The following is a 69,657-nucleotide window of genomic DNA, read 5'->3' as shown; positions in this document are numbered from 1 at the left end:
CAGGGCCGGAACCATGAAGGAAAACCTCCATCTGGACCGGAACCGGAATGGAAAACCTTCATCTGGACCGGGAAGGGAAACCTCCATCTGGACCGGGAAGGAAAACCACTATCTGGACCGGAACCATGAAGGAAAACCTCCATCTGGACCGGAACCATGAAGGAAAACCTCCCGGCCCGATCCCGACCCGATCCCTGCCCGATCCCTGCCCGATCCCAGCCCGATCCCAGCCCGATCCCTGCCCGATCCCGACCCGATCCCTGCCCGATCCCGGCAGGAGTCTGGAGTGAAGTTTGAGTCAGAAAGAAAATCTCATTTCATGGGAAAGTTTGTACCAACAGAATTTATTAGAACTGACTCAGGCGCAAGGCACATGATCACGTTTCTTCCACTGACTGGATTTTTCACAGCAAAGAAAAACAGAATTCAGTCTAACATGATAAAAACTCTCAACATGGAAGACTCAAAGCATACATCACGATACCACTGTTAGAGACGGTGCGAGCGCCATCTCATCTTCAACCATACAAACACTTTAGTGGAACATCACGGAGAACACGACACGTTTAACTCCACGTTTTCTGCTACCAGCCCTTAACCCCACCGCAGCTCCTTCATCTTCCCGCCACAGAGCGGTTACATCACGTCCAAAACCGTCTAAAAACACTCGACACGTTTCTGTCCCTGACAAAAATCCCTCAGAGGAACTTTGGGAAGATTTTCAGGCTACAAACCGAACCTCAAAGGAAGCGTAGGCGTAAATAATAATAATAATATTAATATGTATATATGTAATAATAATACTGTGATTATTGATGAGTAATTTCTATTTTATGTTTTATGTTCAAATTATAAAAAATAACTCTTTTGAGTTCATGATGAATGTTTTGTCTGAGAATTTTGGACTGATGAAAGAACTATTTTTAAAAAAATGAAAAGAAGTGTTAGAGCTGTTTTTAGACCCATTTCTTCCCATCCACCAATGGGACCGAGACCAATCCCCGCTCTGCTGGTCAGGCCTGATCGCCGGGGGCAACGCCAAGGCCCGCTGACATGATAGCGTTCCTGTTATTCCTCTCTTCTTCTACATGTAAGAATTCTAGATTTCCTGCTTTCAACCACGGTTTTCTTCTCATTAAGTCCAAATCAGCCATGTTTTCATCTCTCCATCACTAAGAGGCTCCAAGCTTCAGTCTGACGGCACCGCTGTCATCATCTTCTTCATCAGGTACATTCAGAGATCAGAGCGGCTCTGTGGATCTCTTCAGCTCCTCTAAGCTGGTTCTATCACCTGAACATATGCTCTGGACGTGTTGCTGCGCATCTCGGGACTAAAGATGGAAAACTACAACCTGGATATTTGTTCTCCACCATTAATGCTGCTGTGCATGCTCCTTGTTTACTAAACTAAACCAGACCAGACCAGGAACCAGACCAGGAACCACCTTCTACTTCCACGTATCAGAGAGAGCAGAGCAGCAGCGCAACAAGGGAAACACTGAGGTGGAATTATCTGGGAAACTTTGCAGGTGTTGGCGAAATGGCTGAAAGTTTATCCCATTTTACACAATTAAAATAAGAGAAACTATTAGAGTCTTCTTAGAGTTTGTCCACTAAATGGCCACACAGCAGAGATCCAGTTGAAAGAGTCAGGGTTAAAATGGCATTTTCCCATTACTGGCTGGTGGGGCAGGAAATGGTGTGTTTTCATCCAACACAGACCGATGTAAAGCCCCTGAAGAGCAGGGAACACACACTGCCTCCAGAACAAGGAAAACAGCAGCTTTAACACGTCCTCAAACTTCTTCAGGCAGACATGTGACTGTGGCGTGTGCGGGGAAAGTGCCGTTTGCTTCTGTTCCACTCAGCACGCCTTCAGCAAGCTTCACGTTCCCCGTCCAGACCGCATCCCATCAGCTGTGGCCAGAATGTGACACCTAACAGCAGCTGTTCACACCCACAGCTGCAATCCTCACACACAGCTCTGCTGCCACCACGACATCTGGAACCTTAGCTGAGGAAAGACTTGAATCAGTTAGAAAACCAGAAGAACTGAGCCATACCGTACTGATCTGGACCATACTGCCGTGTTTCTAAATCCTGGTCCTCGGGGCCCGCTGCTCTGCACGGGTTCTAAGTAACGCCACTTTAACACACCTGACTCAAATCAGTGGCTCATTATCAGGTTTTCATAGAACTTGGCAGGCAGGTAAGTTAACCTGCATCAGGTGTGCTGGAGTTGGTAAGAACTGAAACATGCAGGACAGCGAAGACCAGGATTAAGAAATGCTGCAGTATGGCATAGATCTGTATGGTCCAGATCGGTACAGGTCCAGGTCACTGATCTGTACCGTACTACGATGCAGAGGTGTGTAATCCAGGTCTCATACAGTAGAAGTCCTGTCCGGCAGATGTTCCAACCATCACCAAACCAGCTGAATGGAACCAGCTCAGCTTCTCAGCAGGAAGACCAGCCTGTTGGTGGAAACACCTGTTCTGGATGCACAGGTAGATCCAGAAACATGGCAGGACTTTACATAAGTACCACAGCATGCTCATATTCCACACTAAACCAGTCCAGCCATACCAGTCTGCATCGTTCTGATCCGTACCAAACTGAATGATCTGGATCATATCGAGCCAATACCGATCCAAACCATACCGATCCATACCATACCGATCCATTCCATACCGATCCAAACCATACTGAGTCAATACAGAGCCAAACCATACCGATCCATACCATACCGATCCAAACAATACCAATCCATACCATAGCGATCCGTACCATACCAGTCTATATCATACCGATCCGTACCATACCGATCCATACCATACTGAGCCAAACCATACCGATCCAAACCATACCGATCCATTCCATACCGATCCAAACCATACTGAGTCAATACAGAGCCAAACCATACCGATCCATACCATACCGAGCCAATACCGATCCAAACCATACCGATCCATACCATACTGAGCCAATACAGAGCCAAACCATACCGATCCATACCATACCGATCCAAACAATACCAATCCATACCATAGCGATCCGTACCATACCAGTCTATATCATACCGATCCGTACCATACCGATCCATACCATACTGAGCCAAACCATACCGATCCATACCATACTAATCCGTACCATATCGATCCATTCCATACCGATCCATACCATACTGAGCCATACCATACCGATCCATACCATACCAATCCGTACCATATCGATCCATTCCATACCGATCCATACCATACTGAGCCATACCATACCAATCCATACCATACCGAGCCAAACCATACCAATCCGTACCATACCAATCCATACCATACCGATCCAAACCATACTGATCCGTACCATACCGATCATACCATACTGAGCCATACCATACCGAGCCAAACCATACCGATCCATACCATACTGAGCCATACCCATCTGAACCGTATGATGGAAGGGAATATACGACACCTGCCTGCAGATTCAGCTTGAACCGGTCAGCTCTTCCAGAACTCCAGCGGTTTCTGCAACCTCACTGTGCCACGAACTGCATAGTCTAAGAATCGTATTTCAGACGTGGAATTGTTACTAAATGTGCAAGAAGTCATTACATCCCATCCAGACATGGATACACAGTGGTGCAGGAGACATTCAGCTCCTTCACTGAGATAAAAACACAAATACAACACTGCAAAACTACAGAAAACTGTACTCAGACGTAAAAAGAAAACCTCATCAGTGCAAATATGTCCAAATACTGATTTATAGATCATTAACACTATTCTCACATGTAAACAGCATTGTGATCCTGCTGGAGCGGCTGTGAATGGTTATTATTCTGTCTATTAAACAAGATTTATGATCACTGCAATAAAAAAAGACCTAAATCACAGCTTGTTGTGTCCAGACACTGCAGACCTGAAATTTCTTTCCACTTTTCCAAATGAAAACAACAAATCTGAAATGTGTTGTTTTCCAGCTGTGTGTTTAGATCAACAAACTCTACTGGTTTCTCACTGACATAAAAACAAAGCTCATCATAAGGACTCCGGATCAACACCTGCATGGAGACCAACAAAGTGATACTGATCCATGGAAAGTTTGTTTTTAGATCAATAATGTCAAAATTTGAGGCTCAGCAGCAGCAGATCCAAAGCATCTCCTCCTCCTCCTCAGGGGTCCCTCTCCTTCTTTACCCTCACATCTCCAGCCAGGATTGTCGCTATCTCCCCCTGCATGAAGGCCCAGGGCACGTTGGAGCCCAGCAGGGGGCACTTCTCCCCGCTGGGGCAGTACACCTCCCCCGAGGCTCCCTGAGCCTTGATGCTCTCTCTGGAGCAGGGGAAGCAGAACTTGTGGCTGGGGACAGAAGGACACTGGACGAAGTGAGTGTCCTCTAAACGTTCGTGACAAATGGTGCAGCAGAGAGGCCCGCTGTTGGCCATCGGAGAGTCGGGGACGTTGGGCGCGTGCACCTGCTCCATGCTGCCTGCGGACTGCAGCGGCACCGGCAGCCCGAGCTCCCCGCTGCGGGAGGAGACGCGCCTCTGTCCGGACCCGGACGCGGGGGAGACCGGGCTGCTGCTGGTCTGCCTGGAGGAGGAGGTGGTGGAATGGACCGAGTCTCTGTCCTTGTTGGGAGAGTACGCGTTCCCCAGGCTATCCGCAGCCGACATGAGCGTGGCCATCGGGGACTGTCTGTTTTGCGGAGGTGCAGTGGTGTCTGGGGGTGTGCTGCGGCCGGAGGGGACACCTGGGTGTCCCGGGGCGAGGGGGGGTGGCGGCCCTGCGTAGGAGCCGGCGGCCAAGCAGAGCTTCAGGGCCTCCGTCTGGCCGTTGATCCAGTGTTGTCTCTGCTGCTCCTCCGTCAGCTTCAGGCCGCTTTCCGTGGTCTCCGGTTCCGGGGAGGCTTTCCTCTTCCTCCCGCCGGTCCTGGAGCCACTGCCCCCGCTGCCTGGCACCGAGGCCCGGTTAGAAAGCACCAGGGAGGTGGGTAGAAGCGGGCAGCTATCGTCGATGTAGGCCTGGGGGAGCATGTCTTCCCCCACAGCCTCCCTAAAAAAGCGCAGAGACTCCGGTAATAAATCCCCGAGCAGACGCCAGTCCCCGGAGCCGTGCCTCCTCTCGTACTCCAGGTACTTAAACCCGGAGGACAGGCCTCTGCCGAAGTCCTTCATGCAGTCCTGGTACATCTGCTTGGCCACCCCCGAGGCGCTGGAGAACACGGTCCCGGAACCACTGGGGTACTCTATGAAGATCTTCAGCTCGTGGTCCAAACCGGTTTTGGACACAGCATCGAAGGCGAACACCCTGCCGACCAGGCCGTGGTCCTTTTTGAAGCGGACGTCAAACGGGGTGCTCCCGGAGAGAGCCAGCAGCGTCTCCCGGATGCCTTTCGGCTTGCTGGCCCACTCCTCCTGCTGGTTCCGGAGGCTCTCGCTCAGCTCGGCCAGAGCCTCGGAGTTCCGCTGCTTCTCCTTCATCTCCCGGTCCTGGTCGGTGCTGGACACCGAGGCGGGTCGCTTCCCTGCCGGGTCAGACGCGCCCGGCTGACCGGGCAGCGCCGCGGAGCTCTGTGGGGGGATTCTGGCGGCCGCGCCGTGGGGTCCGTTCAGCGGGGTCTGTGGCTGCAGACTCGGGGGGACGTTCATCTGACCCGCCGCTGCCATGAGTCCTCCTACGCTCCTGTTCCGGGAGTTCGGACTCTGCCGGTTCAGCTCCGGCGGTCCTTCGTCTGTTTTAAATCCGTTCGGTCCTCCGTATCCATGCGGCGGCCTGCTGCTGCAGCTGTGCCCAGTGTAGTCAAACCGAGCCCGGCTATCGGCTCCGAGCGAGTACCGGTCTAGACCCGGCTGCTGAGACCTCCCCGCCGGGTCCGTCTGCTGGTGGTTCAGCAGCGGCTCCTTCCCGGTAAGCAGGGCCGCCTGACCCTTCGGCTGCTGGGGGGGAGGCGGCGGTCCGCCCGCAGAGGACCTGCCCTCCTGCAGGCCATGCTCCCGCTTCAGCTGGCGAGCCGTCTCGATCACGAACTCAATCCGGTCTGCGCCTTCGTAGTTGACGCAGCCCCGACACACGGGCTCGGTGAAGTCCCAGATCATGGCCCAGGGCATGCGGGGCAGGTCGCACAGGTAGCAGGACTGCCTGCGGGACGACGGGACCTGCTGGGAGGACATGGTGCCTCTGCCAGCCTCTTCCCGACCTCCTTCAGATCCTCAGACAGAAGCAGCGGAGAGAGGAGGACGCGCAGACTGCGGGTTCTCCTCTGCACTCAGGTTATTGTTCCTCCTCCTCTTGCTGCTGCCGCTGCAGAGGTGCGAGAGAAGGAGGGGGTGATTTCTCCCCCTGCATGCAAAGGGAAGTTCAGGAATTTTATCTGCCCCCGCCCCCAACACACACACACACACACACACACACACCTAGTAATCCCACCTGCTGCAGTTCTTCCTCCTCTTCCTCCCACATGTGAACAAAGCATCTGCTGCAGAAACAGCTGAAAGCCACACATTTCCCCACAACACAGATAAATTATCTCCAGCTGGTTCTCCATCTGACTCTCCTGCACCACAGCTGGATCAGTGTCCAGACTTCACCGGTGGGCGGCTGCTTGCCCCTCAGGGGGTGCCAAGATGGAAATAAAAATGGAGAACATTGAATAATTTTACAAGATGTTTTTCTTTTGATCTCCTTCTTCCACTGACCGCCTGACTGCGTGCTGCGTACCACTAGGTCCATTCAGACCATCAGCATGCGAGTCGCTGAAGTTCAGCTTTAGACTCTAACCTGACAGACAGTCAGGTGAGACAGAAGCATCATAGAAACGTCAACATGAAAGCAAGACGTTCCAGATTCACCAGACGTCCCGCCGTCTGACGAGCTGAAGAGGTTCTTCTGACGTCAGCTAGAAATTCTAAACATCTGCTGATGTTTGCAGAAACTGCAGGGAAGATTTCCAGGTTTCTGTACTTTTCACCCAAAAAGAAGTGGGAGTTTAAGGTGGAATGTTAAAGGTGGACTGGAGATGTGTTGCTTCCAGCATCTTTAAACAGTGTTCCAGCATCCGCTCAGGTTTTCAGGAGGAGAACGGACGAATAAAACCGGTTATATAAGGTTATGAATATCTGTAACGTCCGTCTGAAGTCGGACTCCAGCACGGTGAGCTCAGGGCCGGATATTACAGCTGTCTGTTTGCATTCTGGGTCAACAGAGGAAGCATCTTGTTGGCAACACACCTCCAGCTGAGGTTTGATGCCCTCTAAGTCTGATGGCTGCTGTCTGCGTCGCCCTGGAAACGTGAGCAGAAGGAATCTACTGAATACATGACGAGCTGCGGCCTCATTACCACACTCTTTACACACCACACACACATTTAAATCTGCATGGTTGCTGTTCACACAACCATCTGTTGGGTCTCCAGAGAAGGTCAGAAGAAGAGAAAACATCCAGCGGACGTCTGGACCAGCTCAGGGACACTGGTCAGACTGGTTGGAAATGAGAGAACAACAACAGGAAGTCCAGTAAGCACTGGTTCCAACCATCATCTCTGAACACACACCAGGTCTAGCCTGGAAGCAGATGGTCTCCAGCAGCAGAAGACCACACCGGGTTCCCTCCTGTCAGTAAGAACAGGAAACTGAGGCTACACTTCACACAGACTCACCAGAACTGGACAATAGAAGATGGAGAAACTGGTCTGATGAGTCTCCAGTTCAGCTCCACATTCACATGGTAGGATCAGAATCTGCTGGAACCATCATGACAACATGGATTCATCCATCGCTTCAGGCTGCTGCTGGTGGGACGGTGGGGGGAGGTTTCTGGTCCCAACCAGACTTTGTCCTTCAGACCCAGTCCATGGTGCTGGTAACACAACCTAATCACTCTACTTGTGACTGGACTGGTCCTTTGTGTACCGGCAGGAACCGGCTGAGTTCACTACTAAACAGGACATCTGAATCTGCAGGACGCCGGTTTCCTCCGCTTCTGTCAATTCTCTGAATTATATTCTGAATATTATCCCATCAAGCCCTTAGCAGCCCCTCCACCACCCAGCCTCCCTTACCTGCTTTGCTCTGGTGTGTGTGCATGGCGGCGCGTTTCCATGGTAACTGGACCTGCTCCCACGCCAGCGGTGGAGGATCTCGGCTGCTGTCTGCTGGTTCTTTGTGCTGATGGAAAGAGTGACCTCAGAAACTCACTTCGTTTTCAGAATTATTATTTGTCCATGTAAGACGAAGGTTTGGTGATTTCTGTCTGTTTTTTTTTACTAAATTGTTTCTTTATCAGCACTGAAGGTAAAATGAACAACGTATGAGAATCTTTTCAGCCTCATCCGAGCCTGAGGTGAAATGTTGGACTGGCTCACCTGAAGCTGGTGCCTCAGGTGTTGTAGAGGCGTGGCCTGTCGCTGCTTTGAGGGCTGACTCCAGAAGCTGGCCCTGATTGGAGGAGAGGAGAGCCAGTGAGCAGTCAGATGGCAAAGCGAGCCAATGCGACCAGGTGAATGTGTTTACCTGCAGCTGCAGCTGCTGACTCTGCAGCGCCTCCAGGTGATGCAGAGTCTGCTGGCTCCTACTCCACCCCCTTTCCTCGGCCTCCCTGACACTGACATCACAGAGCAGACACTGACATCACAGAGCAGACAGTGACATCACAGAGCAGACAGTGATGTCACCATAAGAGTCGAGAGGATTCAGGCTGTTTTAAACATCAATTCTAAACATTTTGCTCACTTTAAAACAAGGAAAAGAAACATTTTTGGGCAGAGTTTTTTTTTTAGCCATATTGTTAAATTTCGAACATCTGGTTGTATTCTCGCCCTGCGTTGGACTGGCGAGCTGTTCAGGGTGTACCCTCGCCCAAAGTCTGCTGGGATAGGCTCCAGCTTCCCTGCCACCCCTCATCGGATTAAGCGGTTGGGATGATGAATGAATGAATGATCATGTTCTCATTATGACATCTAAACACGGAATGTTTGGGCTGGTGGGCTGCACTGCCCCCTACAGGTTACAGTCTGTAACTACACGTCTCTTCAAGCTGATTTTAAGAGAAATTTTAGTCACAGAGATGTTTATTTTCAGTGAGAACAGATTTAACACTAAGCCTAAACCAAGTGATGTGTGTATGAGGTGTGTATTCTGTGGAAGGCAGTCAGTGTGTCCTGGCTCTGAAGCTGCTGCAGACTGAGCTTTCAGGTGTGTACCTGTTGATGTGAAGAAGCCTGTGCACGCCGTTGGCCAGCTGAGATACCTGAGCCTCCAGATCCGACTGAGCCTGAACACAAACAAGTTTTAAGTCTTCTGTCGCTTCCAGGAAAAACTGCAGCCTGGCACAGCGATGGTTTTACTTTCTGCTGGGAAATATTACTCTAAAACACCTTAATGATGGGGGCAGCGGCAGCAACTGCTGCGGCGGCTACTGCTGCTGCACTGCTGGGGTCTCCATGGTAAACAGAGGACGGCCTCGCCTCTGAGTGGCCTCCCATCGCAACATCTTCATCTTGGCAGCTCAGAGCAAGAGGGTTCTGGTTTGTTGTGGTCTGGAGCGGCTTTGGGTCCAGCATCTGTACTCTGACCTCCTTCCTATGAGGGGTACTGTGAGAGCTGCCCAGGACAGAGACCGGCAGGGGTTCAGAGGAAACCTCCATCGTCACTGAAGCTGCACGCTAAATGATTGTTTTCCTCACCGCTGCTTCAGAGCTCCCAGCACAGCTTGTCGCCCTCCAGCTGCGAAGCGGCACGTCAGCAGCTCCTGACCTGGACACCAGGATGGGAGCAGAGGCAGAATCAGTACCAGCCTTCATGTCAGCGAAGCTTCCAGCAGGTTAGAAAGCCTTCTAAAATCAGAAGTAATCACCTACAAAGATCACCAGCTACCTGGACTCCAGTTAGTTTATATCACATGATATCAATGAATACATTGGGAATACAAATACATAATACTAATAATGGCAAAGGGACATTTTGTTTTGGTCCTCATACACTGAACACATGCAGGATATTTACAGCTGAAGTTAATGCTGCTATGTTTAAGTGTTCTGCAGGAAAACCTGACATCAGCACCCGTTCAGACCACATTTCACCTCCACTAGCAGGACACCAGTGGAATTCACAGAAACTGTAACAGCAGGACCTGAAGTACACTACAAGTCTGAGGTGTTCCCCCAACTGTCCAACTCCCCACATAGCAATGTGAAGGGATCAGATGAAGCAAGGCCAGTGTAAACTGGAAGCCACAACGCGTGTCAGCAACAGAAAACCCAAACAGCAGCAGTGAATTCAGCACATTTCATACTAAAGCAGAAGAAAACACAGCTGGATGACATCATCAGATAATCCAGTGTAAACGTGAGTCTCTCAGACAGAAAGACAAAGGTTCCCAATCTGTATCAAACAGCTCAAAAAATTATTACAGCAGACATGATTCTCTACTGGAAACCAGTGTGAACCCAGTTCAGGTTGAAATCCACACATGCAGGTTAAAGCTCCATCATATGTGAAGAGGATCCAGAAACACGCCGTCTTCTCTGGACCAAGCCTCATTTAAAATGTTCTGAGTGGAAACCTGGATGAAGATGTGGAATTGTTTGTGGACAGCATGGACGGCGTGTCCTGCAGACTAAAGAGGAGAGGGTGCATCCAGCTTGTTATCAGCCTGCATCTCTGATGGGATGGGGTTGCATTAGTGCCGATGGCGTGGGCAGCTTCCACATCTGGGAAGCTCCATCAATGCTGAAACATCTGCTCCCATCCAGACAACGTCTCTTTCAGGGAAGACCTGGCAGGTTCCATCATGCTGGACCACATCCTGATGGTGGAACAGGAGAACTGGTCCAGCAGGACCATGCTGAACCACATCCTGATGGTGGAACAGAAGAACTGGTCCAGCAGGACCATGCTGAACCACATCCTGATGGTGGAACAGGAGAACTGGTCCAGCAGGACCATGCTGAACCACATCCTGATGGTGGAACAGGAGAACTGGTCTGCTGGAGTCCAGATGTTTTAACCAGTACAAACCTCTGGAGCATCATGGAAGCAGAAACCAGCAACAAGGTCCAGTAGAGCAGCTGCAATCAGACTAGAACGGGACGACATTCCAGCAGCTGCTCTCCTCACTTCCCAGACCCCTAAAGACAGCGGACATGCTCACAATGCCTAATGTCACACCCTGGAACTACTTCCAACAGTAACAGCTGCAATCAAAACTAAAAATGGCCCTGGAACTACTTTTTCCAGATCATCATAAAAATGTCAAATCTCAGTTCCAGCATCTGAGATGTTGTTTATTTTCTACCATGAATAAAATATGGAATTAGAAAATATATATGTAAATATATGTACATAAAACTATTATTACTGTGCTAGTATTGTATATCCATTGCGCATGTCAGTGAGGACTGCGTGAGGAGCAGTTGCCATGGTGATAGCCAAGGTGAGTCATCCCCTCCCTTCTTACCTGTCTGCATCTCCTCCTCCACCACCTTTAAAGGACCTCTGTCTGGCTTTAGTCTGGCTCGCTGTCGCCCCTGCTGTGGCTCGGTGCCATGGGGCTGGACCTGGACATGGACCGGACCAGAGTCCCGCAGCTTTTGCGGCTGGACCGGACCAGAGTCCCGCAGCTTTTGGACGGTTATCTGCACGGATCTGGGTTTCTTTTCATGTCGCCGGTTCGGGAGCTGTACCCGGGTAGAGCGGGTTAACACGTTCCCAGTGTCCGAGCCAAAACACGTCGGTCCCCGGGTTACTGTGGGAGTCGCAGACAACATGGCAGAGTTACTGGGCTCCAGGCTCCAGGCTCCAGGCTGGTCTCCCGGCTCCAGGCTGGTCTCCAGGCTCCAAGCTCCAGACAGAACAGTTCAAACTTCCCGCTTTGCTCTGTCCACATAAAAACGCAGCTGGATTAATAAATCTGGGTTTAAAAAATTAGCAGAAATCATAATATGATCCAAGAAATGACCAGAGAACTTTAAAAGACGGCTTTTATGAGGGAAAAACTCCTAAAACAACAACATAATAAATAAGTAGTTCCAAACCGAAGAAAGCTTCCAGTTTCCGGGTTGCCCATAGACATAATCTACATAGAAGCCGCATTGCGCGCTGGAGCGTGAACGGGCGTCGCCGGTTTCCGCCATATTGGATGGGTCTCTGCTTTCAAGTCTTGCTGCAGAATCAACGTATTTCCCCACATAACTGTTTTCTGTGGACATTACACACAAACAAAACACTTTTTATAAATAATGTCAACACAGTGAATAATCTACTAAATGCAAATGATAAATTTTAGTCCTATGAGGTGTTTATGGAAAAATATGAAGCATCAGCTTCACAAAGCGAGTTTTACATGGTAGCATAATTACCAAGGAGGTTGTTTTTACTGGCTTTATCTGTTTGTGTTCAAGATAACTTAAAAAGTTATGGACGGATTTTCATGAAATTTTCAGGACTTCTTGGAAACGTGAAAAGGAAGAACTGGTTTAATGTTGGTGGTGATCCAGATCACCGTTTGGATTGAGGAACTTTTTAAAGGCCTTGGCGGAGGTTTGCGCTCTCCAAGTGTTTTTCTGGGTAACTTTTGAGTTGCAAAGTTTTGATACAATACTTTATTTTCTGTGTTAGTACAACTGTATCTCTATTTTGATAAATTAACAAATGTAACGAAAAGAAAAAGAGTCAACCGTAGTCAAGAGAAAGTCAGCAAATATTTCTGTATTTGGTTCAGCATACAGTTGCAATAACCAGCAAAATGCTAAAAGCAGATCGTGTGGAATTACATTTCACAAGGTTGAATAATAATTTATTATTTGACCAAATAAAAATAGATAAATCCAAATTCATCAATAAACAATCAAACATGTTTGTATCAAATTCATTTATACATTTACATCTTAGTTAAATTGCAATATAAAAATATTTTAGCATAAAAGCAGGTAGTTTTTAATGTTTTACAGTGATCCGTATCATAACAATATCTCTTCCCTTTGTAACAAACCAAACTGTAAGAAAAATCAGATTAAACTTGGTGAAGTTGTTGTTGTTGGACCTACACTTTACAGATAAAGGCATTGTAGGCGCATGGAGACCCATCCAAGATGGCGGCGCGATGCCACGCAGCGTCTATGTATATGACGTCTATGGTGTTGCCGCCGTCTCTTCTTCTGATGGATTTTCAGCAGGCTGCTAATGCTTCCCCCTTCAGGGTGAAGGCCGTCACTGTCAGTGTGCGGCTGCAACGACAGATAAAACACCCGCAATATGTCTTACTAATGCTGTGACACTTGTCATGTGTTTATATGTATATATATATATATATATATATATATATATATATATATATATATATATATATATATATATATATATATATATATATATATATGTATGTATATATATATATATGTATATATATATATATATATGTATGTATATATATATATATGTATATATATATATATATATATATATATATATATATATATATATATATATATATATATATATATATATATATATATATATATATATGTATATATATATATATATCCGAATTAACTTGGAGTGAAACTAAGCTTTACATGACAGAGGATTAATCAGTCCAAATTTAAAATGTGAACAAACCAGCCACATACTTCAGAATTAAGTTTAATTCTGAATTGACTTTTGCATTTTGAAACAGGTGTTTACCTGGTCGTTTTTCATCAGTTTAAAGCAGAATTAACTTTTAATTGGAATTAAAACTCCCATTTAAACGTGGCCATTATGCCGTTGTGAGGTTTTTATTCGAACAGGCATTTTTGTTTTTGTACGCATGAAGCTGATGCACAACTAAAGTTCCCTCTAGACTGAAGGTGTAAATGTCAGATGCTTCACAAACCAATAAGTAAAAACCAGTTGGAACGTTACTGTGTATATGTTAAAACAAAATGGTGTAGGTGGGACTAAAATCATGATTCACTCCTCTTGTTTAATCCTCACATGACACGAGAAAATGATTATAATTGAAAGTTAATTCCATATCAATGATTAGTATTGAAAATTACTTTTAAATTACGAAGAGTTTTTAAAATTTTGATTTAATATTCATATGGTAACGGTGTGGATAATATTTTTTGTGATGACACATGGACATCTGGTGATCTGATGCATTTAATTATTTATTCTTAACTGGAAATAATCTTGCACTGTTCATACATATGAAAGATCAAACACGTCTTTAATTTAAATTATATCATTTTCAATCCATGTTTCACGTATAAACGTTTGTGTTTAACCGTAATATCGAGACGGTGGGGATTTTTGGATCATTATCCTAGAACGTGCGTTCTCCGAGGTTCCATGAAAGCAGCATAACTGCGGAATTTCTTCGTCATTTTCTGCGGCACTTTCGTTACGTTTTATTTATCAACTTTCAACATTTAAACGTCATCCCGAAGCTGCGATAAAATAGTAACACGCTTTTAAAGCTATCTTAGTGACTGGAGAGTTGTTCTGCCGTCGACAAGTTTTAATATGCTCTGCGACGAATGTGCGGATAGCTCACTGTCCTGCAGGAGCCTTCACTGAGAGCAGCACGCGCTCACACAGGTAACATTAAAACACAGCTCTTCAGGTTTTTAATACAGTTTATTTATTATGTTTTGTTGAAAAGAAACAGCAGAGAAAAAGCGGACTAGAGGAAGAAAAGTGATCTTTAACGGGCTAGCTGTTAGCCGCGTAGCTAACTCCGCATGAGCACGAGGACCATGTCCGACATGAATGTTTTAGAGCTTTTTATTTCTTATTATTGCTAAAATGATTTATCTGAGACCAGTAAATAAATTAAAATGATTTTGGAAATGATTTAAATGGGACTTTAAGCAGTGATGCTGGTGTAAAACTGGGAGAGAGAAGGTCACGTGACCGCGTTTTAAAATGGATCTCCTTACTCCACAGAGAAACTCATGGCGGTCCAGGTCTCTGAATCCGACCAGATCAAACAGGTAAGTCCGCCACTGAACTCAGGACCAGTAGCAACAGTAAACTCCAAGCGTTTGTGTCAGCAAGTTACCAGTAAATACAGGACCAGTATCACCGATACCAGTTAGAAACGGAAGTGTGATGGACCATCACGTCTCTAAATCTGAATTAATGTTTGCCTGTGATAATCAAATTTAATGCAATAAATGTATTATGTGGGGTCTGGGCGTGATTTATATTTACTGAGCTGGCTAAAGTAGAACTGCCCATTTGCAGTGTGATTCCATAAGTCACATAGACAGGCCTCTGGGTCAGGGTTAGGGTTAGATTAGGGTCAGGGTTACGATTAGATTAGGGTCAGATTAGGATTAGATAAGGGTCTGGGTTGGGGTTAGATTAGGGTCAGGTTTAAGGTTAGGTTAGGGTTAGATTAGGGTCAGGTTTAGGGTTAGATTAGGGTCAGGGTTGGGGTTAGATTAGGGTCAGGTTTATAGTTAGATTAGGGTCAGGGTTAGATTTGGGTCAGGTTTAGGGTTGGGGTTAGATTAGGGTCAGATTTGGGTTAGGATCGGGGTTGGGGTTAGTTTACAGTCAGATTAGGGTTAGATTAGTAGTCTGTTTGAGGATTTTAGAGCATTTAAAAGTGAAGTCTCATTGCACTGGTGTTGATTATTATTAACGCCATTTTTTTGTACTGCTTTTGCTGGTGTGGTCTGTCGTTGCCCTGCCTTGAGCTGAGAATCCACTTCACTGCCTCGTGCTCCAGCCTGAAGCATCACATCACCGCAGCGTCTCGCTCAAAGCAACATGTTGCCAGGCAACAGCTGGAGATCACGTGCATCGTGGTTGTTTTTTATTTCGTAGTGCACATTAGTGTGTTGACTTCCAGCTGCCTCACGTGGGGATTACAGTTATTTTTATTAAAACTGTACAGTTAATATCTTCCGTGTGATTTTCATATTTACCATATTCCTCTCCGGACCAGTTATGGCCCAAAACCCCATTTGATCCCCTGATTAAAGCCTTTGAGATGAACTGGCTCTGTAGTGAGCTGCTGGAGCTGCTTTGCTTGTGTTTGTGCTATTTTTTTCACAATAACATCTTCATTTTCAGCCGCTTATCTGGGGTCGGGTCACAGGGGCAGCAGCCTAAGCAGGGAAGCCCATACTTCCCTCTCCCCAGCCACATTTGCCAACTCTGCGGGGGGGATCCCGAGGCGTTCCCAGGCCAGCCGAGAGATATAATCCCTCCAGCGTGTCCTGGGTCTTCCCCGGGGTCTTCTCCCAGAGGGACGTGCCTGGAACACCTCACCAGGGAGGTCCAGGAGGCATCCTGACCAGATGCCCGAGCCACCTCAACTGGTTCCTCTCGATGCGGAGGAGCAGCGGCTCTACTCTGATCTCCTCCCGGATGACCGAGCTCCTCACCCTATCTCTGAGGGTGAGCCCGGCCACCCTGCGGAGGAAACTCATTTCAGCCACCTGTATACGAGATCTCGTTCTTTCGGTCACGACCCACAGCTCATGACCATAGGTGAGGGTAGGAACGTAGATCGACTGGTAAATCGAGAGCTTCGCCTTCTGGCTCAGCTCCTTCTTCACCACGACAGACCGGCACAGAGTCCGCATTACTGCAGACGCCGCACTGATCCATCTGTCGATCTCGCGCTCCATCCTTCCCTCACTCGTGAACAAGACCCCGAGATATTTAAACTCCTCCACTTGAGGCAGGACCCGACTCCCACTCTATTCCGGCTGAGGACCATGGTCTCAGATTTAGAGGTGCTGATTCTCATCCCAGCCGCTTCACACTCGGGCCGCGAATCGATCAAGTGAGAGCTGGAGATCACGACCAGATGAAGCCAACAGGACCACGTCATCTGCAAAAGGCAGGGACCCAATCCTGAGGCCACCAAGCTGGATCCCCTCAACACCTCGGCTGCGCCTAGAAATTCTGTCCACATAAGTTATGAACAGAATCGGTGATAAAGGGCAGCCTTGGCAGAGTCCAACCCTCACCAGAAACGAATCCGACTTACTACCGGCAATGCGAACCAAGCTCTGACGCCTGACCGGACAGCTTGTACAAGGGGCTCTGGTACCCCATACCCCATACAGGAGCCCCCGGGGGACACGGTCGAATGCCTTCTCCAGGTCCACAGAGCACATGTAGACTGGTTGGGCAAACTCCCATGCCCCCTCCAGGACCCCAAAGAGGGTATAGAGCTGGTCCACTGTTCCGCAACCAGGACTAAAACCACACTGCTCCTCCTCAATCCGAGATTCTACTATCCGGCGGACCCTCCTCTCCAGGACCCCTGAATAGACCTTACCAGGGAGGCTGAGGAGTGTGATTCCCCTGTAGTTGGAACACACCGTCCGGTTCCCCTTCTTAAAAAGGGGGACCCCCACCCCAGTCTGCCAGTCCAGCGGCACCGTCCCCGATGTCCACGTGATGCTGCAGAGGCGTGTCAGCCAGGACAGCCCAACAGCATTAAAGTGGAACTATTATGTGCATTTCAGGCTAATTTACTTTTATTTCTGAGACCAGAATGGCTGGGATTGATCGAGTTATTGTCACAAATCGCTTCATTTACTTCAGTCCGACCCTCTCCGTAGGCTGTCAGATCAGCCCGTGGGCAAAACGAGTGGATTGAGACTCTTCCGCATTAAGCCCTGCCTCCCGCCACTGCACTACATCGGGAGCGCTCACCACAACTGCTTTCGCCGTCATTGTAACATCTCATAAACTGAAGGATTAGGCTAATATGAACTCAATAAAAAAACAAAATACAATGTCAACACATAGCATACAGCCCTACATGTTGGAACCTGAATCAGACCCTAAAAACGAAGTGGAAAACGGCAACCCACAGCAACGAATGCAGCAGGATGTCTCTCTTTGGTAAACTCACCAGCCATCGTTCAAAATAACTTTATCCGACGTTTTCCACCCGCCTGATGTATTTGTACATGTTAATCACCGAACCTTATCCCCCTGGGACGTCGCAAGGATTTCCAAGTAGAAAAACTCTGTTAAACGACGTGTTTTTTGTCGCCATGGAAACCGAACGGAGAGCGTGCTGGAACTCAAACTCAAACATGCGTTTAGGTGATTAAAAAACAGTGCCGTTCACATGTCTGATGAGGATTCAACTCTGTAACACTGTAGAAAGCGCAGAAAACTTGAAATACCATAATAGCATCCCTTTAAGGAACTCCGGGCGGATCTCATCCACCCCCGGGGCCTTGCCACCAAGGAGCTTTTTGACCACTTCAGCGATTTCAGCCCCAGAGATAGAAGAGTCCACCCCTGAGTCCCCCAACTCTGCTTCCTCATCGGAAGACGTGTTGGTAGGATTGAGGAGGTCTTCGAAGTACTCCCTCCACCGACCCACAACGTCCCGAGTTGAGGTCAGCAGCTCCCCATCTCCACTGTACACAGTGTCGATGGAGCACTGCTTCCCCCTCCTGAGCCGCCGGATGGTGGACTAGAATCGCCTCGAAGCCGTCCGGAAGTCTTTCTCCATGGCCTCGCCAAACTCCTCCCATGCCTGAGTTTTTGCCTTGGCGACAGCCGAAGCCGCATGCCGCTTAGCCTGTCGGTACCCATCAGCTGCCTCCAGAGTCCCACAGGCCAAGAAGGCCCAATAGGACTCCTTCTTCAGCTTGACGGCATCCCTCACTGCTGGTGTCCACCAACGAGTCCTGGGATTACCGCCACGACAGGCACCAACGACCTTACAGCCACAGCTCCAGCTGGCCGCCTCAACAATAGAGACATGGAACACAGCCCATTCGGACTCAATGTCCCCCGCCTCACTCGGGACATGGTTGAAGCTCTGCTGAAGGTGGGAGTTTAAGCTCGCTCTGACGGGGGACTCAGCCAGATGTTCCCAGCAGACCCTCACACCATGTTTGGGCCTGCCAGATCTGACCGGCTTCCTCCCCCACCATCTGAGCCAACTCACCACCAGGTGGTGATCAGTTGACAGCTCCGCCCCCCTCTTCACCAGAGTGTTCAAGGCATGTGGCCGCAGGTCCGACGATACGACTACAAAATCGATCATCGAACTGCAGCCCAGGGAGTCCTGATGCCAGGTGTACATATGGACACTCTTATGTAGGAACATGGTGTTCGTTATGGACAATCCATGACGAGCACAGAAGTCCAATAACAAAACACCATTTTGGTTCAGAGGGGGGGGACCATGCCTCCCAATCACTCCCCTCCAGGCCTCACTGTCATTGCCCACATGAGCATTGAAGTCCCCCAGCAGAACAATGGAGTCCCCAGAAGGAGCACCCTCCAGCAGTCCCTCCAAGGACTCCAGAAAGGGTGGGTACTCTGAACTACTGTTCGGTGCATAAGCACAGACAACAGTCAGGACCCGTCCCCCCCACCCGAAGGTGGAGGGAAACTACCCTTTCATCCACTGGGGTAAGCCCCAAGACACCAAGCTTGGGGCTGATGAGAATGCCCACACCTGCTTGGCGCCTCTCACCATGAGCAACTCCAGAGTGGAAGAAGGTCCAGCCCCTTGGACTCTGGCTTGGACTCTGGTACTGGTTCCAGAGTCCCAGCCTTGCGTCGAGGTGAGTCCAACTATATCTAGTCGGAACCGCTCGACCTCACGCACAAGCGCAGGCTCCTTCCCTACCAGAGAGGTGACAATAACATGCCGACAACATATTAACTGAGGGTAATTCACAACATGTCAGATCTGCCGTCATGACGTTGATAAAACTTTCTACATTCATGTATTTGTGTTACAGAGACAGATTTCTCTACTTAAGCATTTTTCCCAAAATTCATTTCAAATCCTCTTGTTCAGGATTGTAGTTCGAAGGAACGTTGAGCTCTGGATGCATGTCTATGATTGGTCATCTGCTGTCATTGTGCACACATCCAGAGCCACATACCTTCTGTAAATGTACCGAGTTTATCACCAGCATCTAAGTTTAGTTTAACTCTGGTGTTATCCGGACCCTGCTGCCTCATACAGACTCCTGGACTCCTCAGATCTGAACCAGATGAACTGGAACAATTTGTGGCGGGCCAAAGACCCTGGCACAGATTTGTGAAACTTTCTTCCTGCATGAGCGCCTCTTTGACCAGGACCAAGACCCAGGGCTCATATCTATCTGTTGCTGAAAGAAGTGTTGACTGTTGGGATCTGTAGTGAAAACATGACAATGGGATGTGACCAGGATAAAAGCTTGGACCCATCCACTCTGAAAACACATGACATGGCTGATAAACACATTTCACATTAACTCCCGATCCAACGAGGCAAAAACACTTGTAATATTAATTATAAACATATTTACTTAGAAGCTGCCACCTTCTCCACCACCTGAAATGGATGAGGCGGGACGGTTCTGTCTGCATGAAGCACCTTCCATCTCCGCCACGTTGACCAGCTCTTAAAGAGCTGAATGTGGCGTGGTTTTCATGATATCTTTCACTTCTTGCATCTCATGGCTCAGTTTTCCTCGTGCCGGAGGTAGGAATGCAGAGTTCCTCTCTTCCTGAGTCATGTTTAGATGCAGAGTAACTGTGTGTAAAGACAGACTGTTCTGGTCCCGGACTGAACATCTTCACCAGGTGCTTTAACCTGATCTCTCAGCCGATTGGACAGAGCTACAGAAGACTCTGTTTTATCTGGTTGTTCCTGCTGACTGTGAACGCAGCAGGGATCGGGTCTCGTCTTCGTCGCTCACACAAGAGGCATTAATACGTTAGGATTTATCAACACGTTCCGTTCCACCACATCTGTTTCATAAAAACACTCCAGTGTGACCTTTGGCCCCGGGTAGGATCCCGTTGAGCTGGAGGACAACGTGGGCATGAGGACGTGTTCTGAATCCGATCCATTTTCTCAGTTCTGGTTCAAGGCCTGGACCATAGACCGTATATGAAAGATGGACCTAGCCTCCAGCCGTTAAAAGTGAAGTGCATAAAACTGCAGTTCCCCCTTCATCCACTAGGGGCTCCAAAACAGCAAATCTCCATAGACTCTCATGTTAAAAAGACCAACTTCACGGCAGAAATAAACATGTTTACAGCCAAAATAAACACGTTTACGGCAGAAATAAACATGTTTACAGCCAAAATAAACACGTTTACGGCAGAAATAAACATGTTTACAGCCTGGTACAAAAATCCATTTTAGGTTTAATAGGTCAGGTTTACCTTCATGAAAACTGTGGGGGAGTGAATTTTTTTCTAACTCGTCCATTTGAAAGTAATTTAATGTCGAAGTTCGGCATATTTATGGGCGTGTCCTTTTGATTGACAGGTACCCAATCTCCTGCTTTAAGTAAGAAGAACGTAGAACAACCGCGGTTTTTAGCCGGTTAACAACGTGACTTAGCTTTAGCCTGCGTACCTCTGTGAGCTGGTTAGCTCCTGTTATCTCCGGAACCGCCCACCGAGCTTCAGTTCAGCTCTTCAGAAACATACAAGCGATGTCACGGAGGCTCCGCCCATCTCTTTATATACAGTCTATGGCCAGGAGCCACAGATCATCTGTTTGATTACCATATATGGTTACATGTGGCGGCGCAGAGTGTCGGACTCGAGACTGGTCTGTGTGCACGCTTCCAGGTGGTCTGGCGTTTAGAGAGGAACTCCGAAAATGTGTGTATCTGGTTTAGTGCCTCTGCAAACACACAGTTTATGCTGAATGAAGGTTTTATCTGCTCTGGTCTGGATGGCGAAACCTCTGCAACAGGATGTCTGCAGGAACTGGATGGAACAGACTTTATGACAACGTGAGACGCATCAGAAAACCAGAACTTTTCTCAGAAAGTGAAACTTGATGATTTTCCTGTGATGCATGTCGACAGTTTGTTGTTTAATCTTAGTCTGCAGGTTGCAGAAACACGGCTGGTCTGACGGGTTCTCACTGTTTTCTGTCTCAGTTTAAGGAGTTTCTGGGGACTTACAACAAAGTCACAGAGAACTGCTTCATGGACTGCGTCAGAGACTTCACCAGCAGAGACGTGAAGCCCGAGGAGGTAAAGACAAGTTAGCCATGTTGATTCACGGTGTGCAGTCAGACTTCTGGTGATAAAACCATCACACAACCGTATCATCTTTGTGAAAGCCAGCTTTAACTCTGCCTCCTGGTTGTCAGTGATCCTGACAGCAGTCAGACTTGTTTCACACCAACAACAGCTACCAGATGAGGCAGAAACCTGCTGCTGGTGTTTGTAGGAAACAGAGTGTGTGCTTACTGTGATTGGCTGTTTGATTACAAACCAGCATCATCATTAATGTTGATCCTGATGTGGTTCCAGTCCAGCTGCTCCGAGTCCTGCCTGCAGAAGTACTTGAAGATGACTCAGAGGATCTCCATGCGCTTCCAGGAGTACCACATCCAGCAGAACGAGGCTCTGGCTGCTAAAGCTGGGCTGCTGGGTCAGCCTCGCTGAACTGGTCCCAGAGCATGAGTGGACTCAGACCCGTCCTGGTCCAGCAGGTCCAGGATCACCAGAATAAAGACAGGAGCCAATCATGTTGGGTTTCAGTGTAAAAGTGAGCCAAAGCTTGGACTTGCTGCAACTGTCTCGCTGGAGTGTTCGCTAACAAGATGCTGTTCAGCTCCTGAAGCTCAGCAGGACCATCATCATCATCATCATCATCATCATGCTTCAGGTCAGGATCAGGACTGAACCAACCCAGACCTCCGGCTGAAATGTCCTGAAATGTGGGAACTTCTGGACTTCTCTGTTCAGTTTGCTGTTGTTTTAGTAAAAATTAGATTGTCTGGAAAATATTAAAAAGCTGAAATGAAGCTTTCGGTCTTTGTGCATTTTATGGTTTAGAATCACTTTTATTGATCATGTTGCCTCGTTCCAGTCCAACGAGTGAAAAACCTGGTGCAGCGCAGGGTGCAGAAGACTTGGTCCATTTCCATGATTTCCTCAGGTTGGTTTCCTCCTCCTTTTAACCTGGACTGATAAAATACAGAGGTGCCCAAGTTTGGTCCTGGAGATCCACCATCCTGCAACTTTTAGGTGTGACCCTGGTCCAGCACACCTGAAGCAAATGGCTGAATTCCCTCTCCTGTATGCCATCCAGCTCTGCGGAGGCCTGCTAACCGGCCATTCGTTTGGTTCAGGTGTGGTGGAGAAACGTTGCATCTAGAAGTGTCAGGATGGTAAATCTGGAGGACCAAGCTCGGTCACATGGAGCTGATTTCAGATCTGTAATCCACTACAATACTGGATTACAGTACGGTTTATTTACAGATGTTTTATTCATTCAACAAGTCATACAGTAAATACTCATAAAAATTGATAAAGGAGAAAAAAAGATTAAAGTCCAGTGCAAAGTTGTTTATTCATGTAGAACAAATAATAAGCTTTTCTATTAAATCACTGTGTTGTGAGGAAAAAAAAAGATTTCATCAAGTAACATTTTATTTGCAGAGTGATCCTGGATCAGGACCAGCTGCCTCGGTTCAGCTCTGCAGATGCTGAACATACACAACTCTGAATGAAAGTTCAGTCTGTTCGCTCACAGATGAAATTCACAGGAAACAAAATGTTGTGCGCCACTAAAATAAAGCATAAATGCAGTGGTGGTAAGACCACATCAGAAGTAACGCAGCATGTCTGATGATGTGTAATGTGAAGGGGATGATGAAGAGGACTGTAGATCCAAGCTGGCATCGAACCGGAACATCGAGTGCTTCGCTGATGGTTTAGAAACCTCTCGTGGTTAAGCATCAACTTAGAAAGTAGCCTGTTGTAGATAAATACTGTTCTGGGACTGAAATGAAGTCAACCTGTAAAGGTTCCAGCAGATTTCAGCTTCATCCAGAAAGACACATGATGGGGACTGCAACATTTACATTTGAACTATATTTCAATATATTTTCCTCTAACAAACAATGTTAGTTTAGGTTTCATTATAAAATGATTGACTTTTTTCTATAAAGAACTAGAAAAACACTCAAGAGAATGCAAACCCATTCCAAGCACAATGTTAAGAATTCTTTAAAAAGTTCCTGGATCCAAACAGTGATCCAGATCGCCGCCTAAATGAAACCAGTTCTTCCCTTTCAAATTTCCAATAAGTCCTAAAAATATAATGAAAATCAGTCATTAACTTTGTGAGTTATGTACAAACAGACAGACTGACAGCTGGTAAAAACATAAGCACCTTGGCGAAAATGAAGAGGAGTCTAAGATGGAATAGAAACAACTGTGTTATTGTGTTTTATGCATAGGTTTTATGGCAGGTTGTTATTCAGGGTTCCAGATCATACTGACAGTATATTAAATTATACTAGAGTTTTCCTCATTGCTGTTTGCTCTCATTAAATGCTGTTATTGTGATTTTATAGTTAAATAAATGAATGTATTTAACAGATAAGAGCTGTTTTAATCTTTTCATTGTCAGCTGTGGAACCAGTTTAATGTGAACCAGTCTGGAGTGGTGATCCTCCTTCACCTCCTTCGCTCCGTGGCAGGACGTGTTATCTGTGAAATTTAAAACGAACCCACGGAATGTTTACATCTGACTTCTATAACTTCTCTGTGTGACAGAACACCAATGTGGATGGAGTTTTTAGTTGGGAGTTTTTAGCCTTAAGTTTGTTGCGCAGATCTTCGGCACATAGCGGGGCGGGGCTTGTCACGGTGTTGCTACAAACAAGGAAGCCCGCTCAGCCAATAGGGGCACGCCGCTGCTCGACCTAAACCGATCTGTCCAATCATGTTCTTCCATGGTGGTTCGCTTCGCCTCGTCTTTGACTGGACAACCACTCAATAATTACCGTCATTTCCCTCGTGGCGCCGCGTTTGTATCGACCAATAGCCTCTTCACATTAAGTGCGTCCTATCGAAATCGGGAAACAGTTTAACCAATCAGAAATCTCCGCTGTGACTACCGCTGTTACAGCAGCCAATCACCCGCTGGGAAACCCAGCTCGGCGCTCAACAGCTTGTTGTTCGTGGATCGCTTCGCAGCCCGAGCGAGAGAGGAAGCAGTCGCGGTCGTGAATGTGAGTATAAACCTAAATATTTATTCCTAACAACACTTTAGTTTGAGCGGTGAGAAGAGGTGCCGGGCTGCGGAGGGAGAGGCGGGCAGGCGGCAGCGGAGAGGCCGCCGGGGCGCTGTGGTGTGGGGCTGGCTGGGAGCTGAATGGCAGTGAAGAAATGTGAAGCTCTGCGCCTTTGTGGGAAAACCGCTTATTAAATAAATAACTTCACAAGAGCTCGCGCTCCGTCCAATGTCACCGATGGTCGGTTCCGTTGGAAGAAACTTAGTCGGTATTCGGAACCAGGCGAAGTCCGGTGAGGTCGCGGGTGCCGAACGCAGTGCCCCGGTTAGACAGTTAAATCTCCGTGTGATCTCCCAGCTAGCCGCCTGTTAGCCGACCAGGCGAGCAGCGTTTCCACCGCAGAGGAAGGACCGTTCCCAGCCCCCTCTGGTTGGACTTCATCTGGGTCGGAGTTCGGTTCTGTAGCGGCGACCCTCCTCCCTGTTGGAGCCTGCGGGTTTAATGGGGGCGGACACGGTAAAGTTAGCCCAGCTAACTGACATGGCGAGCTGTGATGGCGACGTGACTCAGGGAGCGGAGCGGGAAGTGGAGCGGCTCTCTGCCCGCGCTGCCAACGGAGCTCCAGACTGGGTCGGAGCTCCGAACCCCGCCGCCGGAGCTCCAAACCCAGCCGCCGGAGCTCCCTCGGCCTGCTGGAACCAGAGCAGGTGAACGCTGCTAAGTTTGTCGGAGCTGTTTGCATCGCCTCAGACCGATGCAGGGGGAGGAGGGGGAACGCTGCCGGAGCTAACACACTACGCGGCTAGGCGCTTAGCTGAACATGGCTGGAAATGTTACAAATGTCCCGTTTATCACCACAGAACCGCCAGTTTTATTAACCCCATTCCTCGCTTTGGTTTTGTCTTTCAGTGATCCAAAGTCTTTCGAGCTGGACTCCGTAAAATAGCCGGAGAGATGAAGGTGAGTGAATAGTCACAGCTCCATGTCCACATTGCGATGAGATCCTGCTGGAACCAGCTGCTGATGGCTCACACTGGGCCCTGAACGTCTCATTCTGCCACCCTTCAACTCCACAAAGTCCTCTGAGTCCGGCTTGTTGCACACACCACCATGGTGGGCTTTATTTTCTGGGTGATCATAAGAGCAGGCTGGGAGGCACAATCCCAACACTCACATGAAGCATCTGAAGGTCAGTCAGGGATGGAGACCAGACAACACGTTCTTCATCTGAACTAAAACCAGTAACGGAAAATGAAAATCTGCTATTTGACTGCTGATAAAAGCTGGTAATCAATATAACCAATATTATCCTGATCCTCAAAACAGCAGCAATTCTTTCCTAAAATTAAAAAAAAAAAAAAAAAGAAGAAGAAAAAATAGTGAGTCATATTACGTCACAGATTTCATGAACAAACACCCTCTTTGAGGCTGATACTGTCGTAATAAAAATCCGTTAATCTGCTACTTGTTTCATGCCATTTTTGTTATCTAAAGCGAAGATGGTTGATCCTTTTCAGCTTTGTTTACGCTGCAGATTCAGACTTAACCTGGAAATGTCAACAGAGGACGAGTTAAACTGAGCGCATCGAAAGTCAATGATTCGTAGAAAACTGAAACTATACTTACAAACCCCTAAAAGTGGAAACAAAATCCATTTTTAAATTATTTTAAAATCAGGTCAGAATCAGGTCCAGAAACGTTTCTGTCACTGAGAAATTCAGCGGGAACAGATGTGTCAGGAGGCTCCAGCTACACGCTCTGGTCTGTGATGCAGGACTGTGCACGAGCTGTCAGGCAGAGAAAATTCAGGAATGACAAGAGCTCGTTTGTCATCAGGCCTTTATGTTTACAGCAGCAGCTGGCTTGTTGTTCTGGGAAAAGTTTAGAGCAGAAAAATATCTTCATGTGGGATAAAGTGGCTCACATTGTCAGATAACAAGATGAGAGGAACAGTTCAGACTTAACAAGTCTGAGACTAGACTAAAGCATTTCCACTCACCCAGAGGAACATCAGCCTGAGCTGGTCCCTGATGCCGCTGCGCCCCTTCCAAATGCTCGCCGTGGCTCCATGTGCTTTCCAGCTCCAGTCTTCTCTTGAAGCTGAATGTGGGTTTGCAGCCGGATTCGACCCCCAGCCTGTTTTCAGCTACGGCTGGCCGATGCGAAACAGTCGGACCTGAAAACAGGCTAAATCATCCCAACAGAACTTTTCCTGTCAACACAGAACAGGTGAACTCGGAGCTGCTGTGTGGAATACGGTTTAGTCATGGACCATAACGCAGAACCTGGTCCGCTTCATGAGCCAGTCCAAAACCGGCTGCTTCCACCTGGCATCTCCTGTTTCATTGTTGCTGGGAAGGTGAAGGTGCACTGAGAGGAGGAAAGCTGGTGGTGTGACTGGGGAACCAGTCCGGTTCTGTCCAGGTAAACCGCCGGTCTCCGGACCCCTCGTGGGCATTAAACCTGCACGTTTGTGTTTGTTTCAGGCAGCAGACGAGCCTGCCTACCTGACCGTCGGGACGGATGTCAGTGCCAAGTACAGAGGAGCTTTCTGCGAAGCCAAAATCAAGACCGTGAAGCGCATGGTCAAGGTGAAGGTAAGATGTTTGGGGAGCGACGCGGTCTGCTGGGTCGTTGAGCGGGACGCGGTTCTGATGGCGTTTTAGCAGCCGGCGTGGCTGTGATGTGGGCGGGGAGGAGTCTGACGGCAGGTTCAGCAGCTTCCCCTGCATAGTGTGAAACTTGGAGCTGACAGGCAGAAGTCTGAGTTCAGACTCCACGTTGCTGTTTGTCCTCTGTGACGGGTTCTCAGAACCAGAACCAGGTCCTAATTTGTGCCTCTTCTATCGCTTTCTAACGTCATGCAAACAGGTATTTGAACTCACCACCAGCGATCCCGACACAAGACTTTTTTTTGTTTCTTTTTAACGTTTCGGTAATTTAAAAATTAAATGATTTGTTTTATTTTTTATATTTCTGGTTTTCTGACTGGAACTGGAGCTGCTGGGACATTTCTGCTGCCTGGAAAGGGACAAGACGTCATGTAAAATAATCCAAGTTGGCCGGCATTAAGGCGGTTGTGGTGTCGGCTACTTGACGTGGCCACGAGTCCGACGGGTGCGTCCGGACCCACCGGGACAGATCCCACCGCTGGGATCTGTCCCGTCTGGACCGCCAGCAGAATCCAATGCATCTCTTGCATTTTCTTGCCTGTTGTGTAAAGTGAAACATTTCCTATAGGTGCAGCATGAACGTAGTCTGAGTCAATGGTTACAATCCCCGAGTCGGGCCGGGTCCCCCCCGAGTCGGGCAGGGTCTCCTGATGAATCCTAAATGCGCAGGATTGTTGCAGAGTTACAGTTTCTAACATGAAAACAGCCAACAAGCCAAAGACTCTGGTTCTGCTCGGTTCTGGCTGGATGGTGATGACTATGAATGGCGCCCGGTCTGATCAGTGGAAACCTGCAGAGTGGTTAACAGATGTGTTATGATTCGTCCAGATGTGCCAAACTGGTGGCGCTCGGTGCTGTTAGCAGGGCAGGTCAGGAATGATGCTGCTGTAGTCGGGTCCAGCCCCCCCCCCCCCCCCCCCCCCCCCCCATCAGACCGGGTGAGGTGAACCAGTACCGGCGGTTCAGGGTCTTCATGGCTGCAGAAGCTCGGTACGGTTCATGCTCTGATCCAGACGACTGGCGGTAACCAGCTCTCCTTCTGGTCTCTCCAGGTGACTCTGAAAGGCGAGAGTACGTCTCAGGTGGTGCAGGATGATCAGGTCAAAGGTCCACTGCGGGTAAGAACTGTTTGTGACCTGTGTTCTGGGTTTGGCCCGTGTTCTGGGTTTGGCCCGTCTCAGCCTAACGTAGGATCTGATGCTGATCCTCTGGTCTTCAGGTGGGCTCCCTGGTGGAGGTGAAGACCAACGAGGGTTTGTGCAGCGAGGCCATCATCGCTAAGCTGACGGACGCCAGCCTCTACACCGTGGGTAAGTCTCTGCCGGCCGACGGCGTCACATGGTGAAGCTGCTGATGGCGAGCACTGGTTTAACTGGTGACAGGTCAGTAACATGACTGGTTTAACTGGCGACGGGTCGGTAAGATGACTGGTTTAACTGGCGACGGGTCGGTAAGATGACTGGTTTAACTGGCGACGGGTCGGTAACATGACTGGTTTAACTGGCGACGGGTCGGTAACGGGACTGGTTTAACTGGTGACAATACGTTAAAATGAAAAAGGTCTATGGACACGATGGTTGTCATTAATCCAGTCCAGAATGCTGAGTTTTAAGCTCAGAAAGTTACGGAAACGAGGATCTTTTCACATTTCCGGGCTTTTCCTTCCTCTGACATCCTTTCTTGTACAGATTTGTTTATCAGCAGTCCCTCCCATAATGAAGACATCCTAAACATTTCTGACTGATTGTCTTCATAAAATATTGGCTTCTGCAATCTGACACTGGTTTGGAGTGATGATGCTGAGAAATGGTTTCGCTCATGGAGCTGATGACATCATATGATGTCACACCTTCTCTTGGCTGTCTGACCAATCTGCTGTCATCTTTAGTGATGAGTCCTAACAGCGCTGGCATCATCTGTGGAAGCGAGATGTTAGCAGCAGGGGTGGAGGATGCCATGTGTTTGACTGAGAGGAGAGAACAGACGGAAATATACTTAAGGAATGAAGATGAACTCTGACCTTTCTACTGGAACGTCGAACAGCGTGGTGTTGATACGGCACCTGGAATGAAGGGGTGCTCTCTGTGTGGATATGGAGGCTGAGTGTGTGTCTGTGTTTCAGTGTTTGATGACGGAGATGAGAAAACGCTCCGTCGATCGTCGCTGTGTCTGAAAGGAGAGAGACATTTTGCAGAGAGCGAGGTGAGTTGTTGGCCAGCTGGACCGTGACCTTCTCAAGTCCGTCTTTTTAAACCAGTGGACGTCTGGAAGTGTGGAGTTGTCCTGAAAGCTTTTCGTCCTGCTGTCCCGCAGACGTTGGACCAGCTGCCGTTGACCAACCCGGAGCATTTCGGAACTCCGGTTATCGGGAAGAAGTCTAATCGAGGCGGGCGGCGCTCGTCCCAGGCTGTGTGAGTTCTCTTCCAGGTTGCAGCTGCTGCGGAGCTTCCAGAAGCTCGTCCAGAGCAGCGGTGTCACAATGAAACTTTACAGGAGAAAGTTTCATCTGGATCACTTTTACTCCTGCTGATTCAGCTTGCTGAACTTTCTGTCTGTACTCCAGGGCCGATGAGGAAAATGACACTTCCTCCAGCGAGGATGAGGAGGAGGACAGGAGGAGGCTGAGTGACGAGCTGCTGGGTCAGGTCTGCAGCATAGAGAACATGGAGGATTCCAGCAGCTGGTTCCTGGCGCTGGTAAACAAACAAACAAACATGGAGCAGAGAAGCCAGCTGTAAAGGAGACGCTCTGACCAGGAGGTGTCGTGTCGTTCCAGGTGGTGTCTCCCAGCTGCAATGACGAGCTGCTGGTGAAGAAGGATCAGTGTCTGGTCCGGTCCTTCTGCGATGGGAAGTTGTGAGTTTAGTTCTGCTTTATTCCTTTTTATGTATTTCCTGCTCCCTCTTCTCCTGCTGCTCCTCCTCCTTGCTGTTTCCCTCTTCTCCTGCTGCTCCTCCTCCCCTCTCCTCCTTTCTGTTTCCCTCTTCTCCTGCTGCTCCTCCTCCTGTCTCCTCCTTTCTGTTTCCCTCTTCTCCTGCTGCCTCTCCTCCCCTCCTGACGACTCCCCATCAGGAGTCGTTCATCATCCAGGCGCCTCCTCTTTGTCCCTGCAGCTCCATTGTGGTAAGGAGACACGTCCACCCCGTCAACTCCCTCAGCATCGCCAAGTTCCTCAACAGGAAAGGTGAGACAGTCTCTTCCCTCCTCCTCCTCCCCAATGCCTGCTCCATGTCGTCCTCTTCCTCTAATCTCCTCCTCTCCCTCATGTTTCTTGTTCCTCCTCACCTCCTGCAGGTCATGAAGGAGCCCAGATGTTTATGAGGGGCAGAGAAGTTCCAGATGTGTGGAAGATGGACCTGAGTCAGATCCTAGACTCGTCCTCCAGCGAAGATGATGAGGATGACAAGGAAAGTGAGGAAGAGGAAGAAGAAGACGATGAGGAGGACGAAAAGAAGAAGAAGAAGAAAGATATAAAGGAGGAGGTGCAGATTAGACTGTTGTGGTTGGACACTGAAAGGGTTTTTGTTTTTGTTGTAACCTCCCTGTCTGTCTGCAGCCGGAGGAGGAGGAGGCAGACCCCGAGGAGAGGGATCGCTTCCTTCAGCAGCTCTACAAGTTCATGGAGGACCGAGGTGAGCGAGCTCAGACCTTCATCCTGGATGGGAGCAGATGATTCCCATCATGTGGGAACCCTGCCGGAGCAGCGTTTCATGATGATGCTCCAGAATGGTGAAAGGTTCAGGAACTAAACGTGATCTGTGTGTCTCAGGAACTCCCATCAACAAGCCCCCGGTGCTGGGGTACAAAGACCTGAACCTCTTCAAGCTGTTCCGGCTGGTCTATCAGCTGGGAGGCTGTCACAAGGTGAGGCAGGTCTGCAGACCGGTCACGCAGCTGGCTCCTGCCTCATGATGAAGGTTTCGCATGCTGGACTGGAGTCCTGATGATTTTCCTGGTGGTCTGATGGAGCTTCAGCATCCAGTCATGCTGTCCCAGAGTGAAGTGACTCAGTGCTTCTGTCTTCCAGATCGAGTCTGGCACAGTCTGGAAACAGGTCTACATGGATCTGGGAATCCCAGTTCTCAACTCTGCTGCATCCTACAATGTGAAGACGGCCTACAGAAAGTAAGAGGACTGGGTTCACATCTGATGGAGATGTCTGTGAAGAGACGGAGGACAGCAGGAGGACAGTCTCTGTCCTTTCCACATCTTTAGTCAGATTATATTTTTAGGTCTTTATTTAATTGAACATGTTTTTGCTTTCATGATGATCATCAGTATCTTAATGTTCAGATGATGCAGGAGTCACAAGTCTTACAGAACCAGGTTGTTTCCAAGGCAACCTTTGACCTCTGATCTGTCATCAGGTATCTGTACGGTTTCGAGGAGTACTGCCGCTCCGCCTCCATCACCTTCAGGACCATCCATCACAACGAGCCCAGTCCCCTCACTCTGCTGACCAATCACAAGAAGGAGCCGAAAGAGCCGTCCACGCTGCAGGTGAAGGTGGAGCCTATTGAAGAGAAGAGGGAGGAGCCAGAAACGGAGAGCGAGAGTGAGAAAGAGATGGAGAGGCTGTCGTCTCCCAGGGTGAGGAGTCATATCCTGTCCACCAACACGTCTCTGGAGGAGAGTCTGATCGCATGTCTGATTTCAGGGGAGGAGGAGGTGTGGGGGAGGTCGGGTGAAGCTGTCCTCCAGGCTGGAGTGTCTGGGGAGAGGAGGAGAGAACAGTGAGGAGCAGCAGAGGGAGGTGAGGAGGCGCAGCAACAGAAGAATGGACGACTCTGAAAAAGGCTCCGATGAGGAGGAGGAGGAGGAGGAGGAAGAGGACGAGGAGGAAGGGGAGGAAGACTTGCGGAGAGGAGACAGGTGAGGCCTTGTCCACACGTAGCAGGAATCTCACAAAACGAAGACGTTTCTCTCCGACTCCGCCCGTCGTCCACACTGAGACGCAGATTCATGCATCAGAAACGATGCAGATGTGTGAATTCTCCGTCTGCATATGGACACACGTCACCGGGCTTTTAAACGCCACTGCCTGCGACAGGAAAGGCCGCGACGCCACATCTACATCGTTTATGTAACGGAGGGAGCCGTTCATGCACCCAAACCTTTATAAACTGTAAACATGAAGAAGTTCTGTGGACCCGGTACCACCGCCATATTTTATTAACAGTTAAACTCTACTCAACAACAGACTTCCTCTCTGGCCTTTTCAAAATAAAACTTCATGAACACATGAAGTCTTTTACATTTCCAGGAGCATGGACGTCGTTGACAGTGTGATAGCATTCTCTGTTCAGATGGCGCTCCACATAAACTGCCAACGGCAGAGACGACTTTAGGACCGTTATTTCCCTCCACCGGACCAGATCACGTGTTTCCTGTTTTGTGGAAGAGATGTCGTTCTCTTCTCATCTAAAAATGACTTTTTCCCCAATCTGAAAGTTTCCTAATGATCAGTCTGAAAGTAAGAGTTCTCCTCGTGTCCCCTCGCTGGATCAGACCTGTAAACCCTCATCCATCCTGTTCAGCGGGTGTTAAGAGGAGAATCCTGCTGCTGGGGCGGATGTCCAGCTCCGTCCTGGATGTCCAGCTCCGTCCTGGATGTCCAGCTCCGCGTTGCTGCTACTTCACCCTCACACTGACCACAGTTATTTACATGTTTTACTTAGAAAGAGGAGATTTTCTGGTCCTTTTATCAGTTTTTAATAATTTATTTTCATTATAATTTTGTAGCTGTAAAATGTAAAGAGTGAAATAATTTCATGCTCATTTAAAGACATGATGAAGAGCAGAAATGTTTGTTCCAGTTTTCCACATCAAGAGAAAATAAACAATGAAAGGCATCAGATCAATAATTCACTTTATTAATGTTTATAGTCTGGGCTGTAGGAAAACAAACGTCTTCTGTCCGGTTCACACTTTCACGACCCGCTTCCATGTTGGGTGTGATAAACTCAGGAGTGAAGATGAGGAGGATGGAGACTCTGTCACGGGGACGAAGGTCAGGGTGAAGTACGGCCGAGGAAAGACACAGAAGATCTACGAGGCTCACATCAAGAAGACAGACGTGGACAACGGGGAGCAGTTCTACCTGGTTCACTACTACGGCTGGAACGTCAGGTGGGTTCGTGGCGTCTTCACAGAGCTGCCGCTACGTCGAGGACGGCGTTCTGACCGGGACTATTCGTCCGCAGGTACGATGAGTGGGTGAAGGCTGACCGCATCATCTGGCCATCTGAGAAGGGGACGAAGAAACGACAGAGAAAGAAGGTAAAGGTGACACATCACGACAAATGGCATCATAAGTCATTTGTAGCCATATGGTCTAAAGAATGTGTCCAAAGTCCACCTGAAAACGATATGAGGGTGGATGTAAGTAGGTGGTCGATCCTAAACTGTGATGAATGAAATCAGGCCGTTTGAGGATTTCTGAAGATTCCACGTTTCATTGATCAGAAATGTTTCATCATCAATTTCTTAAGTAATTCTGTTGAACTGGCCGGATGTCGCCTGTCACCTCGGCTTTGTGGCGAGAGGAACAGCAGCCGATTGGAGACGCTGATCCGCACGGCTGCGCGTTCCCGCGGCCGTTGGATGAGTTTCTGGCGGACAGCCGCTTTACGGCACAACACCGGCGTGTCCGCTCCTCCTTCCGCCAACGCGTTGGGTTGTGGGTGTTGCCATCCGTGGGCTGGCGAGGGTCTTGCAAACATCCACGTGATCAATGGGAATTTATTGTTTTTATTGTGGGATGACAAATTCTTACTGCCGGGTGGGGTTGGGGGGGATATGAAAGCCCAAAATGCAGTGTCTCAGCAAATCAGAATATTACATGAGATGAATGAGAAAAAGATATTTTAAACAGAAATGTCAGGCTTCTGAGCAGTATGTTCATTTCCATGCACTCAGTACCTGGTTGGGCTCCTTTTGCATGAACTACTGCATGAATGCGGCGCGGCAATGGAAGCCATCAGCGTGTGGCGCTGATCAGGTCTAATGTAAGCCCAGGTTGCTTTGATAGCAGCCTTCAGGTCATCTACATAGTTGGGTCTGGTGTCTCTCATCTTCTTCCTGACAATACCCCACAGATTCTCTACGGGGTTCAGATCAGGTGAGTTTGTTGGCCAATCCAGCACAGGAACACCGTGCTCACTGAAGCAGGTTTTGGTACCTTTGGCAGTGTAGGCAGGTGCCAAGTCCTGCTGGGAAATGAAATCTGCATCTCCATAAAGCTTGTCAGCAGAAGGAAGCGTGAAGAGCTCTAAAATGTCCTGCTAGATGCTGTGTTGACTGTGACCTTCAGAAAACCCAGTGGAGCAACACCAGCAGATGACATAGCCCCCAAACCATCCCTGACTGTGGAAACTTCACTCTGGACTTCCAGCAACATGGATTCTTTGCCTCTCCACTCTTCCTCCAGACTCTGGGACCTTGGTTTCCACATGAAATGCAGAATCTGCTTCCATCTGAGAACCAGTCCTTTTCCTCCTTAGCCCAGGTGAGATGCTTCTGTCGGTGTCTCTGGTTCAGGAGTGGCTCGACACGAGGAATGGGACATCTGTAGTCCATGTCTAGGATCCGTCTGGGTGTCTGAGTCTAGCTTCTTCTTGAATGGATGTTGCTTTGCTCTCAAGGCGGTTCTGCCTTTTGCTGGTGCTCCTTTTCCTTCCACCCAACTTTCCATTAACATGTTTGGATCCAGCCCTCTGACCTTTTACGGCTTTCCCTCCTTGTGGAGGGTCAGTGATCGTCTTCTGGACATCTGTCAGGTCAGCAGTCTTCCCCATGGTTGTGTCGCCGTCTGAGAGACCATGTAAAGCACAGGTGTCAAACGCCAGTCCTCGAGGGCCGGTATCCTGCAGGTTTTTGTTGTCTCCATGCTCCAACACACCTCACAAGTTCATAATTTGGTTGACAAGAAGCTGCTGGGTCCATTTGATTTGAATCAGCTGTGTTGAAAGAGGGAAACAACAAAAATCTGCCGGATACCGGCCCTGGAGGACTGGAGTTTGACTCCTCTGATGTTAAGCATACATGTCAAACTCGGACCCGCAAGATGATTTTTAAATATATATCACCTCTGGCACGCCGATCCATCATACAGCGCACATACCACTAACACTACAAATCCCACAATGCTCACTTGGCGAGCTGGACTCCGGACCGGAAACCTTTCCGGACTTTGCGCCTCTTTTTAATTTTGGCCCTCTGTGAATTTGAGTTCGACACCCCTGATTTAAAGGTTTAGGATACCTTTGCAGGTATTTTCAGTTAATTAGTTGATCAGGGGGTAAGATTGAAGTTTTTCACAATATTCTAATTTTCTGAGACATTTTGGGTTTTCTAAAAGCCACAATTATCAACATTTCAAGGAATAAATGTTTGAAATGTTTCACTCTATGTGTAACGAATCTATATAATATCTGGGTTTCACATTCTGTGATGAGTTTAAAAAAAAAGTTGAACTTTTTCATAATCTAATTTTCTGAGACGTACCTGTACAAATGATATTTTATCGCACATTCCTCAACATTTCTGTGGAAATGTCCAGGAACGTGGACACATCCAGTCTGGCCTCCACGATGGGGCCGGACGCCCCCCTCACAGAGAGACATGGAAGTAATTTCATCATGTCTGATTCTCTCCCCTCCAGAACAAGGACAGGGATGAAGCCGACAAGGACGAGGAGAAACCTTTGCCGCTGGTGGCGGTCAGACCAATAGCTGTGAAACGTGGTCGTCCTCAGATCAGGAACATGTCCGCTGGACGCGGCATCTCCAAAACTCCCGGCAGCGATGGACAGTCCAATGGCAGGAGCAGCCGGATGGACTCCATGTCCAACCTGGCCAACGGCGACGGTAAGATCTGCTGGTTTAATTCCCGAGTCCTCGGACCAGTCTGGCCCATGTGACCCCTGATCCTCTCTGCAGAAACTCCTCGCCGAAGGACAAGGAGGACGTCGGGGATGTACGACTCGGACCGTGCATCCAACGGTGAGACCGTCTCCTGCTTTTTGTTTAATCAGTGATCAGTAACAGGAGAATGTGTCTGACGGTATCCTTTCCTGCAGAGGATTCTGGGAACTCCTCAGATGACAGCGACTCGGAAGACAAGCCAGACAAGAAGCCGTTGCCGTGGCGAGGAAGAACTGAAGCTCCACCCTGCCAACCAGAGCCAAAGGAGGAGGAAGAGGCTGAGGAAGAGGAGGTAACCAGGGAGTTTCCTGATGTCCCTGCACCATCTAACAAAGACGATGCGGTTGCCACGGCAGCAGCAGTCCAACTTCCAACTGCTGCCATTGCCCTGTGTCCCAGCATGCATCAGCAGACAGCTGACAGAGTCCTGAACCAACCAGAGGACAAGGAAGCCAAGCTGGGGGAGGAGCTTGCAGCAGCATCCGAGTCATCGACAAAGACAGAATCTGTCCAAGACGAGAAGACGTCTCCTGGACAGGAGGGGCTCCAGGATCCGCCCCCCAGCAGAACACCGCCTCCACCTCCTGAGACGCAGCAGTCCTCGTCCCCCACCGTCCCAGAGGCCAGCGACTACTCCACTCCTACGTCCTCCCCCAGGGTCAAAGGTCGAAGGAGCAACCCCAGGGAGCGGGACTCTGAGACTCCTCCCATGGTCCCCAGCCCCCCCACTAGCCCCGTAACTAGCCCCCCCCATGCAGAGGTTCCGTCTCCTCGCAACGTCCTCCGGAGACAGGAGGAGCCCATGGTGGTCCTCCACTGCCTCCCCACGCAGCACCTCCCCTTTAAGCCAGCGACGGCCACCTCCGACACAGACTCTGCCACCGAGGAGGAGGAAGGAGAAGAGGAGGAGGAGGAGGAGGAGGAGAGGAGCAGCGCAGTGTTAAAACGGAAAGCTGCGGAGCAGAGGACAGCGGAGAAGAAGCTTTGCTCCGATTGGAGGCAGGAGGAGGCTTCCTCCACCGCTCCCAAAATGGTTGCTGGAGCCTCCCCCAAAACACTTGTCTCCCCCTTGCGCTCAGAGAGGAGGAGTGAGGCAGCAGCGAAGGCGGAGGAATGCGCTCATCATAAGGAGGAGAAAGGAGGCCAAGAGGAGCTTCAGACAGGTGGAGCTAAAAAGGAGTCAGAAGTGCAGACTGGGGCACCTCCCTTGGCTCCAGAGACCCCGACCCCCACCGAGGAGCTGCAGACGGAGATCGACCCAGAGTCTCTGGTCTGCCATGAGGTGGACCTGGACGACACTGATGAGAAGGAGAAACCGTCACCAGAACACCTCCTCCTGATGGTGAGGGACCAGAAACCAGCTCCTCCTCCTCAGACTCATGTCATCCACACCTCCCTCCCTTCACATCACCTCCCCCAACCTCAGGTTAGACCCTTCTTAATCGCTGCCACCCCCACCACCTGCTCCGAGGAACCCCATCCGGACAACGCTGCTGCTGTGGAGGAGCAAGGAGCAACCAGGGGGGCGCAAGAAGGAGACTCCAGTCCTGGGTTTGAAGGCAGCACGTCCTCGTCCTCCACCTCCCTGCTGTCCGTCCAGGAAAACAAGGACCGAGGTAGGAGCGTCATTGGAAGAGACTGGATCAGTCTGACCCAGGATCTGTGACCCGACCTCTGTTCAGTAACTTCTAATTTGTGACCTTTGACCTCTCAGGCCAGAAGAGGCTGAACGACGGTGTCTCCAGTCCTTCTGCCAAGAAACACAAACGGAACCAGAAACGGTCAAATACCCCCGCCAAGGTCGACAAGAATGGAGCAGGTGAGAAGCAGTCGTGAACTAAACTGGTTTAAAACTAAACTGATCCACAACTAAACCGGTTTAAAACTAAACTGATCCACAGCTAAACCGGTTTAAAACTAAACTGATCCACAGCTAAACCGGTTTAAAACTAAACTGATCCACAGCTAAACCGGTCTGAAGTGAACCTGATCCACATGTAAACCGGTCTGAAGTGTACTATGGAAACTTCCATCGTGAAATCCGTTTTTCCGGTCAGGGTATCAGAACTCTGACTGGTTCATACATCTTGACAACAATCCCTACAGAATGTATCAGATCCTAAAATCCAACTGGTCCCAGTTCTGGTATTCAGTTCCAGGCTGTTAGACGTGGACGGCTTGATAACTTCCATCTTCTGATCTGGTGTTTTCCTCTGTCTCCACAGGTCATAGCAGCGACAGCGAGGACCAGTCTCGTCTCTCGTCGCTATCCAAATCCCAGAAATCTCGTTGTCCTGGTCTTTCTTCTCCAGCTGCCCACAGCAAAGACAAGCGGAGCTTCCCGTCCCCGCAACGCTCCTGCAAGTGGACCCTGCAGCTCGGTAAACACACTGAACCACCTCATCTGGTGTGTTGTCATGGTAATGTCTGGTCGCATCACATTCATCAGGATTTCTGTCTCAGGTTTGGACCAGAATTCAGGTTTTCTGGTCGTTTGATCCAAAAAAAAAACTAATTATTTCGTGTGAACTCTTGGGATGGAAAGCGAACTGAGCCAGAAATCTCAAATCAGATCTAAATTCTGGACCGGAACCACTCAGTCTTTTACATCAGCAGAAACATTTAGTCTCCCGGGAAGATGATGTGGAAGTGATGCGTTTCCATCTTCCGCTAGAAAACAGTTTTCTACATCACGCCAAGCCTGAAGTCCAAAACAACGCCAAGGTTTCTGTTTTCAGCATTGCTGACTGAAGCCGTGCACAGACCTTTGATTCCAAACACAGTCATTTCAGATTTATTTTTATTTACCTGAAGAAACCAATAGAGCCTGAAACCTCAGTCCTGGTCCTCGAGGGCGGGCGTCTTGTAGGGAAAGTCGAATAGAAAAATAAAGATCGGGATTTGTTTGCTTCACAATTTTATTTTTTTATTTTTTTAAATCTTTTAACTTGTCTTCTTTGGCATTACAGCAGCAGAATGATGGTTTGGCTACTGTTTTTTCTGATCAAAATCAAGAAAAATGGGCAAAAAAAAAGTTTTGTACTTTTTTTTTTTTTTTTTTTAACAAAAATCAGCATTATCAAAGAATTATGAAAATCGCAATTTAAAATCGAATTGGCACCAAAAAATCTTAATCGAATCAAATTGGGATAAAAGTATATTGACACAGCGCTAGCATCTTGCAGGTTTTCCTAGTGTCCCTGCTGCAACACACCTATTCTATTCTACAGTCATTTAGCAGACGCTTTTATCCAAAGCGACTTGCATTTGAGTGAGAACAACACAAGCACAAAATCAAACACCTGACTCGGACAAGCTCCGGTAAAAACACACTGAATCAGGTGTGTTGCAGCAGGGACACTTGGAAAACCCGCAGGACACCGGCCCTCGAGGACCCTGATCTCGAACATCCAAGTATTGATTTAACTGAGACTGAAGCTTTGTCTGGGACTCTGGTGATATAATAACATGCAGCTGAGTGTCGTCAGCATAATGATGGTATTTGCTTTGTTTCCGTGATCTCAGCCACGACCACCAAGATCACACGTTGATGTGCGTGACCCCCATGTGACAACATGGTGATTAATTTATATCAAATTGGTCGTCGTGCAGCCCAAACTGCCAGGAAAGTCATTATCAGGGAGGATGAAGTCGTTTACGGTGGATTCGGTACACTGCTGTAAGAAGGAAACGTCATGCCCGAAATCAACTTTTCTTGTAGAGACCAAAGAGATGAGGAGTAGCATTAAAATTGATCAAGTCATTAGCATGTTTTATGTAGTATCAGATTCTCTCTGGTGGCATTCATGGCCAACAATGTCCCGCTGACTTCCATTAAAACTGCGGGTTTTAATCTCAGTCATCCCAGTTGAAAACCAGAAGAAAAGCTGCCAAATTAGACATTTTAATTCTCATTGTAAGCAGATGCAAGAAAGTCGTGTTATGGCGCCGCGGGACCGCCAGGGGGCGCGAAGCTGTGATTTTTCTGTGATTAGATGTGGATTTATTCTTTGAGCATGAAGAACAGAGATCTTAAAAATAACAGAATAATTGCTGCTTCCTGAAGTTTAGTCATTTATGAAGAAAGGTGTTTGGTGACTGTCTGGACAAAGAACAGGTTCAACACGAGCTGCGTTCAGCAGTCATGATGATGATGGTGATGATGATGGTTTGCTGTTCTTCCTCAGACGAGTTGGACGGCATGTCGAGCACAGAGCGGATCTCCTTCCTGCAGGAGAAGCTGCAGGAGATCAGGAAGTACTACATGAGCCTGAAGTCGGAGGTGGCGTCCATCGACAGACGCAGGAAGAGACTAAAGAAGAAGGAGAGGGAAGGTGGGAGCAGCAGAGCATGCTGGGAAATCAAACGTCTGTCTGTCTAGTTTCTGATGATGTCATCCTTCCTCAGTGTCCAACACCACGGCGTCCACCTCATCAGGGTCTTCAGACACGGGCATGAGTCCTTCCTCGGCCTCGCCCGCTCAGAACACTGTGGCTGTGGAGTGCAGGTGATGACACGCCCACCACTGCCCCCCCCCCCTGCCTCCGCACACACCTGACCACTCTGTCAGCTGGGACTGAAGCAGTGGCTGCTGGGAACCCGCCACAAGGAGCCCCCGCCCCCTCCCTGTGTCTGAGGAGACGGCCGACCGTCTGTGTGCCCGGAGCAGCGATCCGAGAACCCGAGTCGGCTCAACTTCCCGTTTGTTTCAGACTTCCTGTTTATTTCACACTCTACTTCCTGTTTGTTTCAGACTCTACTTCCTGTTTATTTCAGGCTCCTGGTTTTTTTTCTTCATGAACTTTGTGTAAAATAATGAAACTATTTATTGGCTGTGAACGGAACTTTCCATGTTTTTGTCCCACTCAGATTTATTCACAAACGGATCAAAATCCACATTTTTAGCATAAAATCTGGTTTTCTCTGGAAGCTCCGGCTGGCGGATGTTTATGGATTCATTTGGTCTCCGATGTTTTTCAGCCCGATTTGTCTGAGACCGTTTTAAATGTTTATAAATTGATTTAAACCCCAAATTAAACTGAATGTGGTTTTGATCCAGCAGTCAGCCGGACCTCGTCTTGACTGGAACTCTGCTGATTAATTTGCACTTTTTTTGCATTTGTCTGGTTGTCCTGGTTCCCAGTCTGCCCAGTCGTCCCACCCGAGGGACGCTCCTCTCCTTCTGTTGTCCTCTGCGGCTCGGTTCAGACAGATGGCTGCCTTCAGCTTGTTTTGTACATAAAAGCAGAAAAGAATAAAACCGCGGTATCTGAGAATTACATTTTACATGCCTGCAAAGAAACTTTCTAATATTTTCTAAGAGAAAACTGTTTGTACTGTAGTATTATAAACTCCTCGTTTTTCTCGTGTTTTTCTGGCGGTGGTCTGAGAGCGACAGCTGTAAATATGAGAGCACACACTTCCTCCGAACAGAAGCCACGCTGAAAGTGTGTGTGTGTGTGCGTGCGTGCACAACAAGCAGCGTTCTCTGTTTCTAATAAAGTTTTTAACCGTTTCTGCGTCTTTTTTTATTCCTGAAGTTGTTGACAGTTCTGACCCGGTTCTGGTCGGCCGGAGCCGTAGATGTTCCGACCCGATAGTTCTAAGAACTCTGCATCTCCCGCTGTTCAGTCAGAGGCTTCTTCGGGTCGCCCTGCTGATGAAAGCGGCTGCGGTACAGACATGGCGGCTGATCGATCAGTATCGGATCATTGATTGGTGGAACAGATGAAGTTTGAACTTTTCTCAGATTTTATTTTCAAAGCAGGAAACCAGACATGAGTATAAAAGAAGCGTTTCAGAGATGAGACGGAAGTTTACATGTTGTCTTCATCTGAGTCATCCTCCTCCTCCAGAGAGTCCTGAAACAGAGCAGGATCATGTGACCACACGCCGCCATTTTCAGTCCGGACAGTCATCTGGACAGGTGTGTCCAACTCACCTTCGCATACTTCTCTGCCTCCTCTCTGACGTCTTTGGGAACCAACTCGTGCCGTCCATTTGTGACTGGAGGAGAGGCAACAAGAATCACCAGAATAACAGTTCAGCTGTGAGGGTGCGTGATGAGTTCAGGTACAGGAGGAGAGGAGATGGTTCTTACCTTCTCCAACCCAGCTCAGCTCCAGCTCGAAGGCTTTGTCCTTCACCTCGTCATGAACGATGTAGATTCTGATGAAGAGCAGACTCAGTTTTCTGGACTTTTACATTTTTACTCAGTTTTTATCTGAAACACTCACATTTTAGCAACTTCTTTGACCAACTCTCTGCAGCTCATCTCCTTCATCTGAGAAAAAACACAAGTAATCTGATTACTATCAGCTGGATCCTCACTCTTTCAACCAACAGTCATCTGTTCACAACACGGAGTTCGTTTCTCAGTCTGACGTCACATGACTGCAGCGTGTTCGCGCCACACGGAGCCGAGATCTCACCATCTGAATCATCATTCATCCTAAATGAAATCATTCCTGACTTAAGACTGAAAACGCTGAAGTGAAGCTCATTGGGCGGTTCCCACAAGGTGGCGCTGAGACGGGGCGGTGACCGCAGGGGTGGGTGATTGGCGTGTGATAAACTTTGACCTGCCTGTAGCTCAGAGATGAATCAGCTAACGGGAGCTAATGAGCTAACAAGGGTTGTGCTACACTTTGCTTCCTTGCAGCAGGATAGTTGTCAATCAAAAGGACACGCCCCTAATTATGCCAAACTTTGAGATAATTTCCTTTTAAAGAAAAAATTCACTCCCCCCCACAGTTGTCATGAAGGTAAACCTGACCTATTAAAGGTGGAGTATGTAAGATTTTCGATATTTAAAAAAAAAAAAAAAATTAAAATAACTACAATCATAAGAAAGTTTTTTGAACATGTAGGTTCCAGTCTGTTCATATTTGATACGTTATTAAATTACAAGTTTAATTAATGACAAATGACAAAAAGCACTTTTTTTTTTTACTGGTAGGCAAACATTTAAGAAGGGTCTTTGTCATTAATTAAACTTGTAATTTAATAACGCATCAAATATGAACAGACTGGAACCTACATGTTTTTAAAAAAAAAAAAAAAAAAAATCTAATTATGATTGTAGTTATTTTTTAATTTTTTTTAAAAAAATATTGAAAATCTTACATATTCCACCTTTAAACCTAATGAATTTTTGTAAAAGTGTTTATTCCTGCTGTAAACGTGTTTATTCCTGCTGCAAACATGTTTATTTCTACTGTAAACGTGTTTATTCCTGCTGTAAACTTGTGTATTTCTGCTGTGAAGTTGGTCTTTCTAACATGGGAGTCTGTGGGGATTCGCTCTGAAAAGAGAAAAAACTAGAGGAAATAAACAGATTCGATGGGATGATTCTCCAAATCGTAAATGCTGTGTTCAGCGCTACGATGAGGAATATCCAAACAACAAATATTTCCATATTATTAAATAAAACAAAGACTTGATTATTAGTAGTAAAAGAAACTGAAGGATGAACGGAGAATCAATCTGAGTTGAAACTAATATTGATAACTGATCACTGAGCAGCGGATGAATTTAAGTTTGCAGACAACACTTCATACATGACTTAGTTATGATATAAATGTAACTTCAAACGGACGCCGTGCAAGGACACGATGTCCATCTGCCATCAGACAAAAAAGTCCATCATGTAGAGCGCTGGGAAAAGAATCCGCCTCCTTCCTAATTTCATAATATTTAGCTCATTTTTCACTTCAACGTTTCAGATAATCACATATTTTATAACCTGAGTAAATGCCAAATGCAGGTTTTATTTCTGCAAGCCTTCATGACCCCATGTGAAAAAGTATTTCTTGCTTCCTTTGCAGCGAGGGCCACAAAGTTTTCTCCGACCAATCGGAACATTTCATTAATAAAGCTAAAATTAATAACTAGTCTGGACCTTGATGTCAATCCTTCACATTTCCATCCAACATGCTGGGACACTCCCAGAAAGCCGAGAAGTGATCAAGCCTCCAACAGCGCCCACAGCCAGACTTTTCATGCTGTAGCCGTGTTACGAAGTTTTGTAAAAAGTTCTTTGTGTAAACTGACGTGAGCTGATGTTTCCTACGTGTGTCTAACCAGTCAGCGTTAGACTGGCTTCCTTTTCACATCTGATCTCCTGTAAAATGATTAATGTCTCTTTTTACTGGAAGAAGGAGTCGGCTGGGAGCGCCGTCGTCCGGTAGTTTTGCCTTTCTGGGCGTCACAGCGGTCTCATCGATTCCTTCCCTTTTTGTCGAAGAGGTTTAAGGTTTTTATTGTATTGGTGTTTCTCTTGGAGATTTCTAAAAACAGCTGCTGGAAAGCCTGGCAGACGCCCCGCAGTCCGACGTGATTCCCTCCGTTCCCCGTCTCTCTGCTGCCCTGCACAGCGGCTGGAAACTCCGAGTCATATGTCACATTTGCAGGTCTTTATTCTAGATATTCATAGGTGTGTGTGTGTGTGTGTGTGTGTGTGTTTAGCAGGGGACTTTGAACCGACTCACCTGCAGTTTTTCTATCTCTGTCTTGGCGGCTTGTTTTGCTTTTCCGATGGCACATCCCCAGTAACCCTGAGCACACACACAGTTGGTTTACTCCTCGCTTCAACCTTAGGTCACAGGTCTGAGATCAGACAGACTCACGTATGAGATGCCAGACGGGTCGACCATGTAGAGCTGGGGACCGTCATCTTTGTCGTACGAGCCCAGGATGAAGCTGAGTCAGATGAACAACACAGATGGACACGTTTGGTACTTCCTCACGTCCGGTGAGATTCTTGAACACACCACGCATCTCAACAACTCAAAGCAAAACGGAGACAATGAAGGCAGCACGACGCCCCGGTAATGAAGGTGCGAGACCCACCTGCAGCCAAACGGCCTCACGGCGCTGTACAGGGTGTAGGCGTGGACGTACATGGCAACTCTCTCCGACAGGTGCTGTAACAGCAAATATCTTAGCATCAATCCATTCCTGACCCACAACATATTCTGAGATGTTCTGTTAAACTGTGTCAGATGAGCAGACTGTCCTCCTGCAGGTCCTGAAGTAGACAAGCCACAGCGGTGAGGGGGGGGGGGTCCGTTACCTTCAGAGGAATGTCATGTCCATAGTTTGATCTGAAGTTGGAGGCTTCTTCCCTGGCAACTTCAGCGAGGGATCGAGCATCCGCTAGTAGACCTGCTACTGCCTGGAGGGGGGGAGAGAGGGAGTAACTAAACATTGTTTTTTCAGTCCCAACAGGTCTCCTGTAACCAGACTGCACGTCTAATGAGACGTCTGAATAAATAAAGGTTAAATGAAAATTAAACATTGAACTCATCACTTGTTGATCTTTGGCTGCTCCTGATTGGACGTTACTGTCAGTTTAAGCTCTCTGATTGGTGGAAAGTCTGACAGGAAGTGTCTTCATCATCATGTCCAGGTGAAAATAGAGGTCTCTTAGCAACACGGTAGTGATGGTGATGAAGATGTGATAAATAATGGTGGATTTACCATCTAGAGTCTCTGAATAAACACTACATGTTGTGTCTGGATTGTAAACCTCCTGGACGGATAGAAACACTGGAAAACCTCCGTAGACCAGCTGGAGGGTCACATGACCATCACCGTTACACGCTGCAGGTCCGGAGACACTGATGATGACAGACCTGATGGCGTTCCGTTTTAAGGGTTAACCCATCAATGGAGTCGTTAAACTGAAATCTAAGCTTCTCCTGAACGATTTGGAATTTTTCTGACTGATAGTTGTTAGAACAAAAAGACTGATAACCGATTAATAAGTCTATTAATTTAAAAATATGTAATGAATGAAATAAGTTCTTCCTGCGATGAACTGGCGAGCTGTCCACGGTGACCCCACCTCTTGCCCTCTTGACTGCTGGGATAGGCTGCAGCTTCCCCGCGACGCTTTATCGGACTGTGCGGTTCAGATAATGAATAAAATAACTTCTTTTTGGTCCCTTTACGCTTACAACAACGATGTGACGTACCGGCAGAACATTTTACCATTTTTATTTCTAAAGCATTTTAAAAACAACAAACAGCTGACCGAAGTGAACAACAACGACAAGAATATTTTACTCATCCCCAAGGGGAAAGTCAGGTGCTGGAAAGTAAGAGCAACATTTTACTGTTTGACAATATTTTGTATTTTAGTATGTGTAAACTTCACAGCAGGAAGAAATTTAAGCACAAAAACGTGCAACGCAACGTAAAGCCTCAAGTTACAGTCGTACTGATGCCTTTACCTTTACATGTAGGCCAGAGGTGTCTGCTGTATGGAAGCAATGTAATGCAAAAGCATTATTTATGCAGCCCACTGATGCCTTTTAACCTTAAATGACATTTTCTTTACTCCATCATTTTCTTTGCCATGACTGATGTGAACCAAAATAAAAATCAGAGACGCCTTTCTCAGATGTCACAACATGTCATCTTTGGTAGATTTGCAGTTTTAGATATTTAATGGTCACAAAAAATCTGACTCTAAATGTGCCGTTTGTTGTGAAGGGGGCATTACGTGTGCATTACCATGCCAACATGTCTGTCGATGTTGAAGATGCGTTTGTTGGAGCCCTCCTCATACAGTTTGGACAGAACAAGCTTCTCCACCCCAAACACAACACCATCCCTGCAGCGGATCCCGATGGCTGTGCTGAACACACAAACAAACACAATGACAGGACACACTTCTGATAAACAGCTTGGTCACATTGATCTTTAATCTGAAACAAACAAAGGCTGACCTGCTGTTCTCTACAGCCTTCATGGCGTACTCCACCTGGAACACCCGCCCATCAGGGGAGAAGGTGGAGGCGGAAAGGTCGTACTAAAGAAGACACGCATCATGCTTTAAATCAGCAGCTTCACACTGATCAGTCAGATTTAACATCTTTATCAGGTTTAACCTGTAAACTAATGTTTGCTTTTATTTGGTGTTCACAAAGGTACATAATAATAATAATAACTAGAAACAGCTATTATTGAAATAATAGCAAATGTGAATGCCCATTTATTGAACTATGCTGAATGATTGAAATGAAATTGCATAAGTATAAGAAAGCACATGTGGAGGTGTTTTCTGGACATCAGGGCAGCAGAACTTCATCTAAAGGCTGAAGATGAGTTCATGTGGAGGTGTTTTCTGATATCAGGACAGCAGAACTTCATCTAAAGGCTAAAGATGAGTTCATGTGGAGGTGTTTTCTGGACATCAGGACTTCATCTAAAGGCTAAAAGGTTGGAAGTTCTCTGTACTTTATGTGCAAAGCGTCCAAACAGACAGCATACTCAGTTTGCTAGCAGTATAAAAAGTCTATTTACTGTGTAATATTAGTTCATCACACCCAGCTACTTAGATTAACACATTAAATAATGAGACTTTTGTCAGAAGCCGGAGCTAGCTGTTAGCAACATGTGTACAACAAAACATCTCCAGTGTAGCCGAAAGGAATCAATTAAAAAAGGCAGATTATGAAATTGAAGAGCAATGTTGTCCTTTATATCTGCAATAATTATTTTAGTTTCAATATCGCCAAAACAAACTGTAAAAAATAAGTGTGCATTAAACCCGGAATGGTTCTACTTTCCCTTTAGCTTCTGCTAGCCGGCTGCTAACAGGCTTGTCTGTGACTCAGCAGGCTAAAAGCTAACAGGCTAATAGCTAGCAGGCTAACACAGTGGAAACTAGCTGCCATCGACTCTGGAAATCCTTTCCATAAAGAATAAAACATTTTCCTAAAGCCCAGCCTGAAGCACACCAGATAAAAATACATCTCATGAACGGACAAGCAGCAGGTAAGACAAAGCAACATGAAACTCACTCCGGTCCCAATAGAACTCATTTTCACAGATCCTGAACAGATTCACCATCTACTTCTGGAGTCTATCATGCACTTCCGGTTACTGACGTCACCATGAACAAAGTGAGGAAATTACCGGGAAATTATTCAAATATTTAGTTCAAATCGTAAATAATAATATAATTTTCTACTACATAACAGTCATTTAACTGAGGATGATGTTGGGATTCTTTTCTTAGACTTCTACAAGGTGTTTGATATAGTTGAAGATGCTTTTATTTTAAAATCCTGAGAATACTTTCGTTTTGGAAAATAAATCAATTTCATTTCTTTACTGTATTAAGATATTAATATTTCTTTTTCTTTGCCTTTTGGGACAACCAAACGTTTTAGTGTTAAACGGGGAATTAGTCAGGACGCTCGGTATCTCCTTAACTCTTCCATCATTGTGACTGGTTGTTGTCCATTTTTATCAAACACAATCTAAATATTGCACCTTTGAAATTGATGGGAACTCCGATGATTATAAGTTAACTAGCAGATGATACAACTTTAATTTTGAAGAATATTTCGCAAGTTTCTCAAATCTTAACGTTCTCAAAAGCTTCTGGTTTGAATCTTTTTACAAAATATCCTGACAGACAAAAAAAAAGATTTTATAGCAAGTAATGAACTTTAAAAATCTGGTCGTTCTTCTGAATTATGTTACCTTTTCCAGAAAATTATCCTTTTTGAGAAAGCAACACCCTTGTAAGAAATATTACCTTTTGGTTCGTTTGATATTTTCTCAGTGGCTTTACATTACAGATTAATCATATGGATAAAACCAATATCCCGACCTCAGCAGCAGCAGGATGAATAAATATTTCTCATAAATTTTCCTTGGATGGACGGAGATAGACACGCAGACAGAAACGTCCAGTGAAGCATCCTGAGAGGAAAATCATTTTACAGATGAAAATACATGAAATAAACTGACTTAAAAAAAACACAATGAAAGTGACTAATGATGAGTAATCAGTCTTAAAACATGGATGTCGCTATATTCTGTTCCCTCGTGCCATCCTGCAGGTTTCAGGTGTTTCCTGCTCCAACACGATTCAAATCCAAAGGATGAAGCATCCTCAAGTTCTGCATTCAGTGACTTGAATCAGTGAGGTGGAACACCTCTCTCTCTCTCTCTCTCTCTCTCACACACACTCTCTCACTCACACACACACACTCTCTCACTCACACACACACACTCTCTCACTCACACACACACACACACACACACACACACACACACACACACACACACACACACACACACACACACACACACACACACACACACACACACACACACACACACACACACACACACACACCTTTTTAAGCCAGAAACAAAGAGCTAAATGTTGTTTTAAACAGCTCAAATCTCTGATTTCTCTTCATGCTAAGCTTGGTAATGACGACACCAGGAAAGCGTTCACACACAGGATTTGTAAGAAAAGTGTCCATAAAGTTTTATTGACTGTCAGAATGACCAGGTTTACAGACCTGCTGAACTTTCAACAACTAAAATATGGTGAGTTTCATGATCATCCATGTTTTCTTCTTTCCTGTCATCACATCTCCATCTTTAACCAGTAATGGAAGCTTTGGTCACACAAGAGTGAAAAACATTCATTTACAGTGCCGTAAAAAAAGAAGAGCGTTGGGGGGGGGGGGGGGGGGGGGGGGGTGCGGGGTTGACTGAACTTTTCCTTTTACATTGAATCGAAATGGAGCGACAGACTGACGTTAAGGCAAAAAGACTGAAGCTCCAGGAGAACAGAAGAGAGAAGACGAAGCGACAGCGATGGTTAGTTCATACAAACATGTACAAGGCTTTTTTTTTCTTTTCTAAATGACATTTTAACGAGAGCCAGCAGACGCTTCGCCAGCTCAGCAGCGAGGTTAGAACCCCACAGATGAGCGTCACCGACGTGATGGCAGGAGGAGGAGAGAGTCGACAGATGGAGCAGAAACTAATTTTTATCTGTAAAAATCGGATTTTTTCTTTAAAGGGGGGGGGGGGGGGGGGTGTCAGTGCAGACGCAACATGCTGCCATCAGAATCAGCCCCTCTGAGCAACGTTCATATTTCTGCATGAAGAGGATCAGACTTTCTCTCACTGCGCAGAACTGGAACTCAGCTCCGGACCTGGATCCGGTCCTGGACCAGACCCAGACTGGGGGACCAGACAGCTGCTAAGTCATGTCTGCTTGATCGTGTTGTGAACTTTCATATGAATGTCACTCAAAGGAAGGAGGAAAATGGAGGCTCCAGGCTGATCCAGGTGGTTTTGATGTACCTACAGGAGACTGGTAGGACCTGCAAGTGGTGCAGGTCTGGTGCTGAACTGGGAAGACCAGGGTGGGAGCTTTACAGAGAGAGAGAGGGAGCACAAGGAGGATGGAGAAGACTTTTATGTGGTTAGTGATGAAGAAAACAAGACTTTTAACCACTTCCTGTCTCTCTCTCGCTCTCTGCTTCAGAGCTCTGGTGTCGTTCGCCCATCGGTGACGGCTCGTCCGCCACAGGCGCGTCCGTCTGGCTGAAGGCAGGTCGGACTGTTAGGTGTTTCCTTTCAGGACGCCCAGACAGCTCTGGAGAAGCTGGAGGTTTCCCTGCAGGTGAGAGAAGGCGGAGTCAGCGACGCCAGGTGCTTCTGCTGGAAACAATTCCTCATCTCTCTGAAACAACCATCCTGGTGTGAAACATAGTGCATGTGACAGTGCACATCTCGTGTTTGGAGCGGGGACGTGTCAGATGGTACCGGTGCTGAGCCGCTGTCCCCATGACAACTTATCTCTTTCACTGATTGGCTGAAGACCTCCCAAACATCCAGCAGAGTTCAGCTGTGGGCTGGAAGCTGCTGCTGGTGGGTTAGGGCCAGTTCAGTCGGCTGAAATGGATGAAAACACACCTGAAGCCGTCCAGGTGAGCTACCTGCAGGTGGACGGGGTCAGTACCTTGGCATGTTTGAGCTCCAGCTCCGCCAGCTCCACCAGGTTCTTCCTGAACGCCGCCACTCTGCGTGTCTTGAAGTCTATGAGTTCTGTTAAAAACACAGAGGTGTTACGGAGCAAATCTGACCCGTTTAACCAGAACCAGAACAATCTGGATCTGGACCAGGATCTGAACCAGGATCTGTACCAAGATCTGAACCAGGATGTGGACCAGAACCAGGATCTGAATCAGAACCAGGATCTGGACCTGGATCTGAACCAGGATGTGGACCAGAACCAGGATCTGAACCAGAACCAAGACCTGGACACGGACCAGGATCTGGACCTGGACCAGAACCAGGATCTGGACCTGGACCAGGATCTGGACCAGGACCAGAACCAGGATCTGGACCAGGACCAGAACCAGGATCTGGACCAGGACCAGAACCAGGATCTGGACTAGAACCAGGATCTGGACAAGGATCTGAACCAGAACCAGGATATGGACCAGAACCAGGACCAGGATCTGGACCAGAACCAGGATATGGACCAGAACCAGGACCAGGATATGGACTAGAACCAGGATCTGGACAAGGATCTGAACCAGAACCAGGATCTGGACCTGGACATGGACCAGGACCTGCACCAGGACCAGGACCGGGATCTGGACCTGGACCAGGATCTGGACCAGGATCGGGACCAGGACCAGAACCAGGATCTGGACATGGACCAGGATCTGGACCAGGATCGGGATCACCATGAACCACGTGACAAAGCGCAGGCTGTACAGGTGAGTTCTGGGAGTGAAGCTTCACCGTCTCTACCGGCTCTGAAACGCCGAATCGCTTCCATTCCGGTCAGGTCACCTCCTGCCTGTTTCTGGGCTCGGTACCTGGTACCAGGAGAACGGATCTACAGGTCCATTATCGAATGTATAAAAGCAACGGCGCTCCTGTAATTTCCATCTGAGGAAAAGAAAGTCCCGTTTCTCTGGCATCCGCTGTAACTGGCCGTAACCGCAGCGCCGCTGTAACCGGCCGTAACCACACCGCCGCTGTAACCGGCCGTAACCGCACCGCCGCTGTAACCGGCTGAAACCGCGCCGCCGCTGAAGAGGGACAATCTGGACAAGACAATACAGGCCGATCTCACGTCTTCCATTTTTGAGCGAGATCGTTTGAAAATTAAAAAAGGCGTTTTTCATCAGCTGAATGATTTTTTAAACACAAAACAACATTTATGACGTCTTGCAGTCGTGTTTTAGACAGATAGATATATGGTCTATGGACTCAGACCTGAAAACCTCCAACCAGACCAGATATCTGGTATAGTAATGGATAGACGGACAGAAAGCGTGAAAACCTCGGTAGAGCAGCTGGAGGGTCACATGACCGTCCCAGTTCCACGCGGCTGGTGCGGAGGTGCTGATGACAACAGACCTGATGGCGCTGTGAGAATGGAGTTTAAACTGAACGTAGACATCAGCGTGAGAAGCTCTGAAAGCAGCACCAGGAAGAGAACGCTGCAGGAAAGCTCGATGGAGGGAAGGAATCTACAAGACTGACTTCATGTTCAAGCTCAGCAGAAATTAACTGGACTCCCTGCAGAGTAACAACCCACCTTGCTTGGCAGACTCTGAGATCTTCTCAAACTTGTGGCAGCAGAGCTGCTGGCTGGTCTCAGCCTGCAGAACATCTCTGTTTTTAGCTCGTGCTTTATCCAGAGCCTTGTTAGCATTTTCATAGTCCACCAGAGCCCGGCTCCTCCGGTACAGCAGGTCCTGAGAGAAGTCACACACAGATCAACATTTTCTTTCTACTTATTGATGGAGAACAGACTAACAGCCAGGAAGCAGGCAGACCTTTGCAGCTTGGGACTCTCTCAGGTAATATTTCAGCAGATCGGCCAGTTTCAGATCTTCATCTGCAGCAACCCGGGCTTCAATTTTCTGGAAAAAAAAACCCAGCAGAGACAGAAAGCTTCACAGGTCAAAGAGAAACCAACCGGCGAGGCTGTGGGCGGCTCATCAGGTCTGGAGACCACACTCACCCTGGTTTTCTCAAACAGCTCCGACACCTTCAGGAAGAATCTTCAGAAAACAGGAGACAGATTAATAAAGAGGGATGTGAGCATGTGTACTGAGGACTGACAGAAGTACCAGGATTAGGACAACGCCTCTCCATCAGTTCACACTTTTAAAACAAGAGAGACCACATAACAGCTGGATCCAGGACGATACAAAATGTCGTTTCATACGAGGCTATATTGATAAGCTTCTTTACTGCAGTAATTTACATCAAGATGGCTATTTGGATATAAAAAGAGCGACGTGGAACCGACAACAGACTAGCTCACAGTCCCAACAACAGACTCTGACATAACTAACTCATTTTATCACCTGCAGGAATCAGGATAAAAAATACAGAATAAAGAATAGTCAAGCGTCAAGTGGAGGAGAAAGCTCATAATAAACTCCAAACGCTGCAGCAGGTATTTACCTGTGGAACGTCATACGGCCATAGTTCCCCCAGATGGAGGGAGATCACTGCTGCTGTTGCCTAGCAACATCTGATACATAACTGATGACTGACACAACATTACACAGTTTATATGGTTATTTATATCGTGATGGGGAGGTAAGATGAGCGATATGAGGATAAGAGGTTTTGGTCGTATCGCCCAGTCCTAGCTGGGTTCAGCTGCTGCACATGGAAACATCCTGCCCTGCTGGGATCCTGGCTCTGTGCAAACTGGAAGCACTGGCTGGAATATGTGGAAAAACCAGAATAATGTGACATAGAACTTCTATTTTCCACAAGCAGCAGACAACGAAACCTGGATCAGCTTCTTGTATGCAGAGGAACCGATGCAGAGACCTGATCGGAGCCTCGTCATCCAGAAAAAGATGTCTGAAGCAGGATGGTGAAGACTTCCCCTGATGAGGAAGAGGTGCAGGGAGGCGTGTCCCAGGTGACTGGGACCAGTGTGAACTGACTGGAAGGGTTCGATCTGAGCTCAGCGTGTTCATACTTGCAGAGGTCTGTGGAGTCCTGCGTTCCCAACGAGTAAAGCGACGAGGCGATTCTGTTCATGTCATCAGCAGCATCTAAACCCACAGAGAGAAAGACGGCATTAATCTCTGTTCTCCCGGCAGAACACGGAGAACAGGTTCTGCCTTAGCCAAGCGTTTCAGCTCCAGTCACAGACCAGGACCACTGTCCAACGGGACACTTTGGGAACCTTGTCAGACCAACAGCTTGCTGCAGACAGAAAACAGTTGTGTGTCAGCAGCTTACTTTTGTGCGAGCGGATCATTCTGTCGCATTTAGCCGAAGCATCTTTCACTCGGTTGTGATATTCTAACAGAAACGTCTTCTCGTGCTCAAAGAAGTCGTCCACATCCTGAAAGGCAGAAGACAGTGATGAGGACCGCGGACACGAGGCCAGAAGCCAGCTGGAGGCCGGGACCCCCGTCCTCACCTTGACTCCGGCCACCAGGACTCCATCTGCAGACTTCACCACGTTCTTGAAGAAATCTTCCAGTTTCTCCTTCTTGTTTTTGCCACGTACGCTCAGCTGCGAGACACAAACGTCCAACGTCAACACGCTGTCCCGTGGCTGACCTCCTTCAGGGACAAAATGTCCACTTTCCAGACCCGCCGTGAAAACAGATCTTTCTGCACTTAAATCATCGGATTAACTTTAACCAAAACAATCAAATATTGATCAATTATTGGCATTTTAACCCTTTATTGCCAGTGTGTTCAAACATTACTCATATCTTTATGAAATATAATGAGTTATTTTCCACAATGTGTTTTTATCTTGCAGTCCGGGACATGTGGAGGATTTCACAACATACCGACCCCCCCGTCATGAAACCTGCTCATGCCGCTACTTCCTTTCTTACTGGTCTTAGTGGGCTTTCCTGTCACACATTCCCTCAGCCAGGTGCGGAGAGTCACTGGTTCTCCACCTGGCTGGACTCCAGTCTCACCGAGCCAGCTGCTCATCAGGCTCCGCCGCGGCGACTGGTCTGACAAAACGCTCTTCTGGTTCCTGGCGGTTTTCGGTGGTTCGCTGTTTGTCCACCTGCAGAACCAGAGCTTATCTTCAGCTTTACTCACATCCTGGTTGTACTCCAGGAAGACGTGAAAGTTGAGGTCTCTCCTGAGGACGGGATGAGCAGCCACGCGGCACAGGAACACCTCATGCATGGCGACTGTCTTCTTAAAGATGGCCAGGTACTCTCTGAAAGACGACACACCTGAGTCAGGGGACTCACCTGCAGGCTGACAAACAGCTGAGGTGATGCCGTCACTCACGCCTCCAGCTCCTGCTTCATCTTTGTGAATTCCTCCTTAGTCATGGATCCTTCTCCCTCCCCCAGCTTTTGGAGCTTCTCTCTGGACGCATCAAAGTCAGGTCTCGGAGGTGCTGGAGGGATCTAGACAAACAGATATGTAAATGTGACACAACTGCTCTGATGTTTCTGATGAAGCACTCCAGGGAAGGAACGCCAGGAGAAACAACAACCAACTGGGCGGTTCTTACGATGTATCCTGCATAGTCCTCGTTTTCCACGAAGGAGTCGTGCAGCCAGATGAACTCTTCATGCTGTCGCACCACGGAGAACTCGTTCTGCTTGAAGTTGGGGAGCGTGCTCTGTGGAACCATGGCGTCTGTCAGCACAGCATTCCAACAGGAACGTCGGGATGCAACTGGGAAGCTTAAAGGTGTCTCACCTTGGTGTGGACGGTAAATTTCACCTTGTCTCTCTCACTCAAAGCGTCAGAGATGTCCACCTGTAGCGTAGCATCCATCTCCAGATCCACGTTCACGGCCCGCGGCTGCAGGAGGACACCACACATAATGCACCGCTTCTAGAGCTCACAGACACTGACATGTCCACCCAGATGCAGGGACGGTCAATGCCACGCAAAACACACGTCTGCACAAGTACACATCTATAGGTATGGAAAAAGTTTTAAAGAAAATGATAACTTACACAAAAAACCTTCAAATGGCACAAAGTTTTCATTTCTGAACTGTGTCTTAAAAAAGGACAAGACGATGGACGACGCGTCTTCATCCGTGGACGGATGACGACGCGAGGACCTTTTCAGCTGACTGCCATCATTAATCATCCCTGCTCCCCTCAATAAAACATTAAACCAACTCATGAGGGGCTGGAAGGCACGGCTCCTCCCGCATTCTGAATTCTGTTCACTTCCAGGCACATAATGTCGAACAAGCAGCTGCTTTTCAGTCAGCAACCGCTCACATGAACAACCCTGAACGCCAGAGCACCACGGAGGGAAATCTGGCCTGAAGATTAGGATTAAATACACAAAAAGAAAACTGATGAGCAAGGAAAACACGCAGCTGAGCTTTCAGGTCCCAACCTGAATACTTTACTGGATGCTGTAATTACCAGATTTACTTGAAAGCACCATGTTGTCTCACTGCGAGTGAAATGGTGGATGTCCTGTAAAAAACCTGGGATGTAGTGTTTAATCTAAATATCCTGGATTTTCTACTCTTCCTGGTCTGAGCATCTGTTAGCTTAGCTTGTTAGCTTCCATCCAAACACTAAGACTTCCAAGATTTTCCATGTTTTCATCCGCTTGGTGCCGTGGAGGCTGGTCTGAAGCAGCATGTGGTTCCAGGTATCAGAGACTGTACTGGCAGTATTTATGGGAGTCATTTAGTTTGTTTGACCTGAACCTTGTTAACTTGCAGAAGTATAAAGAATGAAGCTACACTGCTGGATGTGGATCACATCAGAACCAGACCTCAAAGTGAAGAACCGCAGGGCGGCAATGATCCATTCCTAACAGGATGTCAGATCAATAACCTCACCATGACCAAAACAAGATGAGGACCGTTAGTGTCTCTGTGGACCGGGACCCCTAGAGTCTCTGTGGACCGGGACCGTTAGTGTCTCTGTGGACCGGGACCATCTCTTTCTTCAACACACAGAATTGATGTGAGACCGAACCGAACCAGTCTGCCACAAATGTTTGCAGGTGAAGCTAAAGGCCTGCGCCGCACACACCTGGCTCTTCATCTGGACCTGGACCGGGAGACCCAGTCTGGACCAGGGGACCAGGTCTGAACCTGGACCGGGAGACCCAGTCAAGACCTGAACCGTGAGACCAGGTCTAGACCAGGGAACCAGGTCAGGACCTGAACCGGGAGACCAGGTCTGGACCTGGAGACCAGGTCTGAGGAGTCCGGCTCTGTTAGCATGAAGCTAATGTTAGCCCAGATTAACCGGCCTAATAATAAATAAATACACCGATAAAAACATTTCCATGCTGGCGGACTGCTTCACGTTAGCGGGACAGAACCTGGAACTGAACCCAGACAGGAAGACCGGAGACCAGATTGACAAAGACAGCAGACAGAAACACTCACTCCCCGGTCCTCCTCGGATAGGAAGTCGGGTCCGTCGTCCAGCCCTTCCTGCTGCGGAGACAGAGACATGGCGGCCATTAGCTCACCAGCAACCCGACATGCAGACACTTACAGCCGCTACAACACACTGCCGGCTCCCCGTGGAGAAAACACAGAAACACGGAGAAAACACAGAAACACGGAGAGAAACCACAGAAACACGGAGAAAAACCCACCATCATGGCTGCGAACGGCTGGTGACAGGAAGTGGACGCGGGGTTGCCAGATATCGTGAGAGAATCAAGCAAACAGACCTCTGGACAGGAGCCAAAAACCTGCCATTTTTCCGCCACTTGAGTCAGAAACCATCCTGGTTTGCAGGCATTCGGGCTCACACACACCTCTAAATTATCTGCTCTGCGCTGCTTAGTTCCACAGTTGAAAGAATAATTACTCCGTAACATTGTGAGGTTTGACCATTCCAAAGACACCTGTGACAGGTAGGTATTTAACAACTTATCACTGACCAAACATTAGTTTTTAGACTCAGTGGTTTCTGATCACATCCTGTCAGATTTATTAGATCATTTTTCAGACTAAGAATATTTTTCCTCAGCAGTTTTACTGTTTCCTACAAAATGTACTCTTTAAAAAAAAAAACCTGTCCATCTTCAGTTGCAAATGCCTTCCCTCTTTGTCTTCACAGAATATTCTAGAAACATTCAGACCAATTTATACAATGAAACTGCCCTGATTCCATTCTGTCCATCTTCACAAGCCCCTGAAACATGAACCAGCCGCTTTCTTGTCTGGAATCAGGAGCAGTTTTATGGATGTGCCATCCTCCATGGTTTCCATGGTTACCACCTTCAACCTGGTCCTTCAGATTTTTATATCTCCTTTCTCACCAAATTTATGGTGACGATTTTGTTTTCTGAACCTCAATCCCAACTTTCACACTGAATAAATGAGGAATGATGTCATTTCCCACCAGAGGAGGATGTCCAAGATGTTTGGATGCTGGTCAGTCTGCTTCTAAAAGCTTCTCACAGATTTCATTCAGTTTACTGCTTTTACATGCTAAACTAGTACATGTTAGACCAGTACTGGACATTAGACTAGTTCTGGACAGGGTGGATCTTAACTTTTCCTCTCAGCTGTGCTGATTCATTAGCTCCTCTCAGAAGTGAAAGCTTTCTACTCATCCTGGCATGCCGTCTCGGATCCTGTAACCAGCTAAAACCAGAATAATTTCACCCAGAACTTGGTTGCCAGGAGACAACTGGATGAGGAAACGCCCATCACTGATAAAACTCTTCTGACTGGGTTCTGAAAAAGCCTTTGAAAGATTTTCAAGTCATGCTTGAGTTTGACTGGAACACACCTCACAGCAAATATATTGATCCGGTTTGATCTTCTCATCGGCTTCCTAATAAATAAATAGTTCCAGATTTTCCCATCCGAGCTCTTCACTGCATGTTTACTCCTGGTTGGTGGTTCTGAAGGCAGACTGGGAGGCTGGTTGGTGGTTCTGAAGGCAGACTGGGAGGCTGGTTGGACGTTCTGAAGGCAGACTGGGAGGCTGGTTGGACGTTCTGAAGGCAGACTGGGAGGCTGGTTGGACGTTCTGAAGGCAGACTGGGAGGCAGGGTGGTGGTTCTGAAGGCAGACTGGGAGGCAGGGTGGTGGTTCTGAAGGCAGACTGGGAGGTAGGTTGATGGTTCTGAAGTAGACTGGGAGGCTGGGCCTTCAGACATTAATCAGATGGGGTCCTTTTTTATTATTTAAAAGAAGACAGTTGTTATAAATGGTTCGGCTCCTGGAACAGGTTTGCATTACTGGTGATTTTGCTGTGAACAGATTCTGTATGAATAAAGATTAACAGAACCCGCTGCTTTACTTCGATCAGAACTGAGGTGTGTAATGCCGAACATAATGGATCCACGTGCAGAACCAGTTAAACCAGCCTGGTGTTTATGATCGCAGACCTGTGTCTGACTGACTGATTGGTGGAAGTAGAGACAAAGCAGGAGGCTTCAGATCTGCCACAGGCTTTTATTGCAAAGTGGCTTCCTGTGATCTCAGAAACAACGTTCCACTTTAAGGCTGCAGATATTGTTGTTGTGGGGGGGGTGTCATCTCTCACTGCTGGGGTCAGATCTGCTTCCTGTAGTGCTTCTTTACCAAACAAAAGTGCACCCTGACTCTGTGACGGATACATTCAAACTGAAATAAGGCTAAACGATGGGAAGTGTGACGTGGATGAAAACGGAGGTAAACAAACTAGAGTGGAAACAAGAATACAGAGAAGTCAACATCAGGATCTTCTGTCTCAACCTGTAGTGTTTCTGCAAAAAGTGCTGGATAAGCGTCTTCTCCTGGATGCATAGTCTAACACGACATGACTGCCTGGCCGAATGTTCTGGAAAGGAAACAAGTCTACAATAATAAATAAAGTCATAAGTAAAACGCGTGATGAGTGCGAGCCGTGTGCAACAGGAGGCGGTGCTTCGTGGCGCTCTCTTCCCACACATGGCCGCTTCCTTCTTGTAGACTTTTTGGCAAAACTCTGGCTGTGAGGGAGAGATGGAGAGACGACCTTCCTGGGGGTTGATAGTGTTGTCGTTGTGTTTCTGCTAGGTGAACAGAAGTCACGTAGCAACAAACTGGGAGGGGTTTGCATATAATTATGTTAATGAGATCTCCATGTTGGAAAAAAGCAAAAGGAACCAAAAACAAAGAAAACAAGAGGCATAAAAACGCCTTCATGACATGGATATAGACAGAGCAAGCTGCTGGGTGAAATGGCGGTGTTCAGGTGGGGGTCGGTTGCTTCGGTCCTGATGGCACGGCGGTTGGCTTGACTTCGCTCAGCTCGTCACTGTGACATCACAGCGGCTTGCCCTCCAGAGACACCACCACGTTCCCGCCGAGCTTCTCGGCCAGCGTGCTGCGGTCCTGGATGTCATCCAGCCCGTTCACCTGCCACTCATGCTTGATACCTGAGGGGAGACAGGTGAGTCACGAGGGTCAGGACACCACACCATTCAACCAACCACAACAATTTCAGACAATGACATCATCGCTGAGGTCATACAGCAGCCGCGTTCAGACAGGCGGTGGTTTACATACGACCCAAAGCTGCTGCCTCACACCCACAAACCACCTCAGATTAACGCTACACACCACCGCCACACGTTTCAGTAACTGGGAGAGCGGAAAAATGACCAGATCAAGACGTGAAAAACAGCTTTTCGCTTCCAGCTAACTGGGATTAAACGTTCGCCGCTTTCAGACATGCTGACATCATCTGAAAGTTGGAAGAAATAAAAGATTTTATGTGAAGAAAAAGATCAAAATAGAAAACATGAAAATGTAAAATGGAATGAATAAAAGATCTGCTGCAGATGAAGGAACTGCGTCGACAGGTCTTGGCGGACACTTCCGGAAATCCTACATCAGGATCACAGATCAGACTCCACAAGGTGAATAAAACGTTCCATGTGTTCAACACGGCTGCATTCAGCTGGTTCCGCATCGTCGCCGCCAGCAGGCCCGTTAGCTTCTACGTTAAAGCTAACACCAACACCGTACATGTCGCCATGACCAACAAAACAAGACCGGATGTGCCAGAAACACTGCGTCGTCACCGGTTGCCGTGCAGGTTTGTGATCACATTTCTGTCTGAATGTTCGATGCATGCGATAGCAGGCTCCTGTAGCCGACAGCGGATTGGTCAGACAGCCAAGAGAAAATGTGACATCATATGATGTCATCAGCTCAATGAGCGAAACCATTTCTCAGCATCATCACTCCGAACCAGAGTCAGTCACAGAGCCCATTATCAGATTACCCCCCCTCCCAACTCAGATGTCTTGTCTGTATCTGAGCACGTGTAAAAAAACTGCAGCAGCCCTGCAGCTCATTGTTGTTTTGATCCAAGTTATTTATAATTCATAATAAACAGAAGTTTCTGATAAGATTCTTGTGGAAACAGCAACTTGTCCATAAATACGTTGTTGCAGCTCGTTCATAAAGAATTGCGTCAATTTGTTGTTCATCAATCATAATCAGCTGTTCTGTGTTCCCATGGCGACACCTCCTTTCATGGGACATCTGCAGATCTGGCGGATCTGGAACGGCGACTAGCTGGTAAGGAATTCAGAGACGACCTGAACGAGCCGCTCAGAAAGCGCCGTTTTACACCAGTCAGGAATGTAAAAAACATGGAAACTAGTGGAGTTTCACACTTGTATAACGACCCCGTTGCAAACTGGAACATGGCAAAGGAGCATCTGGAAGTAAAGTTTTTTTTTTTTTAGACATTTCTAGACTTTTTAGGACTCGTCAGGAAGCCACCTTTTGGAGCGCCGGCCGAAGGTTTGTGGACAGACTGGCTACCGCGTCACAAGGCTCACCTGTGAACTTCTTTTTGATGGCATCTTTAGAGCTGGCGTAGATCATCTTGCTCTTCAGCGGAGCGCTCTCTGGAGCCCTGTGGAGACGCAGGACATCTAGGTCAGACGGACGCTTTTAGAAAACACAAATCTGCAGATACGGATGCATTCTGATCACCGTCACCCTGTCGGCTTCTTCACAGCTTTATTTCTACCTGATCAGCAAGAAAACGGTGGTCACGGGACCAACACGTTTTAACTGGACAGCAGTTTAATCAGGCAGAGTTTTTATAAAGCTTCAACCTGATTGGACATAGAAGCTGATGTTAAAAGTAGCTGCAGGCATTCGGACAGCATCCAGCACAGCCACGTCAACCAACCAGCAAACTGCCGCTGGTCACTTAACGGAGAGCCGGCACCTTTTACTTTATCCAACTTTTAACCCCAGACGTCAGGATTTCAGGACAGCCGCATTTTAACGTCATGAAGCCAAATCATGTCAGATTAATACATCAATAGTTAAGCTCTCCGATTGGTGGGGAATTTGACAGAAAGTAGCCTCATTATCATTTCCAGGTGAAAACAGATCTCATAGGTGACGTTCACAACGTGCCAAAGTGCGACAAAAACATATTTCTGCAATCCGCCCTTTTCCCTGGAGAGCAGGCATTAGTCTCCGTGGATCGCATCTGAAGCCGGATACCTGATCGGAGACCTGAGCCGGCTCCAGCACCGTGTGGACACGGCCTTAGCAACATGGGCTTGATGGTGATGAAGATGTGATACATAATGGTGGATTTACCATCTAGAGTCTGTGAATAAAAACTACATGTATCTGGATTGTAAACCTCCTGGACAGATAGAAATTCAGACGACCACCCTGCTAGAGGTCTAGCAGCGTTTTAAGGGGTAAAAAAAAAAACAAAAAAAAAACGAACTTTTCTGACTCATGAAGACTTCTACGAGTTACCATGGTAACTTGTCAGGTGGAGATCAGCTAAATGTTTTCCAAATGATCCTCGTTGGGAAGAGAAGGTCCAAGCCATGAACTGATTAGCATGACTGAGATGGTCCACCCAACCCACCCCTACCTAACCCTCCCAACCCCATCCCTACCTAACCCAACCCAACCCCTCCCAGTACTGTACCAGAAGATGAAAACCAGGTCCTCCTTCTTGGACTCCTTTGTTTCATAGGTGGCATCGTACAGGCCGTATCTACAGTCATTGGGGGGGAGGAGCTTGACGAAGCAGCCATAAGGGTCGTCCACAGTCTCGCCGATGTCTCCCACCAGGATCTGCTTTCCCTCTTCCACGATGATCTTCTTCTTGTCCTCACTGAGACAAAACAGCACGGCCTTCTTCCTCTTCTTCACTTCATCCTGAGTGGAAGACTTCCTCACCTTCATTTCGTTGAACACCCTGATGACCTCATCGTTCACTGTCACACCTGATGCCTGCAGAAAAGCAGCAGCACACACATCAGACCCAACTGGGACAACAAGTCTGATCCAGTTCAAACTGGAAAATGAACTGAGTCAGACTAAACTCAGGTGTTCCTCCCACCACATGGTGGCAGAACCGAGCTCCGCTGTCAGACAACACCGGGCGCCAGTAGGCGGGAACAGAGGCATGCTTCTGTGCAGAAATGTCCAGATTATAACGTAACAGTAAATCATTATTTAGAGAAAATAATCCTGTCTCTTTTCATTGGCGCTGTACATTAGCGGCATCCTTCACCGTTTCACCTACAACAACCAGCTCAACCTAATTTTTCTTTTACATGAGATTTACCACTTTTCCTTGATGCATCCGCATCTATCACCCATTCAGGCCTCATATGAAGCCTTCGCTGATGAAAGCACCAAGTCAGAGGGACTGAAATGCTGTGCTGGCAAACAGCAGTGACAACGTGGACGCGATCAGCCTAGAGAACACTTTTCCTCTGTAGCTTGTCGTCTTTATTCCAGGATTTGTTCTGGTCATCAGAAAAGCAAACCGTACTTCCCGTTTAGCAGCAGGTCACACTGGAAGTAACTTATGCAGACCGGAAGTGATGCACGAGACCGAAGGTTGTTTTTTTTTTTTTTTATTTATGTTGACCTTTTTGTTGAGCGAAGCGTCGATTACTTGACTTTTAATTGATTAAATGAAATACTTGATGAAAAGTTGCAGTCCTCCTCCTGGTGCACTGATCTTTTCCCAACAGGACATTTGATCAACATTCTCCCAACTAGCAAATACCAGACTACAGGGAGGTGGTCTGGTGGTTCAGTGTGATTAAAAAAAATCTAAAGATCAAACTGCTTAAACCTCCATACAGACCACATATACTGTGTCTTTCCCTTTTTTATTCTAAATGCAAATGACAAAACAAAAACACATGGACATGCAGAAAAAGATTTTTTCTCATTCTTGTGGCCTCGACAGCAGGAACAAAGTCAGCTGTTCACCGCTTCTCTGCTATGCTAATGCTATCTGATTGTATCTGCTGTGGAACGTGCAGTCAGTCAGCGACAACCGTTCTAGTGGGGGACAACCGGTCTGGTGGAGGATGTATGTTTGGTTGCACAATAATTGTTTACCAGCCAACCAGACCTTTCAAGCGGACCAGAGTTCCCACATCAGACCTAGGTGGGTGCTCATACCAAACGAACTGTACCATCCCTAAAAGCAGACATGGGTCTGATTAAAGCAGACCAAGCAGCATTAGGACACGCCCACATCAGCCTTTCTAATCCGAGTCTGTTAGCTCGGAAAGCTGCTCGCTTGGGGAAATGTGAACACGCCAAATGAATTCTGGTCTGGACCAAAGAAACGGACACGGTCCACCTACCAACGCAGGTCTCGGCTCGTTTCAAGCGGACCAAATACAGGAAGCGGACTACAAACCAAGTCCCTTCCTGCATGGCGCACCATTGCATTGTGGGTAAATCCATAGCGATGGCGTTAAGGGTCCTCTGCCTCGTCTGGTGTTCATACTTCGTCCATTGTTGCAGTGGATTTCTGCAGTTTACTTGCATAAGACAATAAAAACCCAAAACAGCCATAGTTTGGTCTCCATGTTTAACTGGCAGGTGGAGGAAACAGAGTTTTCTTCTTCACGCCGGTCTTGTCTTCTCTTCTGCTAAATACTAGTGCAGCGCCACCTCTGGTGGGAATGGGGATAAATTATTCTAATGGTTTGACCAAAGTGCAGCGAGAAGTCCGCATGGATACACCCCCCTACAGCTGGACTGAGTACCCGTTCGGACAGAGTCTAGCGGACTGTCCTGATGGGAATACATCAGTTGTGTGAAGGTGCCCTTAAACTTCAACGTAGAACTGCAGATTTGTAATAGTTTGTAGAGAATAAAGAGTCATTCTGTCTTCTGTTTAGGTGTTTATCCTAATTTGAAGTCTTGTTCAAGTCAGGAACACATCTGAGTAAATGTCAAACAGCAGCATAGCATTTTACTCAGTCCCATACCCACTGCACTGTCACCAAATACCAGTCACTTCATGACCAGATCCACAGATCGGCTAACCTTGATAGATTAGTAAAAAAAACAATTCTGAAGATTTAAAGTGCCGTTTCGTACAGCATTTGGCACATTTCCGTAAAACCAAACTGTAAACATAAACAGTACATGCCAAGGTTTGGACACACCTAATGGGAATGGCTGGGAGAGTCCAAAGCTTTCGCTGCTGCAGGAAATCATTAACCCCAACAGCTACAGACGCAGAAATGAATCTGTTTAACATGAACATGTCAGCTCTGTTTCTTCTTACAGAAATGATCTCTTCTGGAGTTTACGCTGTCCTGTTAACTGTGGGCAGAACTTTTCAAAAGTTACAGATGACTTATCTAAATTGGACTGGATGTGAGGCATGGCTCAACTTCCACACATAAACTTCCACCGATCCTCATTGAGCTGTGGTGCTGACATCAGGTCAGCAACAGGTTTTTTTTTAAATTTCTATTTACCTTTCTGACCTGGATATAAAGATTCATCAATCCAAATAGCTGTGCTCTAAAAGGCTTTACCTTCAACAACGCAGCTCAACTCTGTATTTTAAAACAAATGTGGTTCTTTAAGACCTTTTAATTCATTGATTAAATTAATGAGCAAAAATAACTTTGAAAGATATTCATTCAGAAAGAAGAAATAAAAAAACATGGTGGGAACAAATTGATTTCGATAATCCAGAAAAAAGTAACAGAAGACAATTTCATAGGAAGTAAATGTCAGTTACTTTTATCAATTTCTATTTCAGAAAAAAAGACAAACATGTATTTAATATTATATCGCAAATTAAAAAATAATGTGAAGAGCTGACGTCATGGATCAGTCCAATCCTGATTGGCTAAAAGTTAGAACTGGATATAAACCTCTACCTTAGGTTTTTTTTTCACATAGAATTACATTTGGTAAAATCGATAATATGCTCATGGATTTCGGAGAAGACATCCCAAGAGAGATTCAAGAAGAGGTGAGATTCACAAGGTCTGATGTCATGGTCTGCAGAATCTGAATTGGTTGTTTACTTTGTAATCATGTTTCTATGTATTTTCACAGTACAGCTTTGTCTATTTCAACCGGTATAAAAAAAAGAAACCGCTACTAATTTAAAAAAATAAAAATAAAAAAAGATCAGCTTCATGGTACAATTTTATTCACATGAAACTTAGTTGCACTATAACCACAAAGCAGATCTTTATTCGGTTTCTTTCTGCTGACGGTACCGACGGTACCAAACCTTCCTGACGGTACCGACCCTTTCTGACTTAAACGCAGCGTGTAGATCAGGTTGTACTGCCCCCAGGTGGCCGAACACCGCTTCGACACGGCGCAGTGTTGCGGGAGCGGAGACCCGCAGACCGGGGCTTCGCTCCGGCCTAACCGGGGAATGGTAGACGTGATTTTCACAACATGCTGTAACTTGGTATGTGAAACCTTCCTTTCCCTTGGAGGCCCCCAAAACGAGCTAAACAAACAAAATGTGAACATATGAACAGCCAGCGAGGTCCGTTTCCGCCTCGCGGATATTTTAATAAACCCAAACTGGGTCTTGTTGAAGAACCGATCCGCCCGCCGGCTTTCACACCATCACGGTCTGGCTCGGTGAACTGGGGGACCCCCACCCCCCAGTACCGCTGCAATGGTCCATTGACTCCGGATGGTGTGGTTCGGTGCGGGCGGCTGTGTGTGGGTGGACAGGCCGGACAGGACCACAGCCTGGTTAAGATGGCCACCTGAAGCCACACGGCCAGCGGCGGCCCAGCTCCGTGTCGCAGATCGTCTCAAAATCTCAGCTGCTACAATCTGTCAAACTCATTAAACCGACTTAAAGTAGAACAAACCATGGAACCATAACAGTTTAAAACGCCGAGAATACATAATACCCGTCTGGATGTGCAGGCCGAGAGGAGCGGCAGCCATGCTAGCTAACAGCACGCTCCACGCCGCGGTGGTCCGCGTGACCTGCGGGAACCCCACCGCAAAACCAACCCATGTCTCCGCAACCAGATCCCCGTCGAGGGACGGTCTCCCACCAGTCCTTACCATGTTGCTCCGGGCTTTGTCTGCACCGCGCCGCTCTCTGATCAGCGTGTGTCGGGCTGTACGGTGGCGGGGAATGTAGCCGGCCGACCGGGGGGGGGGGGGGGGGGGGGGGGGGGGGGGGGGAAGCAGGAGGAAGCTGCGGGGCGGGGCAGGAGGAAGCGTCGGGGCGGGGCGGGGGGGGGGGGGGGGAAGCAGGAGGAAGCTGCGGGGCGGGGCAGGAGGAAGCGTCGGGGCGGGGCGGGGTGTAAAGCTGCGGGGGGGGTGCAAAGAGGAAGCTGCGGCGCGTGTGGGGAGAGTAGGAGGAAGCTGCGGGGCCTACACTTACACTTTACAAATAAATGGTTTGGAGGCGCATGGAGACCCATCCAAGATGGCGGTCAGACGTCAGCTCGTAGAGGCCATAGACATAATACACATAGACGCCTCATTGAGCGCTGGAGACTGAACCAGCGTTGCCGCCATATTGGATGGGTCTCTGCTTTCGAGTCTTGCTGCAGAGTCAACGGGGTTTCCCCACATAACTGTTTTCTGTGGAACAACGCCTATATATTACACACAAACAAAACACTTTTCCACATAACTGGTTTATAAATAATGTTAACACAATGAAAATTTTCTAAATGCAAATGATAAATTTTATTCTTATGAGGTGTTTATGGAAAAATATGACATTGATGCTTCACAAAGACAGTTTTACGTGGTAGCATAAATACCTCCACCAAGGAGTTTGTTTTTACCGGCTTTATCTGTTTGTGTTCAAGATGACTTAAAAAGTTGAGGACGGATTTTCATGAAATTTTCAGGACTTGTTGGAAACGTGAAAAGGAAGAACTGATTTACTTTTGGTGCTGATCCGGATCACTGTTTGGATCCAGGAATTTTTTAAAGGCCTTGGCTGAGGTTGACACTCTCAGAGTGTTTTTCTGGGTAACTTTTGAATTGCACAGTTTTGATGCAATACTTTATTTTCAGACTTTGTACAACTGTATCTCCATTTTGATAAATTAATAAATGTAAATAAAAGAAAGAGTCAACCGTAGTCAACAGAAAGCCAGTAACTATTCCCATATTTTGTTCAGCATGCGGTTGTAAAAACCGGCAAAATATTGAAAGCAGATCGTATGCAATTATATTTCATAAGGTTGAATAATAATTTATTTAACCAGATAAAAATAGATAAATCCAAATGCATCAATAAACAATCAAACATGTTAGTATCAAATTCATTTATGTATATTGTAGCTACCTTATGTCTTAGTTAAATAGAAATAAAAATATTTTAGCATAAAAGCACGCTGTTTTTAATGTTTTACAGTGATCTGTTTCATAATATCTCAGTCCTTTGTAAAAAAAAAATCAAACTGGGAGAAAAATCAGATAAAAAATTGGTAAAGTTATTGTTGTGGTTGGGCACTTTTCAAATTAATCAAACTTTATTTACAACAACATTAACAAGGCGATGGCAAACTGTGCAGTTCTCCCTGTAGATCCGGTTTGGTCCAGATTAAATGTCAGGACCATGTGAAACACGAGGTTTATTAACTCTAACATGTCCGACACGTGCAGCGGAGAAACCCAACTTCCGCCTTCCGGACCGTCCCGAACCGTTCGGAACACACGAACAATTAGAATCTGTTCTCCCTTTTCAACGCTCTACGTGGAGAAATCAACAAAATAGTCCAAACCCAGCTTGAAATGTAAAAAAAACAAACAAACAAAAAAAAAACAACAGTATTCAAATTATCTTCTTCTTCATCCTCAGTCGCTTATCCGGGGTCAGGTCGCGGGGGTATGGAAGGCCGGCTGCGCCAAAACGTCTTCAAAATGCGAGTACCGATCGCCTGAAGGCCTTCTGAGCGCCTTCAGAACGTCTTAACATCCATTGGTTGAGGACTATGGGTTAAGCCATTTAATTAAAAATCGTGGGGGCTGCAGGCTGTTGGTTGTCACCAGTGGGTTTTATTAGTAAGCTATTAGAATATT

At 47.4% G+C, this 69,657-nt stretch overlaps 6 protein-coding genes across 7 annotated transcripts; 2 read left to right on the top strand and 4 right to left on the bottom strand.

Moving 5' to 3' along the window:
* Positions 1-287: 287 nt before the first annotated feature.
* Positions 288-6,190, bottom strand: irf2bpl (interferon regulatory factor 2 binding protein-like). Its single transcript, XM_079262205.1, has one exon. The coding sequence runs from the start codon at positions 6,172-6,174 to the stop codon at positions 4,174-4,176; it is 2,001 nt and encodes a 666-aa protein (XP_079118331.1). The 5' UTR covers positions 6,175-6,190; the 3' UTR covers positions 288-4,173.
* An 8,283-nt stretch (positions 6,191-14,473) lies between these two features.
* On the top strand, positions 14,474-22,746 carry timm9 (translocase of inner mitochondrial membrane 9 homolog). The gene is made up of 4 exons (XM_079262511.1): positions 14,474-14,580; positions 14,929-14,975; positions 21,879-21,974; positions 22,257-22,746. Exons 2-4 carry the CDS (start codon positions 14,937-14,939, stop codon positions 22,389-22,391), a joined length of 270 nt encoding a protein of 89 aa, XP_079118637.1. The 5' UTR covers positions 14,474-14,580; positions 14,929-14,936; the 3' UTR covers positions 22,392-22,746.
* Positions 22,747-24,908: 2,162 nt separating this feature from the next.
* On the top strand, positions 24,909-42,076 carry arid4a (AT-rich interactive domain 4A). Its single transcript, XM_079262374.1, has 25 exons — positions 24,909-24,970; positions 25,883-25,933; positions 27,460-27,570; positions 28,698-28,763; positions 28,865-28,955; positions 29,768-29,847; positions 29,959-30,056; positions 30,209-30,341; positions 30,422-30,501; positions 30,759-30,829; positions 30,940-31,127; positions 31,202-31,277; positions 31,415-31,509; positions 31,673-31,770; positions 32,013-32,235; positions 32,303-32,517; positions 33,613-33,774; positions 33,849-33,924; positions 36,308-36,512; positions 36,585-36,647; positions 36,725-38,185; positions 38,284-38,388; positions 38,795-38,950; positions 40,757-40,903; positions 40,977-42,076. The coding sequence occupies exons 2-25, from the start codon at positions 25,928-25,930 to the stop codon at positions 41,078-41,080; spliced, it is 4,110 nt and encodes a 1,369-aa protein (XP_079118500.1). The 5' UTR covers positions 24,909-24,970; positions 25,883-25,927; the 3' UTR covers positions 41,081-42,076.
* A 221-nt stretch (positions 42,077-42,297) lies between these two features.
* Positions 42,298-48,453, bottom strand: psma3 (proteasome 20S subunit alpha 3). The gene is made up of 11 exons (XM_079262377.1): positions 48,380-48,453; positions 47,303-47,385; positions 47,088-47,211; positions 45,643-45,744; positions 45,420-45,493; positions 45,197-45,269; positions 45,059-45,124; positions 42,806-42,852; positions 42,670-42,737; positions 42,511-42,575; positions 42,298-42,430 (listed from the first exon to the last, which is right to left on the bottom strand). Exons 1-11 carry the CDS (start codon positions 48,398-48,400, stop codon positions 42,386-42,388), a joined length of 768 nt encoding a protein of 255 aa, XP_079118503.1. The 5' UTR covers positions 48,401-48,453; the 3' UTR covers positions 42,298-42,385.
* A 1,405-nt stretch (positions 48,454-49,858) lies between these two features.
* snx6 (sorting nexin 6) lies at positions 49,859-58,004 on the bottom strand. 2 transcript variants are annotated; one of them, XM_079262375.1, is made up of 14 exons: positions 57,969-58,004; positions 57,754-57,804; positions 56,079-56,183; positions 55,888-55,998; positions 55,659-55,780; positions 55,461-55,584; positions 54,814-54,909; positions 54,630-54,735; positions 54,364-54,439; positions 53,383-53,422; positions 53,195-53,281; positions 52,954-53,113; positions 51,358-51,443; positions 49,859-51,012 (listed from the first exon to the last, which is right to left on the bottom strand). In XM_079262375.1, exons 1-14 carry the CDS (start codon positions 57,972-57,974, stop codon positions 50,959-50,961), a joined length of 1,224 nt encoding a protein of 407 aa, XP_079118501.1. In that variant the 5' UTR covers positions 57,975-58,004; the 3' UTR covers positions 49,859-50,958. The 2 variants fall into 2 exon arrangements, with proteins under 2 accessions (XP_079118501.1, XP_079118502.1); XM_079262376.1 differs by having other exon boundaries at positions 57,754-57,801; positions 57,969-57,983.
* Positions 58,005-59,772: 1,768 nt separating this feature from the next.
* On the bottom strand, positions 59,773-67,768 carry cfl2 (cofilin 2 (muscle)). The gene is made up of 4 exons (XM_079262378.1): positions 67,675-67,768; positions 63,278-63,585; positions 62,151-62,227; positions 59,773-60,734 (listed from the first exon to the last, which is right to left on the bottom strand). The coding sequence occupies exons 1-4, from the start codon at positions 67,675-67,677 to the stop codon at positions 60,622-60,624; spliced, it is 501 nt and encodes a 166-aa protein (XP_079118504.1). The 5' UTR covers positions 67,678-67,768; the 3' UTR covers positions 59,773-60,621.
* Between the last annotated feature and the right edge of the window lie 1,889 nt (positions 67,769-69,657).

The sequence above is a fragment of the Telmatherina bonti genome (genome assembly GCF_933228915.1).
Source record: "Telmatherina bonti genome assembly, chromosome: 22".
Classification (NCBI taxonomy): domain Eukaryota; kingdom Metazoa; phylum Chordata; class Actinopteri; order Atheriniformes; family Telmatherinidae; genus Telmatherina; species Telmatherina bonti.
This window is presented reverse-complemented; position numbering and strand designations above follow the sequence as displayed.

Coding starts and splice junctions, on each gene's coding strand:
- irf2bpl (XM_079262205.1), bottom strand. CDS start 6,174: ATGTCCTCCCAGCAGGTCCCGTCGTCCCGCAGGCAGTCCTGCTACCTG.
- timm9 (XM_079262511.1), top strand. CDS start 14,937: ATGGCGGTCCAGGTCTCTGAATCCGACCAGATCAAACAG. Junction 14,976..21,878: donor AATCCGACCAGATCAAACAG/GTAAGTCCGCCA, acceptor TTTCTGTCTCAG/TTTAAGGAGTTTCTGGGGAC. Junction 21,975..22,256: donor GAGACGTGAAGCCCGAGGAG/GTAAAGACAAGT, acceptor ATGTGGTTCCAG/TCCAGCTGCTCCGAGTCCTG.
- arid4a (XM_079262374.1), top strand. Junction 30,342..30,421: donor GCAGCTGGTTCCTGGCGCTG/GTAAACAAACAA, acceptor GTGTCGTTCCAG/GTGGTGTCTCCCAGCTGCAA. Junction 38,389..38,794: donor GGTCGACAAGAATGGAGCAG/GTGAGAAGCAGT, acceptor CTGTCTCCACAG/GTCATAGCAGCGACAGCGAG.
- psma3 (XM_079262377.1), bottom strand. CDS start 48,400: ATGAGTTCTATTGGGACCGGA. Junction 47,386..48,379: donor TGAGTTCTATTGGGACCGGA/GTGAGTTTCATG, acceptor TGTCTTCTTTAG/TACGACCTTTCCGCCTCCAC. Junction 42,431..42,510: donor AGGCAGAGAAGTATGCGAAG/GTGAGTTGGACA, acceptor GCTCTGTTTCAG/GACTCTCTGGAGGAGGAGGA.
- snx6 (XM_079262375.1), bottom strand. Junction 55,999..56,078: donor AATTTACCGTCCACACCAAG/GTGAGACACCTT, acceptor ATGGTTCCACAG/AGCACGCTCCCCAACTTCAA. Junction 51,013..51,357: donor TGGAGCTCAAACATGCCAAG/GTACTGACCCCG, acceptor TCTCACCTGCAG/GGAAACCTCCAGCTTCTCCA.
- cfl2 (XM_079262378.1), bottom strand. Junction 62,228..63,277: donor GACCTGGTTTTCATCTTCTG/GTACAGTACTGG, acceptor GCGTCTCCACAG/GGCTCCAGAGAGCGCTCCGC. Junction 60,735..62,150: donor CATCAAAAAGAAGTTCACAG/GTGAGCCTTGTG, acceptor GTCTCCCCTCAG/GTATCAAGCATGAGTGGCAG.